Source organism: Dromaius novaehollandiae, chromosome 1, assembly GCF_036370855.1.
Source record: "Dromaius novaehollandiae isolate bDroNov1 chromosome 1, bDroNov1.hap1, whole genome shotgun sequence".
Lineage (NCBI taxonomy): Eukaryota > Metazoa > Chordata > Aves > Casuariiformes > Dromaiidae > Dromaius > Dromaius novaehollandiae.
In genome coordinates, this window is record NC_088098.1 from 23,537,975 (window position 1) to 23,600,357 (window position 62,383).

General features: G+C 53.9%; 5 protein-coding genes and 5 long non-coding RNA genes across 10 annotated transcripts; all 10 read left to right on the forward strand.

Moving 5' to 3' along the window:
• Window positions 1-3,194: 3,194 nt before the first annotated feature.
• On the forward strand, window positions 3,195-6,504 carry LOC135327251 (ankyrin repeat domain-containing protein 7-like). The gene is made up of 5 exons (XM_064505402.1): window positions 3,195-3,633; window positions 4,890-5,004; window positions 5,247-5,420; window positions 5,514-5,620; window positions 6,363-6,504. Exons 1-5 carry the CDS (start codon window positions 3,431-3,433, stop codon window positions 6,502-6,504), a joined length of 741 nt encoding a protein of 246 aa, XP_064361472.1. The 5' UTR covers window positions 3,195-3,430.
• Window positions 6,505-10,099: 3,595 nt separating this feature from the next.
• LOC135327579 (uncharacterized) lies at window positions 10,100-11,834 on the forward strand. Its single transcript, XR_010387901.1, has 4 exons — window positions 10,100-10,157; window positions 10,592-10,645; window positions 10,764-10,847; window positions 11,667-11,834. It is a non-coding gene; the product is annotated as an uncharacterized LOC135327579 (long non-coding RNA).
• A 3,118-nt stretch (window positions 11,835-14,952) lies between these two features.
• On the forward strand, window positions 14,953-18,776 carry LOC135327252 (ankyrin repeat domain-containing protein 26-like). Its single transcript, XM_064505403.1, has 6 exons — window positions 14,953-15,033; window positions 15,662-15,739; window positions 16,314-16,426; window positions 16,906-17,047; window positions 17,649-17,930; window positions 18,471-18,776. The coding sequence occupies exons 3-6, from the start codon at window positions 16,335-16,337 to the stop codon at window positions 18,774-18,776; spliced, it is 822 nt and encodes a 273-aa protein (XP_064361473.1). The 5' UTR covers window positions 14,953-15,033; window positions 15,662-15,739; window positions 16,314-16,334.
• Window positions 18,777-19,726: 950 nt separating this feature from the next.
• On the forward strand, window positions 19,727-21,001 carry LOC135327580 (uncharacterized). The gene is made up of 2 exons (XR_010387902.1): window positions 19,727-20,003; window positions 20,596-21,001. It is a non-coding gene; the product is annotated as an uncharacterized LOC135327580 (long non-coding RNA).
• Window positions 21,002-25,035: 4,034 nt separating this feature from the next.
• On the forward strand, window positions 25,036-30,524 carry LOC135327253 (ankyrin repeat domain-containing protein 7-like). The gene is made up of 9 exons (XM_064505404.1): window positions 25,036-25,474; window positions 26,731-26,845; window positions 27,088-27,261; window positions 27,355-27,461; window positions 28,204-28,341; window positions 28,882-29,030; window positions 29,495-29,528; window positions 29,627-29,699; window positions 30,282-30,524. Exons 1-9 carry the CDS (start codon window positions 25,272-25,274, stop codon window positions 30,522-30,524), a joined length of 1,236 nt encoding a protein of 411 aa, XP_064361474.1. The 5' UTR covers window positions 25,036-25,271.
• A 3,182-nt stretch (window positions 30,525-33,706) lies between these two features.
• LOC135327581 (uncharacterized) lies at window positions 33,707-35,441 on the forward strand. Its single transcript, XR_010387904.1, has 4 exons — window positions 33,707-33,764; window positions 34,199-34,252; window positions 34,371-34,454; window positions 35,274-35,441. It is a non-coding gene; the product is annotated as an uncharacterized LOC135327581 (long non-coding RNA).
• Window positions 35,442-38,564: 3,123 nt separating this feature from the next.
• LOC135327254 (ankyrin repeat domain-containing protein 26-like) lies at window positions 38,565-42,378 on the forward strand. Its single transcript, XM_064505405.1, has 6 exons — window positions 38,565-38,645; window positions 39,274-39,351; window positions 39,916-40,028; window positions 40,508-40,649; window positions 41,251-41,532; window positions 42,073-42,378. Exons 3-6 carry the CDS (start codon window positions 39,937-39,939, stop codon window positions 42,376-42,378), a joined length of 822 nt encoding a protein of 273 aa, XP_064361475.1. The 5' UTR covers window positions 38,565-38,645; window positions 39,274-39,351; window positions 39,916-39,936.
• A 959-nt stretch (window positions 42,379-43,337) lies between these two features.
• On the forward strand, window positions 43,338-44,603 carry LOC135327583 (uncharacterized). The gene is made up of 2 exons (XR_010387906.1): window positions 43,338-43,605; window positions 44,198-44,603. It is a non-coding gene; the product is annotated as an uncharacterized LOC135327583 (long non-coding RNA).
• Window positions 44,604-48,637: 4,034 nt separating this feature from the next.
• Window positions 48,638-56,743, forward strand: LOC135327255 (ankyrin repeat domain-containing protein 7-like). The gene is made up of 11 exons (XM_064505406.1): window positions 48,638-49,076; window positions 50,337-50,451; window positions 50,694-50,867; window positions 50,961-51,067; window positions 51,810-51,947; window positions 52,488-52,636; window positions 53,101-53,134; window positions 53,233-53,305; window positions 53,888-54,061; window positions 55,533-55,617; window positions 56,727-56,743. Exons 1-11 carry the CDS (start codon window positions 48,874-48,876, stop codon window positions 56,741-56,743), a joined length of 1,269 nt encoding a protein of 422 aa, XP_064361476.1. The 5' UTR covers window positions 48,638-48,873.
• Window positions 56,744-57,312: 569 nt separating this feature from the next.
• On the forward strand, window positions 57,313-59,048 carry LOC135327586 (uncharacterized). The gene is made up of 4 exons (XR_010387912.1): window positions 57,313-57,370; window positions 57,806-57,859; window positions 57,978-58,061; window positions 58,881-59,048. It is a non-coding gene; the product is annotated as an uncharacterized LOC135327586 (long non-coding RNA).
• The last annotated feature ends 3,335 nt before the right edge of the window (window positions 59,049-62,383 follow it).

Genomic DNA, 62,383 nt, shown 5'->3' on the forward strand with positions numbered 1-62,383 from the left:
GGACCCAGGGAGCTACAAGCGGGCCAGCGGCACCTCGAGGCCTGGCAAGCTGATGGAGCAGAGCCTCCCGGAAGCCCTTTCCAAAGACGTGGAGGCCCAGAAGGTGACTGGGAGTAGTCGGCATGGATTTACCATGAGGCGGTAATGTGCTCTTGTCGCAAAGAAGGCCAACGTTATCCTGGGCTGCATTAGGCAGAGTGTTGCCAGTGGGTCAAGGGAGGTAATTCTCCCCCTCTACCTCATCCCGGGTGAGGCTGCATCTGGCGTAGTGTGTCCCGTTCTGGGCTCTGCAGTAGGAGAGAGAGATGGAGCTACTGGAGCAAGTCCAGCGAAGGGCTACTAAGATGATTATGGGCCTGGAGTTTTTCTCATATGAGGAAAGGCTGCGAGAGCTGGCATTGTTCTGCCTGGAGAAGAGAAGACTGAGGCGGGATCTTACCAATGTTTATAAATATCTGAAGGGAGGGTGTAAGGAAGATGGGGTCAGACTTTTTTCAGTGGTGCCTAGTGGTAGGATGAGAGGCAAAGGGCAGAAACTGAAACACAGTTGCATCTGAACATAAGGAACGACTTTTTTACGGTGAGGATGACCGAGTACTGGAACAGGTGGCCCAGAGAGATTGTGGAGTCTCCATCCTTGGAGATGTTCAAAAGCCATCTGGATGGGGCCCTGCGCAACGTGCTTCAGGTGATCCTGCATGGTTTTACAAAGGAGGAAACCATGCCTGACCAACCTGAGAGCCTTCTACGACAAAGCGACAAACTCTCTGGCCAAGGGCAGAGCAGGGGAGAGCGTTTATCTTGCCTTCAGCAAGGCTGCCAGCACTGTCTCCCCTAACATCCTCCTAGACAAACTGATGAAGTTCAGGCAAGGTAAGTGGAGGATGAGGTGGCACATGCAGTGAAGGGCCACAAAGATGATCAGGGGCTTGGAGCACCTGCCCTGCCTGGAGAGGCTGCGAGAGCTGGGCCTGCTCAGCCTGAAGAAGAGGCGGCTCCGGGGGCATCTTACTCTGTATAAATAAATCCCTGTGGGAATACCTGATTGGGGTGGGGGGGGTGGTGAAGAAGGCAGAGCCAGGCTCTTCTCAGTGGTGCCCAGGAAAGGCCAGGAAGCAATGGGCACAAACTGAAATAGGGGAAACTCCATTTAAACATAAGGAAAGCTTCTTTTGCGGGGAGGGTGGTCCGGGAGCGGCCAGGGCCGGCTGCTCCAGCAGGGATGGGGAGCCGGGAGCTGAGGGTGGTGACGTGGCTACCAGGGCAGGGGCCTCGCCAGCCAAGGCCCAGCCCCACCGTAGGCAAGTGAGGGAGCAGGGCAGTCTCAGCGGTGGCAGCCAGGCTCAGCCGGCAGCCCCGGTCGCCAGGGAAGTTAGAGCTGGTGCAGCAGGTCCGAGGTCGGGCCAGGAAGTCAGAGCGCAGGTTGGGTTGGGGTTCAGGCCAGCGCTGGTAACCAGCCCCCGGCACAGGCTGCTCAGGGCCTGTTAGTGCCCAGAGAGGGGCTGGAGCCTCCATCCTCGGAGACACTCAAACCCCGGCTGCACACAGCCCTGAGCAACCTGCTCTGCATGAGCCTGCTTGCAGCAGGGGCCTGGCCCAGAGCACCTCCCGCAGCCCCTCCCGACCTCAGCCCTCCCGTGACTCTGCAATTGCAGCGCTGAAGCCCGGCGGGAAGCCTCATCCATCTCAGCAACAGCTCAGCAGGCTCCTCTGCCAACGCACCGGCAACAAGGAGAACCTAAACACTGTTTTCTGTACTCAGCAGCAAAGGAGCCAGGACAAAGGGCGCCAGGGCCTCAGGAAGGGCAGCGCTCTGCAAACCCTCGCAGGAGCAGCAGTCACAGGCCGCTCCAGGCCCAAACAAGCGCGGCCTCAAGGCAGGAGAGCGGAGGCAAGGGCCCTCTCGCCAGGCATCGCTGCACCCAAATTCTCCCGCTCCTCAAGGCGAAGAACTGCTCAGGGAGGCTCTGTCGCAATCGTCTCTGCCTTCACGGCTACGAGAGGGGAGCCGGGAGCTGCAGGAACCAAGAAAACACCAGGAGCCCCAAATCCCCAAGCCTCCATTTACAAACAGGAGGAGCAGCAGTGAAAGCCTGGCAAGAAGGGCCCAAACCGAGGAACAGCAGTAGCAGCTGAGGTGTTTGAAGAAACCACGTTGCCTGCTTTCTGGAGCCTTTGCGGGGACCAGCGTGTTTCTATTTCCCCAGAGCCGCCGGGCGCCCACAGGGGCGTGCGCAGTTCGCTAGCAGACTTTCAGCCGGGCTGGCCAGCGAGCAGGCGGCCCCAGCTCTGGGCACAGGCAGCGGGCAGGCTGAGAGGCCGAGCTGACGCTGCCAGGAGCTGCAAGCGCAGGGGTGCTGGCGAGTCTGCAGAGCTGAGGGAGCGCGTTTCTGTGCGCGCGTGAACCTCCAGCACCCGGAAAGGAGGCTGCACGTCCTCTGCTACTGGGGCCTCGCCTGGATGCAAGCACAGGCGCTGCCTTGGGGCAGTGTCACGTCCCACCTACAAGGGGGGGAGGGTGACCCAGGTTTGCAAATCCCCTCGGTATGGATTGAGGGCGAAACGGCACTCAAGGTCCGTTCATACACATCAACCTTAATGGAACAAATATTCGGCGGACATTGGTCCTCTAACAATTATACCTGCCTCAGCTCTGCGGCTTTATGGGGAACCAAGGTGGCCTTAACTGTGTGAAAAGGAAAGCAAGCCCGAAAGCAAGCAAGAGAGCGAGAGCGAATCGCCAGTTGTGGATCCAGCACTGGACCTGCCAACAGCAGTGTTCAGTGTAGAGAGAAACCACCCACCCAGGGCTCCTACGTGCGCCTGTTTTTTTGTGCCAGCTCCTGGGCTTCTGGAACCTTCTCTCAGCCCAGTCTCAGGAGTGGCTGAGACACACGTCGGCTCAGGGCAGTGGCACCAATGAGCCAAGGGGAGTGAGCCTGGGACCCTCCCTGGGGCTCTGGTCCCAGGAGCAGCTGCTCGAGTTCACAGTGCTGTTACTTGGGCCTCGTCCCCTACAGGGAGGGAACCCCCAGCGCCGGAGCCCTGCGAGGCGCTCCCAGCGCCGCCCCCCGCCCCGGCCGCGCCCCGCAGGCGGCGGCAGCGCCGACTCGCCGCCGGCCCGCCCGGAGCCCCGCCCCCGCGGCGTCACGCGGCGCCCTGTGACGCCCCCGAGCGCCCCCGCCGCGGCTGTTGCGCATCGGCCTCTGGAGGCAGCGCCCTCAGCGTGTGGCCGCTGCTGCCGCAGCACCGGCGCGTCCTCGCTGGGCGCCTCTCTCGGAGCCTCGCTGCGCCCTGCCCTCGGCCCCGGCCCCGGCCCCGGCCCGGGGACTGCGAGCCCGGTGCCCCCAGCCCCGCGGCCCACCGGGGCTCGGCTCCTCTGCCCCCGCCCGAGGCGGGGCCGTGTCCGTGTCTGCGTCCCTGCTGCAGCATGAAGAGGCTCCTGGGGCTCTTCGGCAAGGGGCCGCCTGCGCGCGGCAGCGCTTCCCTGCCCTGCATGGGCGCCGCCTACGAGCTCCGCGAGAATGAGCTGGGCAAGCTGCACCGCGCGGCCGCCAGCGGCGACCTGGCGCAGGTGCGGCGGCCACGGTGGCTGCTGAGACCCGGCCTCAACGGGCGGGACCAGGCGAAGCGGTGAGGGGGGCGGTGGCGCCCGCGGGCCGGGCTCTGGGCGGTGCCGCGAGCGTGGGGGCGGCGCGAGGGGCGGCCGCGAGGGCCGGGCCGCGGCGGCGGTGCCGGCTGTGGCCGCGGCGGCGGGCGGAGGGGGCGGCGGCGGCGGCGGCCCGGCCGCGTGCCCGGAGGCGCCGGCGCAGCTGCGAGGCTGCGGCGGGCCCGTGCTGCCGGCAGAGAGGTCTCCTTTGCTGGGCGAGGCGAGGCGAGGCGAGGCTGAGGAGGGCGGAAACGAGGGGGCAGGTTTTGCGAGCGGCCTCTCCCGCAGCGTCGCCTGTGCTGCCTGCGTGGCAGCAGCCCTCTCGAGGTGCTCGCGGGATCCTTCGTAGCCGCGTCGGCTGCGGTGGTTTGAGCTGAGGCGTTTGGCAGTTTGAAGGGCCTCCTGTCTTCCAGGCGCGGCACAGCACGGCACGGCTTTGCCTGGAAGGAAGGCAGGAAGTGCCGTTTCCTTCAGCTGGTGAGGGCTGGTGGAAAGGCAGTCGTGCTCCCTCGGGGTGGACGCTGTGTGAGAAGGGCAGTCACAGCTGGGGGCAAGACAGAGGGCTGCTCTGCTGCTGTCGGCATGACAGGGTCGAGGGGGAAGGTTTCTGCTCTCTGGTTTGCCAGGTGTTGCCGAGGGCCCTTGGGAGTGAGCGCGTCCTCGTGTTTGCTGCAGTAGTAAGCTCGGGGGAAGGAGAGAAGGCACGAATTCCCGAAAAGCACAGCGCGGGGCTGATGTGATGGTGTCCTGCAACCCATCTCCTTAGCCTCTGGCACGGTGTTGTCACGTGAGCGATGCTGGCGGAAGCTCGAGGTTCCCTTGCCGCAGGCTTAAGGCGCCCGAGCCTTGGTCGTCCTTGCTGGGCGGTGTGCGTAGTGCTGCTGGAGGCAGCGGCCAGTTGCCTGGGCAGAGGGATGGAGGGCAGCAGTTTCAGAGCGGCAGCCTGAGGCTGTGCGGGAAGAATCCTGTGCCTGGGCGCAGGACTGCGTCCGCAGGGAGCCGGGTGCGGAGCGGAGTGAACGTCGTCTTCATAAACGAGTGGGGGGGGGTGAGGTGGATGTTTCCTAGCCGGTCTCTGCCTTTGGGCGTGCAACTGCCGTCATTGCTGAAGGGATGAGAAACTTTTTCTAAGCTTGTTTTTTGGAACCGGAAAGCAGTGGCCCTACACACGTGACATAGGCAGGAGCGGTCTCTTCAGCTTTCTCTCTGTCTGTGTTAATGTAATATATTTACTTTCTAGGACACCTCTGCATCTTGCTTGCGCTAATGGACATGCGGAGGTTGTTTCGTACTTAGTAGAGAGGAAGTGCAAGCTCAATCCTCGTGATAATTTTGAGAGATCGCCACTGATGAAGGTACGTGGAGTATGTGATGCTGTTGTAGGTAGGACTTAGAAGTTAAGCACTGAGCGATCCATCTCTTGGGTGATTCGTGACCTGGGTATGGGTGGAGATCGCGTTGTGCTTGGTGCCGAATAGGCATCCGGTACCTAATCTTTGACCGCGTTCTTGTTTTCTGAGGTTGGCAAGCGGTGGGAGTTGTGACAGAGGGAAACGTAGTTGCTGGAAATGTTTCTTTTTCCCGGTGTTGTTTCCAGGCGGTACAGTGCCAGCAAGAACAATGTGTCGCCATTCTGCTAGCGCATGGTGCCGACCCTAATCTTGCAGATGCTCTCGGCAACACTGCCCTTCACCTCGCTGCCCTTGCTCCTAACACCTCTCTAGCAGGGCAGTTACTGGAGCACAATGCCCATATTGATGCGCAGAATAAGGTAAGCGTAGAATGTGGGTAAGGCGTCTCTTGGAAAGCAAAAGTTGCTTCACTTCTCTGTGTTTTTCTAACTGGGGGGGATTTATGCTTTCAGGTGGGATACACGCCCCTCGCTCTTGCCGTGTCCGAGCATCACAAAGAGATGGTGGAGTTCCTGCTTAGAAAAGGAGCTGACGTGCACACTCGAGATCAGCCTGAAAGGTGAAGGGCTCGTCACAACAGGGTGTGGGTCTCCTGAGTATTCTTCAAGTTTGACTGAGGAGAGGCGTGGGCGTGAGCCTCTAAAAGGCACAAGTAGCCACAGAGAAGCAGTTCCCTCTGCGTGGCTTTTGAAAAGTGCTCTGCGCTTGGCTGCTGTCATGCCTCACTGGACGCCTTCCGCCTTGAGGACTGCCAGAAAGCATTGTGTCTGGTCGCCACGAGGCAGGGAACTTGCCGTTAGTTCGGCAGCATTGCTGTTAGGCAGGAGCGGGTTTTTACAGCCCAGGCGTAGTTGGTATGTAAATGCTGTCTCGCGGGCAGCGTTGTCTCTCTGTCCTGACACTCGCTTTGACAACGGGTGCGCATTGAGACGAGAGAGGTTCCAAGTGGATGTGAGGAGAATCTTCTTTGCCGTGAGGACGGTGACATGTCGGAACGGGTTGCGCGAGGAGGTTGTGCAGCCTCCCTGCTTGGCGGCTTGGAAGACCAGACCGAGTAAAGCGCTGAGCAACCCGGTGTGGCCTCGTAGCTGCACGTGCTTTGGGGTGGTGTTTGGCCGCGAGCGGTCTCGAGGCCCCTTCCGACCCGAGTTCTCCTGTGCTTCCGTGTAGTTGGCTTTGCTTTCCTTCTGCCTGTGGGAAAGGGGGAAGTAGTTGTTTGGGGAGCAAACAGGGATGAAAGTAACGGCAGTGAAACGTGTGTATCGGCTGATACATTTCCTCTCATCTTTTGGATGCTCTAGGACCCCTCTTATGCTTGCTGCTTCTGCTGGGGACATGAGCATCATAGAAGTTCTTCTTGGCTACAGTGCTGATCTTTCCCAGAAAGACATTCTGGGACGGACAGCAGAAGATTATGCTGCTACTTCTGGGCACGCTCAGTAAGTGCTTTAGGTCACCGTCAGAGTTGCTAAGTTGTCTGGATGTGCGTGTTGGCTTAAGGGCACGCTTGGTAACAGCAGCAAGGTTTAGTGATGCACGGAGACCTTTGCTGAAGCTGGGCGAGATGGAATCTTCTGGTACGTGTTGCTCCCGTGTCAAGTGTGAATTGGGAAATTTTCCTCGACTTCCACCCAAAATGCTCCGTTAGGTTTCAAGTTTGCAATGCTGAGCTCACGTCCGAGCAACGCAAAGTCTGAAAAGTGTGTCTTTGCCAAGTGAAGTGTATATAAGCCCCTGCCCAGACCAGCGCTTGACCCCAAATCTAGAGCTCATTTCTTCTCCCTTTCTCCTAGCCTGTATGGAGGGAAGCAGGAAAGAAGGGGGCCTGGGTGTGTGTAACTAGCATGTGTGTGCGACCTTACCAGTTGGCTCTGAATAGGCGTAGGATGGAGAATAAATGGCTATTTTTATTCTAGAAGCGGTGTATGCAAGGATGCTGCTGTTCTTAGTGACGGTATTTCCTTTCTTTCTGTACACAGAGGAAAGACGGGAGAGAGACGCGGTCCTTCTTGCCTTTTCTTTTCAAGCCTGTTGGAGGAAGAGGAGAGTGATGACAGCCTTCCTGCTTGTGAGAAAGAAAGACGCTGTTTAGCTGCCAAGGTAAAGTGCCTCACCAGGCAACTTTTCCCACGAAACGACTGACTTGCAGGGAGGACCTGTCTGGATTTGAGCGAAAGCACGTTTCCAGGCAGGTGGTTTCCTCCCGCAAAGCGGTCTCCTGCCTGCACCCTTTCTGCTGCTGTGAGCTGTTTCCTGCAAGACTTGTAGCCGCAGCAGAGCATGCAGCAGTCTTGCTGTTGTGGGGGGAAAGAGCAGTAGGTGACAAGAAAAACGACCACATGGTTTTCCTCATCTGAGTCAGATTTCTAGACCGTGAAAGTTGATCAGCTCCTAGACTGCCTATTCTTTTGTCCTCCAGACCTTGCTCTTTGTTTCCAGTAACTTTGGTGATAGAATTGTGACGGATATGGAAGAAGGGCATTTATTGATCAAAATCTGCAGAAATGCTTCATGCCCTGGCTCTCCCTTCCTCCTTGTCAGGTTCCTCAAGTGTGCTTGGGGGGGCAGTTGCTCAAGCGGGTCTTTTTTTCTGCTGCCTGATGCGGATGGCATTCCAGGCTTGTGCGTGATCTCACACCGCCTGTTTCCCCTCTCTTTTTTCCTGTTTGTTTGTTTATCCAGATGAGGTGTTTGGCGTTGGGAGTGGGCTGTGATGAAGAATCCGATTCTGGTGCTGAAACCCCCCCTGTACTGCTGGAGATGCAGGCATGTTTGATTTTTAAGCGGGCTCTGTTTCTTTCAGTGACCTTTGAGAGACTGTCGCAGATGTTGTCTGTGAAGAGCTACTGCAGCCTAGTAAGATGTGATAGTGGTTTGAAGTGTGAAAGTGAGGAAAGAGAAGGAGGCTTGACTAAGGTTGTCTGAGAAGCAGGCAGCCGTTGGTTTTCCTTGGTGCAAAGGAGGGGGAAAGGGTGTGTGCGCTCCTGGCTGTTGTAACCTAGGTGAGGCCAGGGTCAGACTGTGTGCAGGCAGTGCTTGTCAGGGGCTTTGCAGAACTGGAGCAGGACGTTTGGGACGTTGGGTATTGCTGTCTACTCAAAGAGGTTCCTGAGGAAAAACCGCAGGCCTCGTAGAAGAGAAGTCAGAACTTTTCCCTGCGTGGGTGCCGAGAAGAGGAGTATTTTGGAAGGTGTGGATTGCCTGTGCAGAGGATGCTAGTTTCTGTTCTTTCTCACTCTTTTGGCTGGCCTCTTCTAGGAGGAGTCACCTGAAGGGGAGGGAGAGGAGGAGCACCAGCAGCCTCAAGTTGCGAATGCTGCAGAAGCCCCTGCTGGTGTGAGAGGTGAGTTAATAAACATTGATCCCCTTTGTTTCTTTGCTAGTTGTGCTGCGTCAGTGAACGGAAGTGGTGGCCTGGTGGGGGAGAGGTTGCCTGATGGAGGAGAGCAGCAGTCATTTCTCCCTTCCTTTGTAGGTGTTGCGTCGGCAGCAGGAGTGAAGCAGGAGGAAGACAGCGACTCTCCGTGGGATTCTGAGGTGCTTTCAGTGAGGGGCGCAGTGGGATCCCCGGTGGCGGGGGGAACCGCTCGGGAGTTTGCTTTGGACGTGGGCCCTAGCGCTGATGAGGCTCAGTTCCCTCTTTGGCCGCTTCTGCCATGTGTTTGCTCCTGTGAACTTGAGCAGCTTCTGCTCTGTGCAAGCTGTTCAGTCAGGACTGTGCCTAAGTAGGGTCTGCTGATGTCCTAGGTCTCATAGGAACTGGCCTTTGAATGTGATTTCTAGTGTAACACTGAAAGAGTACAGATTCTGGCTCTGCAAGTGCTTGGGAGGGTTGCTGCTTCTTTGCCACGGTACCCAATGAAATGAGTGTTTTTGGAACCGTGCAGCCAAGTAGTAAGCACAACCAAAAAAAATCAGTGTAGGCTTGGAGCACTGTTTTGGGTTGAAGTGTGAAAGTGAGGAAAGAGAAGGAGGCTTGACTAAGGTTGTCTGAGAAGCAGGCAGCCGTTGGTTTTCCTTGGTGCAAAGGAGGGGGAAAGGGTGTGTGCGCTCCTGGCTGTTGTAACCTAGGTGAGGCCAGGGTCAGACTGTGTGCAGGCAGTGCTTGTCAGGGGCTTTGCAGAACTGGAGCAGGACGTTTGGGACGTTGGGTATTGCTGTCTACTCAAAGAGGTTCCTGAGGAAAAACCGCAGGCCTCGTAGAAGAGAAGTCAGAACTTTTCCCTGCGTGGGTGCCGAGAAGAGGAGTGTTTTGGAAGGTGTGGATTGCCTGTGCAGAGGATGCTTGTTTCTGTTCTTTCTCACTCTTTTGGCTGGCCTCTTCTAGGAGGAGTCACCTGAAGGGGAGGGAGAGGAGGAGCACCAGCAGCCTCAAGTTGCGAATGCTGCAGAAGCCCCTGCTGGTGTGAGAGGTGAGTTAATAAACATTGATCCCCTTTGTTTCTTTGCTAGTTGTGCTGCGTCAGTGAACGGAAGTGGTGATCTGCTTGTGAGATGGTGCAGCCCCCAGTTTTCCCCTTGCCAGCCAGTGCTGGGGGGAAGGTTGAGGGTAGGGAAAGTCAACTGTGGGAGATGTTCTGTGGTAGTGCTGGAGTGCAAGGAGCGTTGCTCCTTGGTGACTTCCTGCACATGTGAGGATGTTTTGGCTAGTGCTTTGAGGGTTCCTCTTCTACCGTGCAAAGGGATTGTGAGTGCCAAACTCTGGAGCCCTAGTTTGGAGGGGAGATGCCCCCAAACCTCCCTACTCCAGGACTCTGGCATGCCAGAGCCTCGTTTGGATGCTACCCGACCATCTGTTGAGTGTTTATTGTAGCCGTGGGAGGTGTCATGCTGAGCTTGGGCATCTTCTGCTGCAAAGAAGGACCTGGGAAGCGTCGAGAGCACCTTGGTGGGGCTGGGGGGGGAATGACAGTGCTGTTTTTCCTCTGTAGTTGAAGGGTTATCCGACTCATGGCTGCAGGGCTTGCCTGACGGGGGGGGAGCAGCAGAGTGAAAGAAGGACTCGTGGTGTGTCATTTCTCCCTTCCTTTGTAGGTGTTACGTCGGCAGCAGGAGTGAAGCAGGAGGAAGACAGGGACTTTCCTTCGTTTTCTGAGGTGCTTTCAGTGAGAGGCGCAGTGGGGTCCTCGGGTCCCCGTGGGGGGAACTGCTTGGGAGCTTGTTTAGGACATGGGCCCTAGCGCTGATGAGGCTCAGTACCCCTTTGGCTGCTTCTGCCATGTGTCTGCTCCTGTGAACTTGAGCAGCTTCTGCTCTGTGCAAGCTGTTCAGTCAGGACTGTGCCTAAGTAGGGTCTGCTGATGTCCTAGGTCTCATAGGAACTGGCCTTTGAATGTGATTTCTAGTGTAACACTGAAAGAGTACAGATTCTGGCTCTGCAAGTGCTTGGGAGGGTTGCTGCTTCTTTGCCACGGTACCCAATGAAATGAGTGTTTTTGGAACCGTGCAGCCAAGCAGTAAGCACAACAAAAAAAATCAGTGTAGGCTTGGAGCACTGTTTTGGGTTCTGAAAGGCCTGTTATACTTCCAGAGCCTGCCTGCCTTGACGGCATGCGTGAGTGCAGAACCAGCAGTGAAACGGCAGGTAATGCTTAAGTGACGATCCAAGTCGTGCTTGGGTATGACACCTGCAGCTTGATGCTGAAGTGTTTGTGGAAACTCCTTGCCCCACTCTCTGCTTGTTTGTGTTCTCACTCAACCAGGTGTCCGCAGATGCGAGAGAGAAGCGTGCAGGACACGAGGCTGCTGCCACACGAACAGATACAGATTTCCAGTACGACGGACAGGTGACTGTGTTAAAGACCCGTGAAGATGTTAGTGTAAAGGGAGCTGTTATTCCCAAATGAGTGCAGGAGGGAGACTGCAGAGAGTAGCAGATTCCAGATATACTTCAGAAGTATTGCAGAATTCATTTCTTTCCCTTTGTGAAATGGAAGAACTGCGCAAAGGACGAAAGCCCTGGGTTGGAAGTAGGAAGCCCTGGCTTTGATGGTCAGAGTAATATCTGCAGTCAGACCCTAGCTCTTGCTGTGCAGGACAGCACATTTTGCATTGTCTTAAAAGAGAAGAAAAACTGCTCAAGCCCACTAATACTAAGCCCTTTTTTAATGAATTAGGAAACAGCAACCCTCGTGAAGAGATGCCAACAGATTAGATGTCCTCAGGTGACCAGGATAGCTAGCGGTCTTCAGTTGTGCAGGCGCCTGCTGGTGGTGGGCAAAATTGCTTATCTTTGAGCTCACTCTGAAGACTGATGCAGTGAGTGAAAGGAAGAACGTAGTCCGTGTTCCTACCCTTTTCTTCATACGCATGTAACTAGTTCATTAGGGTATGGCCAGAGAGCTACAGCAGGAGGTTGCTGATGCTTCCCGTGGAGGAGTGACCACATGGGCGCTAGGAGCATCACGAGTCATTGAAAGAGTAGGCCTGGTGTTCCGGCGTTGTTTACGGCCGCCCGTAGGAAATTGAGATGGGGATGGGAGAGGCCAGTATGAAAGAGGATGAAGCAGCAGGGTTTTGGAGAGACGACTTGAGAGTCGAAGCAGTCGCCTTGTCCGTACGGAAAACGCAGCTGACTCGCGTGGGTCCTGGTTGTGGTTTTACAGTTGCAGGAGTCGGAAGAACAGCGTGTTCAGTCCGAGCGTTGTGCTCAGGACTTGAAGACGGCCCTGGAAAAGAAACAAAGAGAAGTGGTAGCTGTTTCCCAGCAACTGCAAGACCTTCTGGAAGCCTCCTCAGGAACTGTTAGCCTAAAACCTCTGGAAGAACGAGTGGGACGGTAAGGAACTGTCACGGTGAAGCAAGGCTTTGCTTTCTGGGACAGTGTAAAAGCAACAGGATTACCTTGCTGCATCACAGCAAGTTAATGCACAATTTTGAGAGAAGCTTTTGCTTTAGATGATGTTATTTCCCACTGTTGTGTCAGTATTTGTGCTCTTGTGTCTTCCCATAACGAGACCTGTGTTTCTTTTCAAGGCTTGAACTTGCAAACGCCAGCCTGGAAGGCAGAGTCCAGCAACAGACTGCTAGAATCAAAGTTCTTCAGAAAGAGCTGCGTGGCTCTGCCTCTGTAAGCCAGTCATGACTTTTGTTTTCCTGAGCTCCTGAGGCTAGCTCTGTGTGTGGGGGGGGGAAATTTTCAGAAGAGATTGTCCTGGGGAGCCTAGGGGAAGTCATTTCCTGCAGCCTGCAGGTGATTGGCTGCAGTTGGTCCATTCCCAGGCTCTCTGGTTTTGAGAGTTTTCATGGGGCGCTCTGCTGCGTCCTACTTAACACTGTCTGAGGTAAAGGTTGGACACTGGTGTGCTGGCTTGAATGTTTGCTGCTTTATACCCGTCGTGGTGCTTAAGCCATCAGGCAGCCGCGCTTCAGGGGTTCCTGCCTTAAAGGCATTCTGCAGGTTAGCTTGTGGAATTGCCTTGGTGCCAAGCGCTTTGTCGCCGAGCCCTAACTGGCATCCTCGGACTGTGGCAAGAGTTCCGTTGCCCGGCCTCTGAGCACCTTCCCTGTTTAGTGGCTATGGATTCCTTGGCTGGAAGGTGTAAATCTGTAAAGTAACTTGAGGAACTCCAAAGATGCGCAGCTGCAACTAATGAAGGAATCCCACATTGCTAGGCAGTGTTATTTTCGGTGTGCTTGGTCTGAGTTGGTGGAGACAAGCCTTCAGTGAGGAGGAACTGCTTAGGCTCTGCAGAATGGCTGCTCCTTGGCATCTTGGTGTGTGTTGTTTTCCGTGAAGAGGTGAAGAGGAGTCCCTGTGGTGTCATTTGTGGAACCCTGTACGATGCTGCCTTGGAATGTCCAGGCATCCCGAATTCAGGGGTTAATAGCAGCTGAAGCAAGGCGCTTTCATCTGGGGCCTGCACAAAGCAAGTGGTTGTCGTGCTCTGTCTAGTGAGCGAGGGTCCTTGGTCCTACAGCCCCCCGTAGTTGTGGTTAATTAGGGCTGAAGAGGTGTTGAAAATAACGAGATGTGCAAGTGTAATTGTGGGCTGTACTGCAGCTGGCCAGAGAAGGCAGGCAGTCACAGTGCTTATCCTTGCCTTTGGTGAAGATGGCGGGGTTTTTGGATATCCCGTGGATGAAGAAGCTACTCCTGTCTTTGCTCATTGATGACCATTTGTATGCCTCACAGCTCTGCCTCACAGCTCTGCCTCAAACGGCCCAGGCAATGGTTGCTGACAATTTTAGGGCAGCCTCAAGCTAAGGCTGTTCTGCTCCCTGGAACAGGGAGGGGTAGATAGTACAGGAGTAAGGAGAGGGAGGAATGTTTGAGGCATGTCTTTTTGGCAATACCTCTTAAATGTGGTGTGAACTTCAGTGTGGCTTTTAATGCTTCTGTAGGTTCATAACTGCCTGGAGGACTTGATCACTGGCTTATGGACAAGGTGCATGCCTTTGGAGGAAGACCAAAATCAGCAGGTGCATCAATGGTTGCTGTGAATTCCTTCTTCCAGGCTATGACTATTTTGTGCGCAGGCAGCTCAACCATCCAGGAGTTCCCTGACAGTGAACTTTTCTGAGGACCGCTGCCCACTGATTGCTGAAGATCCCCCAGAAGCTTTAAATTAAGCGGTGCTCTCCACTGATGGGGATACATAAGTAACCCCTGCTAGTAGCGGGTGGCCTTCCCTTTTGTGGGGGAGACAGACTATAGGTGTATTGCAGAAATCATTTCTTTACCTTTGTGAAGTGGAAGACCTGCCCGAAGGCTGAAAGCCCAGGGTTGGAAGTAGGAAGCTCTGGCTTTGATCAGAGTAATACCTGCAGTCCAGCTATGGCTCTTGCCCTTGCATCAGAGCAGATTGTGCGTTATCTTAAAAAGGAAGGAAACGCTCAAGCCCACGCTCTCAGCGTCTCTTCCAAGAAGAGTAATACTGAGCTGTTTTTTACATATTGGGAAAGAGCAGCCCTCATGAAGAGATGCTGACAGATTAGATGTCTTCAGGTGGCCAAAATGGCTAGAGGTCTTTGGTTGTGCAGGCGCCTGCAGGTGGTGGGCAAAGCTGCTTATCTTTGAGTTCACTCTGAAGACTGATGTAGCGAGTGAAAAGAAGAACACATTCCATGCTCCTGCCCTCTTCTTCATGCTCATGTAACAATGTTTCCTTAGGCTATGGCCAGACAGCTTCCGGAGGAGATTGCCGATGCTCTTGAACAGCAGTCGCTTCCAGAAGGCTCGCTTGGAGTTACAAAGCTTTGTTGCGGTGAGCTGAAGGAAGACAAACTGCGGTTGCAGGAGGAACTGGACAGGGTTAAAGCCAAGGTAGGCAAAACCTGTAACTACATTAATAAATGCGTTGACATTGTTCTTCCCTGTAAATGAGGAAAAAGGACAAAGCAGTATTCTGAGTATTCTGAGCAGTATTCAGGATGGGGATGGGAGAGGCCAGTATGAAAGAGGATGAAGCAGCAGGGTTTTGGAGAGACGACTTGAGAGTCGAAGCAGTCGCCTTGTCTGTACGGAAAACGCAGCTGACTCGCGTGGGTCCTGGTTGTGGTTTTACAGTTGCAGGAGTCGGAAGAACAGCGTGTTCAGTCCGAGCGTTGTGCTCAGGACTTGAAGACGGCCCTGGAAAAGAAACAAAGAGAAGTGGTAGCTGTTTCCCAGCAACTGCAAGACCTTCTGGAAGCCTCCTCAGGAACTGTTAGCCTAAAACCTCTGGAAGAACGAGTGGGACGGTAAGGAACTGTCACGGTGAAGCAAGGCTTTGCTTTCTGGGACAGTGTAAAAGCAACAGGATTACCTTGCTGCATCACAGCAAGTTAATGCACAATTTTGAGAGAAGCTTTTGCTTTAGATGATGTTATTTCCCACTGTTGTGTCAGTATTTGTGCTCTTGTGTCTTCCCATAACGAGACCTGTGTTTCTTTTCAAGGCTTGAACTTGCAAACGCCAGCCTGGAAGGCAGAGTCCAGCAACAGACTGCTAGAATCAAAGTTCTTCAGAAAGAGCTGCGTGGCTCTGCCTCTGTAAGCCAGTCATGACTTTTGTTTTCCTGAGCTCCTGAGGCTAGCTCTGTGTGTGGGGGGGGAAATTTTCAGAAGAGATTGTCCTGGGGAGCCTAGGGGAAGTCATTTCCTGCAGCCTGCAGACGATCCGTTGTGGTGCTTACCCCTGAAGCGCAGCTGCCTGATGGCTTTCCTGCCTTAAAGGCATTCTGCAGGTTAGCTTGTGGAATTGCCTTGGTGCCAAGCGCTTTGTCGCCGAGCCCTAACTGGCATCCTCGGACTGTGGCAAGAGTTCCGTTGCCCGGCCTCTGAGCACCTTCCCTGTTTAGTGGCTATGGATTCCTTGGCTGGAAGGTGTAAATCTGTAAAGTAACTTGAGGAACTCCAAAGATGCGCAGCTGCAACTAATGAAGGAATCCCACATTGCTAGGCAGTGTTATTTTCGGTGTGCTTGGTCTGAGTTGGTGGAGACAAGCCCTCAACGAAGGGAGACTGCTGGATCACTGGAACTGGGGGTAGATTGTAAAGGAGTAGGGAGATGGAGAAATGTTTGTGGCACTTCTTTTTGGTAATACCCCTTAAATGAGGTGTGAGCTTCAGTCTGGAAAGTGTCAGCGTGCCTTTTTTGCTTTTTTTAATGCTTCCGTAGGTTCATAATCGCCTGGAGGACCTGATCACTGGCTTACGGACAAGACGCGTGCTTTCGGAAGAAGACCCAAGTCAGCAGGTACATCAATGGTTGCTGTGAATTTCTTCTTCTAGTCTTTCAGGTTTTTGGGGGAGTTGGGTGTGTGTGTGTGTGTGTGTGTGTGTGTGTGTGTGTGGGCAGCTAAACCGTCCAAGAGTTCTGTAATGGTGAACTCCTCCAAGGGCCGTTGCCTGCTGATGGCTGAAGCTCCTCCTGAAGCTTTAAATGAAGCCCTGCTCTCCACTGATGTGGCTACATAAGTACCCCCTGCTAGTAGCAGAGGGACTGAGGAAGCTGTTCTTCAGGGTCTTTTCCACCTTTTCCCCGTGAGCCCCTAGTAGCAGGTGGCCTTCCCTTTTGTGGGGGGGGGACAGGACGGAGGGAGGTGGGGGGGCTGGCAGGCAACTGTTTCTGTCCCTCAGTATTGGCCTGTTCAGTGGGAAAACTGAAGTGCTGACCTTTACGTGGGCATTCTGTCCCCTGGAGTTCTGCGGCCTTGGGCTAGCAGAGAGAGACGTCCTGCAACATCTGTGTGAGGAACGCTGTCTGCACCTAATGCTTATAGATGCCATTACTGAGTTATGTGTGCCATTTCTTCTTTCTGTTTGGAAAGTGTGAGAGCAAAAGCAAGTCAATGAAGAAGCTGGTAGAGTGGAAGCGACCAGCAGAAGCCCGACTGGAGCAGGAAATGAGAAGAAACATGGAACTGCAGAAAGAATGCAACAGGTAAGTATGGGTTTTTAGTACTTGTAAGAAGTATGGACTAGGCTGGGAGTCAAGCTTTATTTAACTTGACCCTAAGACTATGAGGACGTAACAGTTTGTGAGCACCTTCAAGCCTTGCGTTAGATCTTGCAAGTGGCTTCTGTACGTGAGCGTACAGTTTTAGGTAGGTGGAAGTGCAGGCTGCCCTGCAGTTGTTGTGGGGAGAGAGGGAGGGCAGGCAGAAGTCCGTCACCTCTGTTTTCAGGCCAAGGGAGTACCTCCATGGGAGCAGAGGAAATTTCGACCCTGCAAGTGATCTGTGGGAGGGAAATGATTTTTTTTCCCCTGGTTTGGGTTTGGGTTTTTGGGGGGTCCATAAGTCCTGGCCTGTCAGTCAGGTTACAAACAAGGTAAGCCCCATCCATGCTGCTTACCTAAGTGTATACGCAAAGGCTGACTGTCCCTGGGCTTCCTATTTTATGCGCTAATTTGCTGCACAGGTCCAGGAGGCTTCTTGAAAGAGCTATGAAGAAACTGAGGGCGTATGAGAGGCGAGAGAGTGAGTCCCAGTCGGATTTCCAGGGCGCAATGGAGGACACGCGTTCTGGAAGGGGCAGCGAAGTTGGTAGATTAAGAACAAAGGTGAGCTTTGGTTTGTTCGGGTTTTTTGCTGTTTTTGGAAGCCTGTATGATTTAATTCTGTTTCCTGTTGTTAATGATCTGGTGGCTGTGTTCCGAAGTGAGTGGATTTCCCCTGTGATCCCTGAAAATGCCTAACTAATCCTTTGGTAAGTGAAGAAGCGTTGCAATACCAGGGTGCTGGTGTGGGAAAGGTAAATTTCTGAGGAGCAAAGAGGAAGACGGAGTTTTAGTTGACCTTTGGGGCCTACTGAAACCTGGTACTTCCTGAAAGCGCTTGAAAACAAACTCCCGCTTTGATCTGGAAAGAACACGCCTTCTTCCTCCACTGCTTGAAAAGCTCCTTTCTGGAGCACTGTTGGCGAAGCTTTCAGTGTCACGGAAAGAAGAGGATGTGTCTCTTGTGAGTTCTGTCCTGAAGTAACCTGACTGTGTGACAAATATGTAACACTCCTCGCACCCCCTGTCCATCCAAAACGCCCCCTCCCCCCCCGATAGATATTGTTTCTGATGAAAGGAGAAGGTGTCCAGCTCTGTGGATATTTGGTTTCCTGTGAGCGTCTGAGGCTGAGGCTAAGTGAGTCTGTCCTTTCCCTGTCTACAGGTCCGTGAACTTTCCCACTGGCTGGCGACAGAGCGGAGAAGGTCGAGGCAGCTAGAAAAAGCAAATGAAGGCTTGCGCGAAGAGTTGGCTTGGCTGCATGGGAGCTGTGACAAACTGCGCAAGAGGAAGCAGCATCTGGAAGAAGAGGTGGTTGTCCTCAGGCGTCATTTAGAGGCCAAGATGATGGATCGCAGCCACGTAGAAGTCTATAAAAAGGAGGCTGAACAAAGAGCTGGGCGAGAGCTAAGGCAAAAACTGCAGGAAGTCAATCTCTTTCTGCAGGTAAACTTACTTCACCCTGGTATCTGTGGTCCAGTTGTGCCTTGTCATTCCTTCATTCTTTCCTGTTGTGATTTTTCAGTATTTCATGCTTCTGCCGTCAGGGCTGTGGGGTCATGGGCTCTTCACATCTTCAGGAGGTTGTTGAAGGGTGTGAGCTTGTTGAATGGTTGTCCTCAACCACTCTGAGATCCTGTGAATAATCTTCTCCACCCACGTAGGTCACTGGGGAATCGGGTAACAGCGCTAAGAGAAGAATTGCAAGGAGACTAGTGTCTTGCCGAGACAGAGGTTGCTTAGTCCCAGCTTTGACCGAAAACAAAGAAGTTGCGCTAAGAGTGTGTGTGCGTGTGTCTCTTTCCGCACAAAAAGGATTATGTAATGTGGTGCTTCTGGGTTTCGCCCTCCCTCGTTGAGGGAAGGGAGGAGGCACCGTTGCCTCCCTGAGTAAGGTTGTGCTCTTCCGGTTGGGGGTGTGATACAGACTGGGGGGAAAGTTCTCTTCTTCTCTCCTGGGGCTTGAAATTGCATGCTCTGCTTCAGACACAGGCAGCCACCCAGGACCGAGTGGAACGCATAAGAGCTGCTACTGAAGCTTCCACGGTAGGCCGACTGCAGCAGAGAATTAGGGATTTAGAAGATGAATTGGCTCTCACAAAACGCCTGCAGCGAGCCAGAGCTAATGTGGGGCTTGCGGAAGCTGGTGCTGCACATCGTCACGAGTGCTGCAGGAGCCGCTCTTTGACGACGAACCCCGTGGGCAATGCTTCCTCTGTGGCAGACCGAGTGGAAGCTCATATGGCTGAGGTAAGGCATTGTAAACCCATGTTATTCTCGAATTACCTTTAAAGAATATGAATAAGCTAGGTTCAGCTTTTAAGCTGAAAATGAGCATCATCAATGAGCATCCTAGCTCCAGGACACCCAATCCAGTAGTCTGAACGTGACTGCTGACCCTCACAATGCTGCAACCTCGGCAATACCTCTGGTCCGCGTGTGTCCCAGAATTAGCAGTCTGTGAGACAGCACGTTCCTCACAGAATGGTGAGCAGCGTATCACGAGGCTTGGGAACCGCATGGCAAGAGTTGGACAAGGGAGCGCATAATTCTTCACAGAATGCCCTGATCCGTTCCCTCCTTTGCACAGAGTGGAGGCAGGGGCAAGCTCTCCCCTTCCGTCTGTTTTATCCCTGAGAAGTATTCAGGCCCCTCTAATTCTAACGCAGTGCTGTGGTGCCCCCTGCGTACCAAGGGTCCTGTTTAAAGGACGTGTCGGCGTACCGTACCTGTACCCGTGCCGGTAATGTTCTGAAGTGGAGTTCCTAGGCTCTGAGCGTTGTCTCGTGGAGTCTCACAGGGTGATCCGGATGACTGCCCTCGGGCAACCCCCGCGGGTAAATAGTAAGTCAGCAGTGCTGTCTGAAAAAGAACCGTCAAGAGGTGACTGCTGCAAGGAAAGCCAGCTCGTTCTGGCCTGAGTCCTTTGGTAATGAGTAAATTAAGCAGCATTTTGGCTCTTCTCTGTGTCGGTATGTTGGTAGGTGAGCCTGTGTGTCTCTCAGAATTAGTGGTGATTCCCCCGGGGATTCAGCCTGAACTGCTTGCTCTCTACCTAAGCCCAGAAGCTGTATGCTCTCTGTTTGGACAGTCACTTCTAGATGTCCCGGCGTGCATCATGATGGAAAAAACCGCAGGCATCACGAGCCTTACCCGCTGTCAACAGTGTAAACGTGCTGCTTGTGCGCTTGTGGATAGATCTCTGACCTTCCCTGGTTGCTGTGAAGTCATTGTGCTTTTTGCTGTACTTTCTAAAAAGCAGAATATGAGAAAACTGATGAGTTGCGATTGCTTTGTGATGCAGTTAATGCCACACAATGCGTCTTGGTGGACAACGAATTTCTCTGTACTGTATTGGGGATGATGTTTCCCGTTCTTATTCTGCATTACAGCTGGGTTTCCAAAGGCTGTAGAAGCTAGTACTACAAGCATGTAACTATTGAGGTCTTCAGGGTATCCTGTATATACTTCCAGGTGCGGCGGGAATGGTCAAAAATATCGCTGAAGAACTTGAGCAAGGTAATTTGTCAGGATATGTTAGCAGTGTTGTGAAGGAAGATGACCGTTCCTAGTTTCTGGACACAACTACTTGAAAGCTGTCAAGCTCCTGTGCTAAGCACAGCTGTTTTCTACTAGCTTTCCAAGCTAGAGCTTTATGTGAAAACTTCCTGCTTATCCAAATAATAGTGGCACAGAATTTATGCAGTTGCCTTTAAGAAAAACAGAAAAAACAGTGTACACGCTTGTACACACACCCCCCGCGCCCCCCCCCAGTGCCCTGAATAATCCCACCTCTTTGTGTTAATTGTTCCTCCAGAGCCACGGCTTTGCAGTGACTGGGCCTGTTTCAAAGCAGGTAGCCCCGGAGAGCAATTCCTTCTGTCCCAGTGGTCCTTAATCTCCGAGCGAGCGGCTGGCTGTTGCTTTCTAGCTCTTTGCATTTGCCTGGACGGACACAAGTCCGTTGCATTAAAGCCGTTTGCATTGTGAATGGAGTTGCCTGTCTCCTGGGAGTAATAGGGTTTGTTTGGTTTGGGGACTTGTTACCTTTTCCTACTGTGACACTAACATAGGGCATTTTCTCCCCCCTCTGCTGCCCCCCCTTCCTCAGCAATGGCTGAACTGAAAATTGGATCGGCTGGAGCTTCTGCCTGGGCATCTGCTGAAGGATCCTCAGAAAACGGAGACCAGGAGCCACTTTCCAGGGCAATGTAAGAGTATCACGCCGTTTCCGCCAAAAACGATGTGCTCTGACTTGGACAAAAATGCTAGGGAGCAGCCGCTCTGGAAGTAGCTGCGTTTGCCGTTTCATGCCTGCCGAAGTGGTGAGCCATCAGAAGATGCTGGGGCAGAGGAAGTCCCCATTCCAGAAAGCTAAGAGTGGTTATCCTGAGACGAATGAAGCCTGGGGAAATGTGCCTTCTGCCTCTTAACGGAGTGGTGTGTAGATAATAACACGCTGTATTTAAATGAAAGTATTCTGTTCCAACTTGGTACTTAATAAATTTTGCAGTCTAGTACCTGTCTCTGTTTCATTCCGTTCCCCCTCCTGACTTTGCCTGCCCTGCCCATGTGGCTGTACCCTCTTGCTCCGTCTGCTTGTGTCTCTTACAGAATAGTAGCTGTCAGACTGCTGCCAAAGGGGGAACGCTGGCAGGAGTCTGGCCTGTTGCTGCCTGTGGCTGCAAGGCGGGGGTCCTCTTCCTCAGTGGAGGCCACAAGCAGGAGTGTGTTAAGACGGGGGCCTCGACTTCAGGTCTTGCTAATACTGGGGCACTTGACTCCGGCTGCCTTTCAGAACAAGGCTTCCTGTGGTCTAGGCAGAAGGGAGGGAGAGGGCTCCTGGTAGCCGTGAAAGGTTGCAAAGCCCACCAGTCTGGAAGGGTATCTGGTCCACGTGGAGTCAGCAACGGGGAAAGGGGGGAAGACATTTCTCTGCCCTGCAGCATGACTGGCAAGGCTGACCTTCTGTTCAGTGCTGGGCACTTGCTTTTCTCTCTCCAAAGCAAAAGCAAGTGCAGAAAGTCTGTGCCTTCCCTTTGTGTCGTCCTTTTGACAAACTCTGACATGAACTGTTTTCAAATGGTTCCCAGCCTGCTTCTGTCCCGCTGGCTGTCAGCGAGAGGTGCAGAAGCAGGACTGAACCTCAGCGCTGGCATCTGCCATAACAGGAGCTGGTGATGGTTACAGTGCGGCTAGGGAAAAGTCCCGTCAGCTCCTCAACTTCAGCGTGCATCTGCGCTGCCAGTGCGAGGCCACTCTCGATGATGTGTGAGAGGTCATGGCAATCGCGGGAGGTTCCTGAGGCCTGGCCCACAGCAGCTGTCCCTCCTGCCTTGAAGAGGGGCAAGAAGCGGGACCCAGGGAGCTACAAGCGGGCCAGCGGCACCTCGAGGCCTGGCAAGCTGATGGAGCAGAGCCTCCCGGAAGCCCTTTCCAAAGACGTGGAGGCCCAGAAGGTGACTGGGAGTAGTCGGCATGGATTTACCATGAGGCGGTAATGTGCTCTTGTCGCAAAGAAGGCCAACGTTATCCTGGGCTGCATTAGGCAGAGTGTTGCCAGTGGGTCAAGGGAGGTAATTCTCCCCCTCTACCTCATCCCGGGTGAGGCTGCATCTGGCGTAGTGTGTCCCGTTCTGGGCTCTGCAGTAGAAGAGAGAGATGGAGCTACTGGAGCAAGTCCAGCGAAGGGCTACTAAGATGATTATGGGCCTGGAGTTTTTCTCATATGAGGAAAGGCTGCGAGAGCTGGCATTGTTCTGCCTGGAGAAGAGAAGACTTGAGGCGGGATCTTACCAATGTTTATAAATATCTGAAGGGAGGGTGTAAGGAAGATGGGGTCAGACTTTTTTCAGTGGTGCCTAGTGGTAGGATGAGAGGCAAAGGGCAGAAACTGAAACACAGTTGCATCTGAACATAAGGAACGACTTTTTTACGGTGAGGATGACCGAGTACTGGAACAGGTGGCCCAGAGAGATTGTGGAGTCTCCATCCTTGGAGATGTTCAAAAGCCATCTGGATGGGGCCCTGCGCAACGTGCTTCAGGTGATCCTGCATGGTTTTACAAAGGAGGAAACCATGCCTGACCAACCTGAGAGCCTTCTACGACAAAGCGACAAACTCTCTGGCCAAGGGCAGAGCAGGGGAGAGCGTTTATCTTGCCTTCAGCAAGGCTGCCAGCACTGTCTCCCCTAACATCCTCCTAGACAAACTGATGAAGTTCAGGCAAGGTAAGTGGAGGATGAGGTGGCACATGCAGTGAAGGGCCACAAAGATGATCAGGGGCTTGGAGCACCTGCCCTGCCTGGAGAGGCTGCGAGAGCTGGGCCTGCTCAGCCTGAAGAAGAGGCGGCTCCGGGGGCATCTTACTCTGTATAAATAAATCCCTGTGGGAATACCTGATTGGGGTGGGGGGGGTGGTGAAGAAGGCAGAGCCAGGCTCTTCTCAGTGGTGCCCAGGAAAGGCCAGGAAGCAATGGGCACAAACTGAAATAGGGGAAACTCCATTTAAACATAAGGAAAGCTTCTTTTGCGGGGAGGGTGGTCCGGGAGCGGCCAGGGCCGGCTGCTCCAGCAGGGATGGGGAGCCGGGAGCTGAGGGTGGTGACGTGGCTACCAGGGCAGGGGCCTCGCCAGCCAAGGCCCAGCCCCACCGTAGGCAAGTGAGGGAGCAGGGCAGTCTCAGCGGTGGCAGCCAGGCTCAGCCGGCAGCCCCGGTCGCCAGGGAAGTTAGAGCTGGTGCAGCAGGTCCGAGGTCGGGCCAGGAAGTCAGAGCGCAGGTTGGGTTGGGGTTCAGGCCAGCGCTGGTAACCAGCCCCCGGCACAGGCTGCTCAGGGCCTGTTAGTGCCCAGAGAGGGGCTGGAGCCTCCATCCTCGGAGACACTCAAACCCCGGCTGCACACAGCCCTGAGCAACCTGCTCTGCATGAGCCTGCTTGCAGCAGGGGCCTGGCCCAGAGCACCTCCCGCAGCCCCTCCCGACCTCAGCCCTCCCGTGACTCTGCAATTGCAGCGCTGAAGCCCGGCGGGAAGCCTCATCCATCTCAGCAACAGCTCAGCAGGCTCCTCTGCCAACGCACCGGCAACAAGGAGAACCTAAACACTGTTTTCTGTACTCAGCAGCAAAGGAGCCAGGACAAAGGGCGCCAGGGCCTCAGGAAGGGCAGCGCTCTGCAAACCCTCGCAGGAGCAGCAGTCACAGGCCGCTCCAGGCCCAAACAAGCGCGGCCTCAAGGCAGGAGAGCGGAGGCAAGGGCCCTCTCGCCAGGCATCGCTGCACCCAAATTCTCCCGCTCCTCAAGGCGAAGAACTGCTCAGGGAGGCTCTGTCGCAATCGTCTCTGCCTTCACGGCTACGAGAGGGGAGCCGGGAGCTGCAGGAACCAAGAAAACACCAGGAGCCCCAAATCCCCAAGCCTCCATTTACAAACAGGAGGAGCAGCAGTGAAAGCCTGGCAAGAAGGGCCCAAACCGAGGAACAGCAGTAGCAGCTGAGGTGTTTGAAGAAACCACGTTGCCTGCTTTCTGGAGCCTTTGCGGGGACCAGCGTGTTTCTATTTCCCCGGAGCCGCCGGGCGCCCACAGGGGCGTGCGCAGTTCGCTAGCAGACTTTCAGCCGGGCTGGCCAGCGAGCAGGCGGCCCCAGCTCTGGGCACAGGCAGCGGGCAGGCTGAGAGGCCGAGCTGACGCTGCCAGGAGCTGCAAGCGCAGGGGTGCTGGCGAGTCTGCAGAGCTGAGGGAGCGCGTTTCTGTGCGCGCGTGAACCTCCAGCACCCGGAAAGGAGGCTGCACGTCCTCTGCTACTGGGGCCTCGCCTGGATGCAAGCACAGGCGCTGCCTTGGGGCAGTGTCACGTCCCACCTACAAGGGGGGGAGGGTGACCCAGGTTTGCAAATCCCCTCGGTATGGATTGAGGGCGAAACGGCACTCAAGGTCCGTTCATACACATCAACCTTAATGGAACAAATATTCGGCGGACATTGGTCCTCTAACAATTATACCTGCCTCAGCTCTGCGGCTTTATGGGGAACCAAGGTGGCCTTAACTGTGTGAAAAGGAAAGCAAGCCCGAAAGCAAGCAAGAGAGCGAGAGCGAATCGCCAGTTGTGGATCCAGCACTGGACCTGCCAACAGCAGTGTTCAGTGTAGAGAGAAACCACCCACCCAGGGCTCCTACGTGCGCCTGTTTTTTTGTGCCAGCTCCTGGGCTTCTGGAACCTTCTCTCAGCCCAGTCTCAGGAGTGGCTGAGACACACGTCGGCTCAGGGCAGTGGCACCAATGAGCCAAGGGGAGTGAGCCTGGGACCCTCCCTGGGGCTCTGGTCCCAGGAGCAGCTGCTCGAGTTCACAGTGCTGTTACTTGGGCCTCGTCCCCTACAGGGAGGGAACCCCCAGCGCCGGAGCCCTGCGAGGCGCTCCCAGCGCCGCCCCCCGCCCCGGCCGCGCCCCGCAGGCGGCGGCAGCGCCGACTCGCCGCCGGCCCGCCCGGAGCCCCGCCCCCGCGGCGTCACGCGGCGCCCTGTGACGCCCCCGAGCGCCCCCGCCGCGGCTGTTGCGCATCGGCCTCTGGAGGCAGCGCCCTCAGCGTGTGGCCGCTGCTGCCGCAGCACCGGCGCGTCCTCGCTGGGCGCCTCTCTCGGAGCCTCGCTGCGCCCTGCCCTCGGCCCCGGCCCCGGCCCCGGCCCGGGGACTGCGAGCCCGGTGCCCCCAGCCCCGCGGCCCACCGGGGCTCGGCTCCTCTGCCCCCGCCCGAGGCGGGGCCGTGTCCGTGTCTGCGTCCCTGCTGCAGCATGAAGAGGCTCCTGGGGCTCTTCGGCAAGGGGCCGCCTGCGCGCGGCAGCGCTTCCCTGCCCTGCATGGGCGCCGCCTACGAGCTCCGCGAGAATGAGCTGGGCAAGCTGCACCGCGCGGCCGCCAGCGGCGACCTGGCGCAGGTGCGGCGGCCACGGTGGCTGCTGAGACCCGGCCTCAACGGGCGGGACCAGGCGAAGCGGTGAGGGGGGCGGTGGCGCCCGCGGGCCGGGCTCTGGGCGGTGCCGCGAGCGTGGGGGCGGCGCGAGGGGCGGCCGCGAGGGCCGGGCCGCGGCGGCGGTGCCGGCTGTGGCCGCGGCGGCGGGCGGAGGGGGCGGCGGCGGCGGCGGCCCGGCCGCCTGCCCGGAGGCGCCGGCGCAGCTGCGAGGCTGCGGCGGGCCCGTGCTGCCGGCAGAGAGGTCTCCTTTGCTGGGCGAGGCGAGGCGAGGCGAGGCTGAGGAGGGCGGAAACGAGGGGGCAGGTTTTGCGAGCGGCCTCTCCCGCAGCGTCGCCTGTGCTGCCTGCGTGGCAGCAGCCCTCTCGAGGTGCTCGCGGGATCCTTCGTAGCCGCGTCGGCTGCGGTGGTTTGAGCTGAGGCGTTTGGCAGTTTGAAGGGCCTCCTGTCTTCCAGGCGCGGCACAGCACGGCACGGCTTTGCCTGGAAGGAAGGCAGGAAGTGCCGTTTCCTTCAGCTGGTGAGGGCTGGTGGAAAGGCAGTCGTGCTCCCTCGGGGTGGACGCTGTGTGAGAAGGGCAGTCACAGCTGGGGGCAAGACAGAGGGCTGCTCTGCTGCTGTCGGCATGACAGGGTCGAGGGGGAAGGTTTCTGCTCTCTGGTTTGCCAGGTGTTGCCGAGGGCCCTTGGGAGTGAGCGCGTCCTCGTGTTTGCTGCAGTAGTAAGCTCGGGGGAAGGAGAGAAGGCACGAATTCCCGAAAAGCACAGCGCGGGGCTGATGTGATGGTGTCCTGCAACCCATCTCCTTAGCCTCTGGCACGGTGTTGTCACGTGAGCGATGCTGGCGGAAGCTCGAGGTTCCCTTGCCGCAGGCTTAAGGCGCCCGAGCCTTGGTCGTCCTTGCTGGGCGGTGTGCGTAGTGCTGCTGGAGGCAGCGGCCAGTTGCCTGGGCAGAGGGATGGAGGGCAGCAGTTTCAGAGCGGCAGCCTGAGGCTGTGCGGGAAGAATCCTGTGCCTGGGCGCAGGACTGCGTCCGCAGGGAGCCGGGTGCGGAGCGGAGTGAACGTCGTCTTCATAAACGAGTGGGGGGGGGTGAGGTGGATGTTTCCTAGCCGGTCTCTGCCTTTGGGCGTGCAACTGCCGTCATTGCTGAAGGGATGAGAAACTTTTTCTAAGCTTGTTTTTTGGAACCGGAAAGCAGTGGCCCTACACACGTGACATAGGCAGGAGCGGTCTCTTCAGCTTTCTCTCTGTCTGTGTTAATGTAATATATTTACTTTCTAGGACACCTCTGCATCTTGCTTGCGCTAATGGACATGCGGAGGTTGTTTCGTACTTAGTAGAGAGGAAGTGCAAGCTCAATCCTCGTGATAATTTTGAGAGATCGCCACTGATGAAGGTACGTGGAGTATGTGATGCTGTTGTAGGTAGGACTTAGAAGTTAAGCACTGAGCGATCCATCTCTTGGGTGATTCGTGACCTGGGTATGGGTGGAGATCGCGTTGTGCTTGGTGCCGAATAGGCATCCGGTACCTAATCTTTGACCGCGTTCTTGTTTTCTGAGGTTGGCAAGCGGTGGGAGTTGTGACAGAGGGAAACGTAGTTGCTGGAAATGTTTCTTTTTCCCGGTGTTGTTTCCAGGCGGTACAGTGCCAGCAAGAACAATGTGTCGCCATTCTGCTAGCGCATGGTGCCGACCCTAATCTTGCAGATGCTCTCGGCAACACTGCCCTTCACCTCGCTGCCCTTGCTCCTAACACCTCTCTAGCAGGGCAGTTACTGGAGCACAATGCCCATATTGATGCGCAGAATAAGGTAAGCGTAGAATGTGGGTAAGGCGTCTCTTGGAAAGCAAAAGTTGCTTCACTTCTCTGTGTTTTTCTAACTGGGGGGGATTTATGCTTTCAGGTGGGATACACGCCCCTCGCTCTTGCCGTGTCCGAGCATCACAAAGAGATGGTGGAGTTCCTGCTTAGAAAAGGAGCTGACGTGCACACTCGAGATCAGCCTGAAAGGTGAAGGGCTCGTCACAACAGGGTGTGGGTCTCCTGAGTATTCTTCAAGTTTGACTGAGGAGAGGCGTGGGCGTGAGCCTCTAAAAGGCACAAGTAGCCACAGAGAAGCAGTTCCCTCTGCGTGGCTTTTGAAAAGTGCTCTGCGCTTGGCTGCTGTCATGCCTCACTGGACGCCTTCCGCCTTGAGGACTGCCAGAAAGCATTGTGTCTGGTCGCCACGAGGCAGGGAACTTGCCGTTAGTTCGGCAGCATTGCTGTTAGGCAGGAGCGGGTTTTTACAGCCCAGGCGTAGTTGGTATGTAAATGCTGTCTCGTGGGCAGCGTTGTCTCTCTGTCCTGACACTCGCTTTGACAACGGGTGCACATTGAGACGAGAGAGGTTCCAAGTGGATGTGAGGAGAATCTTCTTTGCCGTGAGGACGGTGACATGTCGGAACGGGTTGCGCGAGGAGGTTGTGCAGCCTCCCTGCTTGGCGGCTTGGAAGACCAGACCGAGTAAAGCGCTGAGCAACCCGGTGTGGCCTCGTAGCTGCGCGTGCTTTGGGGTGGTGTTTGGCCGCGAGCGGTCTCGAGGCCCCTTCCGACCCGAGTTCTCCTGTGCTTCCGTGTAGTTGGCTTTGCTTTCCTTCTGCCTGTGGGAAAGGGGGAAGTAGTTGTTTGGGGAGCAAACAGGGATGAAAGTAATGGCAGTGAAACGTGTGTATCGGCTGATACATTTCCTCTCATCTTTTGGATGCTCTAGGACCCCTCTTATGCTTGCTGCTTCTGCTGGGGACATGAGCATCATAGAAGTTCTTCTTGGCTACAGTGCTGATCTTTCCCAGAAAGACATTCTGGGACGGACAGCAGAAGATTATGCTGCTACTTCTGGGCACGCTCAGTAAGTGCTTTAGGTCACCGTCAGAGTTGCTAAGTTGTCTGGATGTGCGTGTTGGCTTAAGGGCACGCTTGGTAACAGCAGCAAGGTTTAGTGATGCACGGAGACCTTTGCTGAAGCTGGGCGAGATGGAATCTTCTGGTACGTGTTGCTCCCGTGTCAAGTGTGAATTGGGAAATTTTCCTCGACTTCCACCCAAAATGCTCCGTTAGGTTTCAAGTTTGCAATGCTGAGCTCACGTCCGAGCAACGCAAAGTCTGAAAAGTGTGTCTTTGCCAAGTGAAGTGTATATAAGCCCCTGCCCAGACCAGCGCTTGACCCCAAATCTAGAGCTCATTTCTTCTCCCTTTCTCCTAGCCTGTATGGAGGGAAGCAGGAAAGAAGGGGGCCTGGGTGTGTGTAACTAGCATGTGTGTGCGACCTTACCAGTTGGCTCTGAATAGGCGTAGGATGGAGAATAAATGGCTATTTGTATTCTAGAAGCGGTGTATGCAAGGATGCTGCTGTTCTTAGTGACGGTATTTCCTTTCTTTCTGTACACAGTGTTAGTCAACACCTGGCAGACTGCACAGAGAAGAAAAATGCGGGAGAAGCTTCTGCAGGCGGCACAAGAGGCATGCCAGTGCTTAGCACGCCTCCTGGAGCAGGAGCTGCTGGCTTTGCATTGGGTGCCTGTGCTCTGGCTGGCGGAGGTAGGATCCCTAACCGTGGAGGAGCTGAGGAGGAAAATCCCCACGGCCTTTTCTTTTGGTGGCTTGTGTTGTTGAAGCTTATCATGTTCAGCACTGACTTTGTGTGCTACTCCATCTGAGGCCTCCACTAAAGTTTTGTAAATGCGCTTCTGTGTTGCTGACTGGACCCATGTCTTGCGAGGCTGTGAGGGTGCTTCTATAATTAGTGTGTTAGCCGTCCATTCGGAGGGTTGTTGCCTGTTGGATTTCCCCATGTTTATAGACAGGGGCTTTCCTTTTTTTCTTAAAAAAAAAAAAAAAAAAAAAAAAAAAATCGGTGGTTTGGGGCATGCTTTTGTTCGTGCTGTCTCGCATGGCTGTTTCACTCCAGGTAGGCCTGTGGAATTGTCCATGTTACATGCCTGTAGGCACTGTTGACATTCAAAGGTGCTAAGAATTAATCATGCCAATTGCTATTTGAACAGTGAGAGACGACATTTCGCATGGCTACTTTGTAAGGTGAGAGTTGAACAGTACCTTTTCCCAAATACTTTAACCTGCCTAAAAAGAGGAAAGACGGGAGAGAGACGCGGTCCTTCTTGCCTTTTCTTTTCAAGCCTGATGGAGGAAGAGGAGAGTGATGACAGCCTTCCTGCTTGTGAGAAAGAAAGACGCTGTTTAGCTGCCAAGGTAAAGTGCCTCACCAGGCAACATTTCCCACGAAACGACTGACTTGCAGGGAGGACCTGTCTGGATTTGAGCGAAAGCACGTTTCCAGGCAGGTGGTTTCCTCCCGCAAAGCGGTCTCCTGCCTGCACCCTTTCTGCTGCTGTGAGCTGTTTCCTGCAAGACTTGTAGCCGCAGCAGAGCATGCAGCAGTCTTGCTGTTGTGGGGGGAAAGAGCAGTAGGTGACAAGAAAAACGACCACATGGTTTTCCTCATCTGAGTCAGATTTCTAGACCGTGAAAGTTGATCAGCTCCTAGACTGCCTATTCTTTTGTCCTCCAGACCTTGCTCTTTGTTTCCAGTAACTTTGGTGATAGAATTGTGACGGATATGGAAGAAGGGCATTTATTGATCAAAATCTGCAGAAATGCTTCATGCCCTGGCTCTCCCTTCCTCCTTGTCAGGTTCCTCAAGTGTGCTTGGGGGGGCAGTTGCTCAAGCGGGTCTTTTTTTCTGCTGCCTGATGCGGATGGCATTCCAGGCTTGTGCGTGATCTCACACCGCCTGTTTCCCCTCTCTTTTTTCCTGTTTGTTTGTTTATCCAGATGAGGTGTTTGGCGTTGGGAGTGGGCTGTGATGAAGAATCCGATTCTGGTGCTGAAACCCCCCCTGTACTGCTGGAGATGCAGGCATGTTTGATTTTTAAGCGGGCTCTGTTTCTTTCAGTGACCTTTGAGAGACTGTCGCAGATGTTGTCTGTGAAGAGCTACTGCAGCCTAGTAAGATGTGATAGTGGTTTGAAGTGTGAAAGTGAGGAAAGAGAAGGAGGCTTGACTAAGGTTGTCTGAGAAGCAGGCAGCCGTTGGTTTTCCTTGGTGCAAAGGAGGGGGAAAGGGTGTGTGCGCTCCTGGCTGTTGTAACCTAGGTGAGGCCAGGGTCAGACTGTGTGCAGGCAGTGCTTGTCAGGGGCTTTGCAGAACTGGAGCAGGACGTTTGGGACGTTGGGTATTGCTGTCTACTCAAAGAGGTTCCTGAGGAAAAACCGCAGGCCTCGTAGAAGAGAAGTCAGAACTTTTCCCTGCGTGGGTGCCGAGAAGAGGAGTATTTTGGAAGGTGTGGATTGCCTGTGCAGAGGATGCTTGTTTCTGTTCTTTCTCACTCTTTTGGCTGGCCTCTTCTAGGAGGAGTCACCTGAAGGGGAGGGAGAGGAGGAGCACCAGCAGCCTCAAGTTGCGAATGCTGCAGAAGCCCCTGCTGGTGTGAGAGGTGAGTTAATAAACATTGATCCCCTTTGTTTCTTTGCTAGTTGTGCTGAGTCAGTGAACGGAAGTGGTGGCCTGGTGGGGGAGAGGTTGCCTGATGGAGGAGAGCAGCAGTCATTTCTCCCTTCCTTTGTAGGTGTTACGTCGGCAGCAGGAGTGAAGCAGGAGGAAGACAGCGACTCTCCGTGGGATTCTGAGGTGCTTTCAGTGAGGGGCGCAGTGGGATCCCCGGTGGCGGGGGGAACCGCTCGGGAGTTTGCTTTGGACGTGGGCCCTAGCGCTGATGAGGCTCAGTTCCCTCTTTGGCCGCTTCTGCCATGTGTTTGCTCCTGTGAACTTGAGCAGCTTCTGCTCTGTGCAAGCTGTTCAGTCAGGACTGTGCCTAAGTAGGGTCTGCTGATGTCCTAGGTCTCATAGGAACTGGCCTTTGAATGTGATTTCTAGTGTAACACTGAAAGAGTACAGATTCTGGCTCTGCAAGTGCTTGGGAGGGTTGCTGCTTCTTTGCCACGGTACCCAATGAAATGAGTGTTTTTGGAACCGTGCAGCCAAGTAGTAAGCACAACCAAAAAAAATCAGTGTAGGCTTGGAGCACTGTTTTGGGTTGAAGTGTGAAAGTGAGGAAAGAGAAGGAGGCTTGACTAAGGTTGTCTGAGAAGCAGGCAGCCGTTGGTTTTCCTTGGTGCAAAGGAGGGGGAAAGGGTGTGTGCGCTCCTGGCTGTTGTAACCTAGGTGAGGCCAGGGTCAGACTGTGTGCAGGCAGTGCTTGTCAGGGGCTTTGCAGAACTGGAGCAGGACGTTTGGGACGTTGGGTATTGCTGTCTACTCAAAGAGGTTCCTGAGGAAAAACCGCAGGCCTCGTAGAAGAGAAGTCAGAACTTTTCCCTGCGTGGGTGCCAAGAAGAGGAGTATTTTGGAAGGTGTGGATTGCCTGTGCAGAGGATGCTTGTTTCTGTTCTTTCTCACTCTTTTGGCTGGCCTCTTCTAGGAGGAGTCACCTGAAGGGGAGGGAGAGGAGGCTGCTGGTGGTCCTCCAGCTGCAAATGCTGCAGAAGCCCCTGCTGGTGTGAGAGGTGAGTTAATAAACATTGATCCCCTTTGTTTCTTTGCTAGTTGTGCTGCGTCAGTGAACGGAAGTGGTGGCCTGGTGGGGGAGAGGTTGCCTGATGGAGGAGAGCAGCAGTCATTTCTCCCTTCCTTTGTAGGTGTTACGTCGGCAGCAGGAGTGAAGCAGGAGGAAGACAGCGACTCTCCGTGGGATTCTGAGGTGCTTTCAGTGAGGGGCGCAGTGGGATCCCCGGTGGCGGGGGGAACCGCTCGGGAGTTTGCTTTGGACGTGGGCCCTAGCGCTGATGAGGCTCAGTTCCCTCTTTGGCCGCTTCTGCCATGTGTTTGCTCCTGTGAACTTGAGCAGCTTCTGCTCTGTGCAAGCTGTTCAGTCAGGACTGTGCCTAAGTAGGGTCTGCTGATGTCCTAGGTCTCATAGGAACTGGCCTTTGAATGTGATTTCTAGTGTAACACTGAAAGAGTACAGATTCTGGCTCTGCAAGTGCTTGGGAGGGTTGCTGCTTCTTTGCCACGGTACCCAATGAAATGAGTGTTTTTGGAACCGTGCAGCCAAGTAGTAAGCACAACCAAAAAAAATCAGTGTAGGCTTGGAGCACTGTTTTGGGTTGAAGTGTGAAAGTGAGGAAAGAGAAGGAGGCTTGACTAAGGTTGTCTGAGAAGCAGGCAGCCGTTGGTTTTCCTTGGTGCAAAGGAGGGGGAAAGGGTGTGTGCGCTCCTGGCTGTTGTAACCTAGGTGAGGCCAGGGTCAGACTGTGTGCAGGCAGTGCTTGTCAGGGGCTTTGCAGAACTGGAGCAGGACGTTTGGGACGTTGGGTATTGCTGTCTACTCAAAGAGGTTCCTGAGGAAAAACCGCAGGCCTCGTAGAAGAGAAGTCAGAACTTTTCCCTGCGTGGGTGCCGAGAAGAGGAGTATTTTGGAAGGTGTGGATTGCCTGTGCAGAGGATGCTAGTTTCTGTTCTTTCTCACTCTTTTGGCTGGCCTCTTCTAGGAGGAGTCACCTGAAGGGGAGGGAGAGGAGGAGCACCAGCAGCCTCAAGTTGCGAATGCTGCAGAAGCCCCTGCTGGTGTGAGAGGTGAGTTAATAAACATTGATCCCCTTTGTTTCTTTGCTAGTTGTGCTGCGTCAGTGAACGGAAGTGGTGATCTGCTTGTGAGATGGTGCAGCCCCCAGTTTTCCCCTTGCCAGCCAGTGCTGGGGGGAAGGTTGAGGGTAGGGAAAGTCAACTTTGGGAGATGTTCTGTGGTAGTGCTGGAGTGCAAGGAGCGTTGCTCCTTGGTGACTTCCTGCACATGTGAGGATGTTTTGGCTAGTGCTTTGAGGGTTCCTCTTCTACCGTGCAAAGGGATTGTGAGTGCCAAACTCTGGAGCCCTAGTTTGGAGGGGAGATGCCCCCAAACCTCCCTACTCCAGGACTCTGGCATGCCAGAGCCTCGTTTGGATGCTACCCGACCATCTGTTGAGTGTTTATTGTAGCCGTGGGAGGTGTCATGCTGAGCTTGGGCATCTTCTGCTGCAAAGAAGGACCTGGGAAGCGTCGAGAGCACCTTGGTGGGGCTGGGGGGGGAATGACAGTGCTGTTTTTCCTCTGTAGTTGAAGGGTTATCCGACTCATGGCTGCAGGGCTTGCCTGACGGGGGGGGAGCAGCAGAGTGAAAGAAGGACTCGTGGTGTGTCATTTCTCCCTTCCTTTGTAGGTGTTACGTCGGCAGCAGGAGTGAAGCAGGAGGAAGACAGGGACTTTCCTTCGTTTTCTGAGGTGCTTTCAGTGAGAGGCGCAGTGGGGTCCTCGGGTCCCCGTGGGGGGAACTGCTTGGGAGCTTGTTTAGGACATGGGCCCTAGCGCTGATGAGGCTCAGTACCCCTTTGGCTGCTTCTGCCATGTGTCTGCTCCTGTGAACTTGAGCAGCTTCTGCTCTGTGCAAGCTGTTCAGTCAGGACTGTGCCTAAGTAGGGTCTGCTGATGTCCTAGGTCTCATAGGAACTGGCCTTTGAATGTGATTTCTAGTGTAACACTGAAAGAGTACAGATTCTGGCTCTGCAAGTGCTTGGGAGGGTTGCTGCTTCTTTGCCACGGTACCCAATGAAATGAGTGTTTTTGGAACCGTGCAGCCAAGCAGTAAGCACAACAAAAAAAATCAGTGTAGGCTTGGAGCACTGTTTTGGGTTCTGAAAGGCCTGTTATACTTCCAGAGCCTGCCTGCCTTGACGGCATGCGTGAGTGCAGAACCAGCAGTGAAACGGCAGGTAATGCTTAAGTGACGATCCAAGTCGTGCTTGGGTATGACACCTGCAGCTTGATGCTGAAGTGTTTGTGGAAACTCCTTGCCCCACTCTCTGCTTGTTTGTGTTCTCACTCAACCAGGTGTCCGCAGATGCGAGAGAGAAGCGTGCAGGACACGAGGCTGCTGCCACACGAACAGATACAGATTTCCAGTACGACGGACAGGTGACTGTGTTAAAGACCCGTGAAGATGTTAGTGTAAAGGGAGCTGTTATTCCCAAATGAGTGCAGGAGGGAGACTGCAGAGAGTAGCAGATTCCAGATATACTTCAGAAGTATTGCAGAATTCATTTCTTTCCCTTTGTGAAATGGAAGAACTGCGCAAAGGACGAAAGCCCTGGGTTGGAAGTAGGAAGCCCTGGCTTTGATGGTCAGAGTAATATCTGCAGTCAGACCCTAGCTCTTGCTGTGCAGGACAGCACATTTTGCATTGTCTTAAAAGAGAAGAAAAACTGCTCAAGCCCACTAATACTAAGCCCTTTTTTAATGAATTAGGAAACAGCAACCCTCGTGAAGAGATGCCAACAGATTAGATGTCCTCAGGTGACCAGGATAGCTAGCGGTCTTCAGTTGTGCAGGCGCCTGCTGGTGGTGGGCAAAATTGCTTATCTTTGAGCTCACTCTGAAGACTGATGCAGTGAGTGAAAGGAAGAACGTAGTCCGTGTTCCTACCCTTTTCTTCATACGCATGTAACTAGTTCATTAGGGTATGGCCAGAGAGCTACAGCAGGAGGTTGCTGATGCTTCCCGTGGAGGAGTGACCACATGGGCGCTAGGAGCATCACGAGTCATTGAAAGAGTAGGCCTGGTGTTCCGGCGTTGTTTACGGCCGCCCGTAGGAAATTGAGATGGGGATGGGAGAGGCCAGTATGAAAGAGGATGAAGCAGCAGGGTTTTGGAGAGACGACTTGAGAGTCGAAGCAGTCGCCTTGTCTGTACGGAAAACGCAGCTGACTCGCGTGGGTCCTGGCTGTGGTTTTACAGTTGCAGGAGTCGGAAGAACAGCGTGTTCAGTCCGAGCGTTGTGCTCAGGACTTGAAGACGGCCCTGGAAAAGAAACAAAGAGAAGTGGTAGCTGTTTCCCAGCAACTGCAAGACCTTCTGGAAGCCTCCTCAGGAACTGTTAGCCTAAAACCTCTGGAAGAACGAGTGGGACGGTAAGGAACTGTCACGGTGAAGCAAGGCTTTGCTTTCTGGGACAGTGTAAAAGCAACAGGATTACCTTGCTGCATCACAGCAAGTTAATGCACAATTTTGAGAGAAGCTTTTGCTTTAGATGATGTTATTTCCCACTGTTGTGTCAGTATTTGTGCTCTTGTGTCTTCCCATAACGAGACCTGTGTTTCTTTTCAAGGCTTGAACTTGCAAACGCCAGCCTGGAAGGCAGAGTCCAGCAACAGACTGCTAGAATCAAAGTTCTTCAGAAAGAGCTGCGTGGCTCTGCCTCTGTAAGCCAGTCATGACTTTTGTTTTCCTGAGCTCCTGAGGCTAGCTCTGTGTGTGGGGGGGGAAATTTTCAGAAGAGATTGTCCTGGGGAGCCTAGGGGAAGTCATTTCCTGCAGCCTGCAGGTGATTGGCTGCAGTTGGTCCATTCCCAGGCTCTCTGGTTTTGAGAGTTTTCATGGGGCGCTCTGCTGCGTCCTACTTAACACTGTCTGAGGTAAAGGTTGGACACTGGTGTGCTGGCTTGAATGTTTGCTGCTTTATACCCGTCGTGGTGCTTAAGCCATCAGGCAGCCGCGCTTCAGGGGTTCCTGCCTTAAAGGCATTCTGCAGGTTAGCTTGTGGAATTGCCTTGGTGCCAAGCGCTTTGTCGCCGAGCCCTAACTGGCATCCTCGGACTGTGGCAAGAGTTCCGTTGCCCGGCCTCTGAGCACCTTCCCTGTTTAGTGGCTATGGATTCCTTGGCTGGAAGGTGTAAATCTGTAAAGCAACTTGAGGAACTCCAAAGATGCGCAGCTGCAACTAATGAAGGAATCCCACATTGCTAGGCAGTGTTATTTTCGGTGTGCTTGGTCTGAGTTGGTGGAGACAAGCCTTCAGTGAGGAGGAACTGCTTAGGCTCTGCAGAATGGCTGCTCCTTGGCATCTTGGTGTGTGTTGTTTTCCGTGAAGAGGTGAAGAGGAGTCCCTGTGGTGTCATTTGTGGAACCCTGTACGATGCTGCCTGGGAATGTCCAGGCATCCCGAATTCAGGGGTTAATAGCAGCTGAAGCAAGGCGCTTTCATCTGGGGCCTGCACAAAGCAAGTGGTTGTCGTGCTCTGTCTAGTGAGCGAGGGTCCTTGGTCCTACAGCCCCCCGTAGTTGTGGTTAATTAGGGCTGAAGAGGTGTTGAAAATAACGAGATGTGCAAGTGTAATTGTGGGCTGTACTGCAGCTGGCCAGAGAAGAAGGCAGGCAGTCACAGTGCTTATCCTTGCCTTTGGTGAAGATGGCGGGGTTTTTGGATATCCCGTGGATGAAGAAGCTACTCCTGTCTTTGCTCATTGATGACCATTTGTATGCCTCACAGCTCTGCCTCACAGCTCTGCCTCAAACGGCCCAGGCAATGGTTGCTGACAATTTTAGGGCAGCCTCAAGCTAAGGCTGTTCTGCTCCCTGGAACAGGGAGGGGTAGATAGTACAGGAGTAAGGAGAGGGAGGAATGTTTGAGGCATGTCTTTTTGGCAATACCTCTTAAATGTGGTGTGAACTTCAGTGTGGCTTTTAATGCTTCTGTAGGTTCATAACTGCCTGGAGGACTTGATCACTGGCTTATGGACAAGGTGCATGCCTTTGGAGGAAGACCAAAATCAGCAGGTGCATCAATGGTTGCTGTGAATTCCTTCTTCCAGGCTATGACTATTTTGTGCGCAGGCAGCTCAACCATCCAGGAGTTCCCTGACAGTGAACTTTTCTGAGGACCGCTGCCCACTGATTGCTGAAGATCCCCCAGAAGCTTTAAATTAAGCGGTGCTCTCCACTGATGGGGATACATAAGTAACCCCTGCTAGTAGCGGGTGGCCTTCCCTTTTGTGGGGGAGACAGACTATAGGTGTATTGCAGAAATCATTTCTTTACCTTTGTGAAGTGGAAGACCTGCCCGAAGGCTGAAAGCCCAGGGTTGGAAGTAGGAAGCTCTGGCTTTGATGATCAGAGTAATACCTGCAGTCCAGCTATGGCTCTTGCCCTTGCATCAGAGCAGATTGTGCGTTATCTTAAAAAGGAAGGAAACGCTCAAGCCCACGCTCTCAGCGTCTCTTCCAAGAAGAGTAATACTGAGCTGTTTTTTACATATTGGGAAAGAGCAGCCCTCATGAAGAGATGCTGACAGATTAGATGTCTTCAGGTGGCCAAAATGGCTAGAGGTCTTTGGTTGTGCAGGCGCCTGCAGGTGGTGGGCAAAGCTGCTTATCTTTGAGTTCACTCTGAAGACTGATGTAGCGAGTGAAAAGAAGAACACATTCCATGCTCCTGCCCTCTTCTTCATGCTCATGTAACAATGTTTCCTTAGGCTATGGCCGGACAGCTTCCGGAGGAGATTGCCGATGCTCTTGAACAGCAGTCGCTTCCAGAAGGCTCGCTTGGAGTTACAAAGCTTTGTTGCGGTGAGCTGAAGGAAGACAAACTGCGGTTGCAGGAGGAACTGGACAGGGTTAAAGCCAAGGTAGGCAAAACCTGTAACTACATTAATAAATGCGTTGACATTGTTCTTCCCTGTAAATGAGGAAAAAGGACAAAGCAGTATTCTGAGTATTCTGAGCAGTATTCAGGATGGGGATGGGAGAGGCCAGTATGAAAGAGGATGAAGCAGCAGGGTTTTGGAGAGACGACTTGAGAGTCGAAGCAGTCGCCTTGTCTGTACGGAAAACGCAGCTGACTCGCGTGGGTCCTGGTTGTGGTTTTACAGTTGCAGGAGTCGGAAGAACAGCGTGTTCAGTCCGAGCGTTGTGCTCAGGACTTGAAGACGGCCCTGGAAAAGAAACAAAGAGAAGTGGTAGCTGTTTCCCAGCAACTGCAAGACCTTCTGGAAGCCTCCTCAGGAACTGTTAGCCTAAAACCTCTGGAAGAACGAGTGGGACGGTAAGGAACTGTCACGGTGAAGCAAGGCTTTGCTTTCTGGGACAGTGTAAAAGCAACAGGATTACCTTGCTGCATCACAGCAAGTTAATGCACAATTTTGAGAGAAGCTTTTGCTTTAGATGATGTTATTTCCCACTGTTGTGTCAGTATTTGTGCTCTTGTGTCTTCCCATAACGAGACCTGTGTTTCTTTTCAAGGCTTGAACTTGCAAACGCCAGCCTGGAAGGCAGAGTCCAGCAACAGACTGCTAGAATCAAAGTTCTTCAGAAAGAGCTGCGTGGCTCTGCCTCTGTAAGCCAGTCATGACTTTTGTTTTCCTGAGCTCCTGAGGCTAGCTCTGTGTGTGGGGGGGGAAATTTTCAGAAGAGATTGTCCTGGGGAGCCTAGGGGAAGTCATTTCCTGCAGCCTGCAGACGATCCGTTGTGGTGCTTACCCCTGAAGCGCAGCTGCCTGATGGCTTTCCTGCCTTAAAGGCATTCTGCAGGTTAGCTTGTGGAATTGCCTTGGTGCCAAGCGCTTTGTCGCCGAGCCCTAACTGGCATCCTCGGACTGTGGCAAGAGTTCCGTTGCCCGGCCTCTGAGCACCTTCCCTGTTTAGTGGCTATGGATTCCTTGGCTGGAAGGTGTAAATCTGTAAAGTAACTTGAGGAACTCCAAAGATGCGCAGCTGCAACCAATGAAGGAATCCCACATTGCTAGGCAGTGTTATTTTCGGTGTGCTTGGTCTGAGTTGGTGGAGACAAGCCCTCAACGAAGGGAGACTGCTGGATCACTGGAACTGGGGGTAGATTGTAAAGGAGTAGGGAGATGGAGAAATGTTTGTGGCACTTCTTTTTGGTAATACCCCTTAAATGAGGTGTGAGCTTCAGTCTGGAAAGTGTCAGTGTGCCTTTTTTGCTTTTTTTAATGCTTCCGTAGGTTCATAATCGCCTGGAGGACCTGATCACTGGCTTACGGACAAGACGCGTGCTTTCGGAAGAAGACCCAAGTCAGCAGGTACATCAATGGTTGCTGTGAATTTCTTCTTCTAGTCTTTCAGGTTTTTGGGGGAGTTGGGGGTGTGTGTGTGTGTGTGTGTGTGTGGGCAGCTAAACTGTCCAAGAGTTCTGTAATGGTGAACTCCTCCAAGGGCCGTTGCCTGCTGATGGCTGAAGCTCCTCCTGAAGCTTTAAATGAAGCCCTGCTCTCCACTGATGTGGCTACATAAGTACCCCCTGCTAGTAGCAGAGGGACTGAGGAAGCTGTTCTTCAGGGTCTTTTCCACCTTTTCCCCGTGAGCCCCTAGTAGCAGGTGGCCTTCCCTTTTGTGGGGGGGGGACAGGACGGAGGGAGGTGGGGGGGCTGGCAGGCAACTGTTTCTGTCCCTCAGTATTGGCCTGTTCAGTGGGAAAACTGAAGTGCTGACCTTTACGTGGGCATTCTGTCCCCTGGAGTTCTGCGGCCTTGGGCTAGCAGAGAGAGACGTCCTGCAACATCTGTGTGAGGAACGCTGTCTGCACCTAATGCTTATAGATGCCATTACTGAGTTATGTGTGCCATTTCTTCTTTCTGTTTGGAAAGTGTGAGAGCAAAAGCAAGTCAATGAAGAAGCTGGTAGAGTGGAAGCGACCAGCAGAAGCCCGACTGGAGCAGGAAATGAGAAGAAACATGGAACTGCAGAAAGAATGCAACAGGTAAGTATGGGTTTTTAGTACTTGTAAGAAGTATGGACTAGGCTGGGAGTCAAGCTTTATTTAACTTGACCCTAAGACTATGAGGACGTAACAGTTTGTGAGCACCTTCAAGCCTTGCGTTAGATCTTGCAAGTGGCTTCTGTACGTGAGCGTACAGTTTTAGGTAGGTGGAAGTGCAGGCTGCCCTGCAGTTGTTGTGGGGAGAGAGGGAGGGCAGGCAGAAGTCCGTCACCTCTGTTTTCAGGCCAAGGGAGTACCTCCATGGGAGCAGATGAAATTTCGACCCTGCAAGTGATCTGTGGGAGGGAAATGATTTTTTTTCCCCTGGTTTGGGTTTGGGTTTTTGGGGGGTCCATAAGTCCTGGCCTGTCAGTCAGGTTACAAACAAGGTAAGCCCCATCCATGCTGCTTACCTAAGTGTATACGCAAAGGCTGACTGTCCCTGGGCTTCCTATTTTATGTGCTAATTTGCTGCACAGGTCCAGGAGGCTTCTTGAAAGAGCTATGAAGAAACTGAGGGCGTATGAGAGGCGAGAGAGTGAGTCCCAGTCGGATTTCCAGGGCGCAATGGAGGACACGCGTTCTGGAAGGGGCAGCAAAGTTGGTAGATTAAGAACAAAGGTGAGCTTTGGTTTGTTCGGGTTTTTTGCTGTTTTTGGAAGCCTGTATGATTTAATTCTGTTTCCTGTTGTTAATGATCTGGTGGCTGTGTTCCGAAGTGAGTGGATTTCCCCTGTGATCCCTGAAAATGCCTAACTAATCCTTTGGTAAGTGAAGAAGCGTTGCAATACCAGGGTGCTGGTGTGGGAAAGGTAAATTTCTGAGGAGCAAAGAGGAAGACGGAGTTTTAGTTGACCTTTGGGGCCTACTGAAACCTGGTACTTCCTGAAAGCGCTTGAAAACAAACTCCCGCTTTGATCTGGAAAGAACACGCCTTCTTCCTCCACTGCTTGAAAAGCTCCTTTCTGGAGCACTGTTGGCGAAGCTTTCAGTGTCACGGAAAGAAGAGGATGTGTCTCTTGTGAGTTCTGTCCTGAAGTAACCTGACTGTGTGACAAATATGTAACACTCCTCGCACCCCCTGTCCATCCAAAACGCCCCCTCCCCCCCCGATAGATATTGTTTCTGATGAAAGGAGAAGGTGTCCAGCTCTGTGGATATTTGGTTTCCTGTGAGCGTCTGAGGCTGAGGCTAAGTGAGTCTGTCCTTTCCCTGTCTACAGGTCCGTGAACTTTCCCACTGGCTGGCGACAGAGCGGAGAAGGTCGAGGCAGCTAGAAAAAGCAAATGAAGGCTTGCGCGAAGAGTTGGCTTGGCTGCATGGGAGCTGTGACAAACTGCGCAAGAGGAAGCAGCATCTGGAAGAAGAGGTGGTTGTCCTCAGGCGTCATTTAGAGGCCAAGATGATGGATCGCAGCCACGTAGAAGTCTATAAAAAGGAGGCTGAACAAAGAGCTGGGCGAGAGCTAAGGCAAAAACTGCAGGAAGTCAATCTCTTTCTGCAGGTAAACTTACTTCACCCTGGTATCTGTGGTCCAGTTGTGCCTTGTCATTCCTTCATTCTTTCCTGTTGTGATTTTTCAGTATTTCATGCTTCTGCCGTCAGGGCTGTGGGGTCATGGGCTCTTCACATCTTCAGGAGGTTGTTGAAGGGTGTGAGCTTGTTGAATGGTTGTCCTCAACCACTCTGAGATCCTGTGAATAATCTTCTCCACCCACGTAGGTCACTGGGGAATCGGGTAACAGCGCTAAGAGAAGAATTGCAAGGAGACTAGTGTCTTGCCGAGACAGAGGTTGCTTAGTCCCAGCTTTGACCGAAAACAAAGAAGTTGCGCTAAGAGTGTGTGTGCGTGTGTCTCTTTCCGCACAAAAAGGATTATGTAATGTGGTGCTTCTGGGTTTCGCCCTCCCTCGTTGAGGGAAGGGAGGAGGCACCGTTGCCTCCCTGAGTAAGGTTGTGCTCTTCCGGTTGGGGGTGTGATACAGACTGGGGGGAAAGTTCTCTTCTTCTCTCCTGGGGCTTGAAATTGCATGCTCTGCTTCAGACACAGGCAGCCACCCAGGACCGAGTGGAACGCATAAGAGCTGCTACTGAAGCTTCCACGGTAGGCCGACTGCAGCAGAGAATTAGGGATTTAGAAGATGAATTGGCTCTCACAAAACGCCTGCAGCGAGCCAGAGCTAATGTGGGGCTTGCGGAAGCTGGTGCTGCACATCGTCACGAGTGCTGCAGGAGCCGCTCTTTGACGACGAACCCCGTGGGCAATGCTTCCTCTGTGGCAGACCGAGTGGAAGCTCATATGGCTGAGGTAAGGCATTGTAAACCCATGTTATTCTCGAATTACCTTTAAAGAATATGAATAAGCTAGGTTCAGCTTTTAAGCTGAAAATGAGCATCATCAATGAGCATCCTAGCTCCAGGACACCCAATCCAGTAGTCTGAACGTGACTGCTGACCCTCACAATGCTGCAACCTCGGCAATACCTCTGGTCCGCGTGTGTCCCAGAATTAGCAGTCTGTGAGACAGCACGTTCCTCACAGAATGGTGAGCAGCGTATCACGAGGCTTGGGAACCGCATGGCAAGAGTTGGACAAGGGAGCGCATAATTCTTCACAGAATGCCCTGATCCGTTCCCTCCTTTGCACAGAGTGGAGGCAGGGGCAAGCTCTCCCCTTCCGTCTGTTTTATCCCTGAGAAGTATTCAGGCCCCTCTAATTCTAACGCAGTGCTGTGGTGCCCCCTGCGTACCAAGGGTCCTGTTTAAAGGACGTGTCGGCGTACCGTACCTGTACCCGTGCCGGTAATGTTCTGAAGTGGAGTTCCTAGGCTCTGAGCGTTGTCTCGTGGAGTCTCACAGGGTGATCCGGATGACTGCCCTCGGGCAACCCCCGCGGGTAAATAGTAAGTCAGCAGTGCTGTCTGAAAAAGAACCGTCAAGAGGTGACTGCTGCAAGGAAAGCCAGCTCGTTCTGGCCTGAGTCCTTTGGTAATGAGTAAATTAAGCAGCATTTTGGCTCTTCTCTGTGTCGGTATGTTGGTAGGTGAGCCTGTGTGTGTCTCAGAATTAGTGGTGATTCCCCCGGGGATTCAGCCTGAACTGCTTGCTCTCTACCTAAGCCCAGAAGCTGTATGCTCTCTGTTTGGACAGTCACTTCTAGATGTCCCGGCGTGCATCATGATGGAAAAAACCGCAGGCATCACGAGCCTTACCCGCTGTCAACAGTGTAAACGTGCTGCTTGTGCGCTTGTGGATAGATCTCTGACCTTCCCTGGTTGCTGTGAAGTCATTGTGCTTTTTGCTGTACTTTTTAAAAAGCAGAATATGAGAAAACTGATGAGTTGCGATTGCTTTGTGATGCAGTTAATGCCACACAATGCGTCTTGGTGGACAACGAATTTCTCTGTACTGTATTGGGGATGATGTTTCCCGTTCTTATTCTGCATTACAGCTGGGTTTCCAAAGGCTGTAGAAGCTAGTACTACAAGCATGTAACTATTGAGGTCTTCAGGGTATCCTGTATATACTTCCAGGTGCGGCGGGAATGGTCAAAAATATCGCTGAAGAACTTGAGCAAGGTAATTTGTCAGGATATGTTAGCAGTGTTGTGAAGGAAGATGACCGTTCCTAGTTTCTGGACACAACTACTTGAAAGCTGTCAAGCTCCTGTGCTAAGCACAGCTGTTTTCTACTAGCTTTCCAAGCTAGAGCTTTATGTGAAAACTTCCTGCTTATCCAAATAATAGTGGCACAGAATTTATGCAGTTGCCTTTAAGAAAAACAGAAAAAACAGTGTACACGCTTGTACACACACCCCCCGCGCCCCCCCCCAGTGCCCTGAATAATCCCACCTCTTTGTGTTAATTGTTCCTCCAGAGCCACGGCTTTGCAGTGACTGGGCCTGTTTCAAAGCAGGTAGCCCCGGAGAGCAATTCCTTCTGTCCCAGTGGTCCTTAATCTCCGAGCGAGCGGCTGGCTGTTGCTTTCTAGCTCTTTGCATTTGCCTGGACGGACACAAGTCCGTTGCATTAAAGCCGTTTGCATTGTGAATGGAGTTGCCTGTCTCCTGGGAGTAATAGGGTTTGTTTGGTTTGGGGACTTGTTACCTTTTCCTACTGTGACACTAACATAGGGCATTTTCTCCCCCCTCTGCTGCCCCCCCTTCCTCAGCAATGGCTGAACTGAAAATTGGATCGGCTGGAGCTTCTGCCTGGGCATCTGCTGAAGGATCCTCAGAAAACGGAGACCAGGAGCCACTTTCCAGGGCAATGTAAGAGTATCACGCCGTTTCCGCCAAAAACGATGTGCTCTGACTTGGACAAAAATGCTAGGGAGCAGCCGCTCTGGAAGTAGCTGCGTTTGCCGTTTCATGCCTGCCGAAGTGGTGAGCCATCAGAAGATGCTGGGGCAGAGGAAGTCCCCATTCCAGAAAGCTAAGAGTGGTTATCCTGAGACGAATGAAGCCTGGGGAAATGTGCCTTCTGCCTCTTAACGGAGTGGTGTGTAGATAATAACACGCTGTATTTAAATGAAAGTATTCTGTTCCAACTTGGTACTTAATAAATTTTGCAGTCTAGTACCTGTCTCTGTTTCATTCCGTTCCCCCTCCTGACTTTGCCTGCCCTGCCCATGTGGCTGTACCCTCTTGCTCCGTCTGCTTGTGTCTCTTACAGAATAGTAGCTGTCAGACTGCTGCCAAAGGGGGAACGCTGGCAGGAGTCTGGCCTGTTGCTGCCTGTGGCTGCAAGGCGGGGGTCCTCTTCCTCAGTGGAGGCCGCAAGCAGGAGTGTGTTAAGACGGGGGCCTCGACTTCAGGTCTTGCTAATACTGGGGCACTTGACTCCGGCTGCCTTTCAGAACAAGGCTTCCTGTGGTCTAGGCAGAAGGGAGGGAGAGGGCTCCTGGTAGCCGTGAAAGGTTGCAAAGCCCACCAGTCTGGAAGGGTATCTGGTCCACGTGGAGTCAGCAACGGGGAAAGGGGGGAAGACATTTCTCTGCCCTGCAGCATGACTGGCAAGGCTGACCTTCTGTTCAGTGCTGGGCACTTGCTTTTCTCTCTCCAAAGCAAAAGCAAGTGCAGAAAGTCTGTGCCTTCCCTTTGTGTCGTCCTTTTGACAAACTCTGACATGAACTGTTTTCAAATGGTTCCCAGCCTGCTTCTGTCCCGCTGGCTGTCAGCGAGAGGTGCAGAAGCAGGACTGAACCTCAGCGCTGGCATCTGCCATAACAGGAGCTGGTGATGGTTACAGTGCGGCTAGGGAAAAGTCCCGTCAGCTCCTCAACTTCAGCGTGCATCTGCGCTGCCAGTGCGAGGCCACTCTCGATGATGTGTGAGAGGTCATGGCAATCGCGGGAGGTTCCTGAGGCCTGGCCCACAGCAGCTGTCCCTCCTGCCTTGAAGAGGGGCAAGAAGCGGGACCCAGGGAGCTACAAGCGGGCCAGCGGCACCTCGAGGCCTGGCAAGCTGATGGAGCAGAGCCTCCCGGAAGCCCTTTCCAAAGACGTGGAGGCCCAGAAGGTGACTGGGAGTAGTCGGCATGGATTTACCATGAGGCGGTAATGTGCTCTTGTCGCAAAGAAGGCCAACGTTATCCTGGGCTGCATTAGGCAGAGTGTTGCCAGTGGGTCAAGGGAGGTAATTCTCCCCCTCTACCTCATCCCGGGTGAGGCTGCATCTGGCGTAGTGTGTCCCGTTCTGGGCTCTGCAGTAGAAGAGAGAGATGGAGCTACTGGAGCAAGTCCAGCGAAGGGCTACTAAGATGATTATGGGCCTGGAGTTTTTCTCATATGAGGAAAGGCTGCGAGAGCTGGCATTGTTCTGCCTGGAGAAGAGAAGACTTGAGGCGGGATCTTACCAATGTTTATAAATATCTGAAGGGAGGGTGTAAGGAAGATGGGGTCAGACTTTTTTCAGTGGTGCCTAGTGGTAGGATGAGAGGCAAAGGGCAGAAACTGAAACACAGTTGCATCTGAACATAAGGAACGACTTTTTTACGGTGAGGATGACCGAGTACTGGAACAGGTGGCCCAGAGAGATTGTGGAGTCTCCATCCTTGGAGATGTTCAAAAGCCATCTGGATGGGGCCCTGCGCAACGTGCTTCAGGTGATCCTGCATGGTTTTACAAAGGAGGAAACCATGCCTGACCAACCTGAGAGCCTTCTACGACAAAGCGACAAACTCTCTGGCCAAGGGCAGAGCAGGGGAGAGCGTTTATCTTGCCTTCAGCAAGGCTGCCAGCACTGTCTCCCCTAACATCCTCCTAGACAAACTGATGAAGTTCAGGCAAGGTAAGTGGAGGATGAGGTGGCACATGCAGTGAAGGGCCACAAAGATGATCAGGGGCTTGGAGCACCTGCCCTGCCTGGAGAGGCTGCGAGAGCTGGGCCTGCTCAGCCTGAAGAAGAGGCGGCTCCGGGGGCATCTTACTCTGTATAAATAAATCCCTGTGGGAATACCTGATTGGGGTGGGGGGGGTGGTGAAGAAGGCAGAGCCAGGCTCTTCTCAGTGGTGCCCAGGAAAGGCCAGGAAGCAATGGGCACAAACTGAAATAGGGGAAACTCCATTTAAACATAAGGAAAGCTTCTTTTGCGGGGAGGGTGGTCCGGGAGCGGCCAGGGCCGGCTGCTCCAGCAGGGATGGGGAGCCGGGAGCTGAGGGTGGTGACGTGGCTACCAGGGCAGGGGCCTCGCCAGCCAAGGCCCAGCCCCACCGTAGGCAAGTGAGGGAGCAGGGCAGTCTCAGCGGTGGCAGCCAGGCTCAGCCGGCAGCCCCGGTCGCCAGGGAAGTTAGAGCTGGTGCAGCAGGTCCGAGGTCGGGCCAGGAAGTCAGAGCGCAGGTTGGGTTGGGGTTCAGGCCAGCGCTGGTAACCAGCCCCCGGCACAGGCTGCTCAGGGCCTGTTAGTGCCCAGAGAGGGGCTGGAGCCTCCATCCTCGGAGACACTCAAACCCCGGCTGCACACAGCCCTGAGCAACCTGCTCTGCATGAGCCTGCTTGCAGCAGGGGCCTGGCCCAGAGCACCTCCCGCAGCCCCTCCCGACCTCAGCCCTCCCGTGACTCTGCAATTGCAGCGCTGAAGCCCGGCGGGAAGCCTCATCCATCTCAGCAACAGCTCAGCAGGCTCCTCTGCCAACGCACCGGCAACAAGGAGAACCTAAACACTGTTTTCTGTACTCAGCAGCAAAGGAGCCAGGACAAAGGGCGCCAGGGCCTCAGGAAGGGCAGCGCTCTGCAAACCCTCGCAGGAGCAGCAGTCACAGGCCGCTCCAGGCCCAAACAAGCGCGGCCTCAAGGCAGGAGAGCGGAGGCAAGGGCCCTCTCGCCAGGCATCGCTGCACCCAAATTCTCCCGCTCCTCAAGGCGAAGAACTGCTCAGGGAGGCTCTGTCGCAATCGTCTCTGCCTTCACGGCTACGAGAGGGGAGCCGGGAGCTGCAGGAACCAAGAAAACACCAGGAGCCCCAAATCCCCAAGCCTCCATTTACAAACAGGAGGAGCAGCAGTGAAAGCCTGGCAAGAAGGGCCCAAACCGAGGAACAGCAGTAGCAGCTGAGGTGTTTGAAGAAACCACGTTGCCTGCTTTCTGGAGCCTTTGCGGGGACCAGCGTGTTTCTATTTCCCCGGAGCCGCCGGGCGCCCACAGGGGCGTGCGCAGTTCGCTAGCAGACTTTCAGCCGGGCTGGCCAGCGAGCAGGCGGCCCCAGCTCTGGGCACAGGCAGCGGGCAGGCTGAGAGGCCGAGCTGACGCTGCCAGGAGCTGCAAGCGCAGGGGTGCTGGCGAGTCTGCAGAGCTGAGGGAGCGCGTTTCTGTGCGCGCGTGAACCTCCAGCACCCGGAAAGGAGGCTGCACGTCCTCTGCTACTGGGGCCTCGCCTGGATGCAAGCACAGGCGCTGCCTTGGGGCAGTGTCACGTCCCACCTACAAGGGGGGGAGGGTGACCCAGGTTTGCAAATCCCCTCGGTATGGATTGAGGGCGAAACGGCACTCAAGGTCCGTTCATACACATCAACCTTAATGGAACAAATATTCGGCGGACATTGGTCCTCTAACAATTATACCTGCCTCAGCTCTGCGGCTTTATGGGGAACCAAGGTGGCCTTAACTGTGTGAAAAGGAAAGCAAGCCCGAAAGCAAGCAAGAGAGCGAGAGCGAATCGCCAGTTGTGGATCCAGCACTGGACCTGCCAACAGCAGTGTTCAGTGTAGAGAGAAACCACCCACCCAGGGCTCCTACGTGCGCCTGTTTTTTTGTGCCAGCTCCTGGGCTTCTGGAACCTTCTCTCAGCCCAGTCTCAGGAGTGGCTGAGACACACGTCGGCTCAGGGCAGTGGCACCAATGAGCCAAGGGGAGTGAGCCTGGGACCCTCCCTGGGGCTCTGGTCCCAGGAGCAGCTGCTCGAGTTCACAGTGCTGTTACTTGGGCCTCGTCCCCTACAGGGAGGGAACCCCCAGCGCCGGAGCCCTGCGAGGCGCTCCCAGCGCCGCCCCCCGCCCCGGCCGCGCCCCGCAGGCGGCGGCAGCGCCGACTCGCCGCCGGCCCGCCCGGAGCCCCGCCCCCGCGGCGTCACGCGGCGCCCTGTGACGCCCCCGAGCGCCCCCGCCGCGGCTGTTGCGCATCGGCCTCTGGAGGCAGCGCCCTCAGCGTGTGGCCGCTGCTGCCGCAGCACCGGCGCGTCCTCGCTGGGCGCCTCTCTCGGAGCCTCGCTGCGCCCTGCCCTCGGCCCCGGCCCCGGCCCCGGCCCGGGGACTGCGAGCCCGGTGCCCCCAGCCCCGCGGCCCACCGGGGCTCGGCTCCTCTGCCCCCGCCCGAGGCGGGGCCGTGTCCGTGTCTGCGTCCCTGCTGCAGCATGAAGAGGCTCCTGGGGCTCTTCGGCAAGGGGCCGCCTGCGCGCGGCAGCGCTTCCCTGCCCTGCATGGGCGCCGCCTACGAGCTCCGCGAGAATGAGCTGGGCAAGCTGCACCGCGCGGCCGCCAGCGGCGACCTGGCGCAGGTGCGGCGGCCACGGTGGCTGCTGAGACCCGGCCTCAACGGGCGGGACCAGGCGAAGCGGTGAGGGGGGCGGTGGCGCCCGCGGGCCGGGCTCTGGGCGGTGCCGCGAGCGTGGGGGCGGCGCGAGGGGCGGGCGCGAGGGCCGGGCCGCGGCGGCGGTGCCGGCTGTGGCCGCGGCGGCGGGCGGAGGGGGCGGTGGCGGCGGCGGCCCGGCCGCGTGCCCGGAGGCGCCGGCGCAGCTGCGAGGCTGCGGCGGGCCCGTGCTGCCGGCAGAGAGGTCTCCTTTGCTGGGCGAGGCGAGGCGAGGCGAGGCGAGGCTGAGGAGGGCGGAAACGAGGGGGCAGGTTTTGCGAGCGGCCTCTCCCGCAGCGTCGCCTGTGCTGCCTGCGTGGCAGCAGCCCTCTCGAGGTGCTCGCGGGATCCTTCGTAGCCGCGTCGGCTGCGGTGGTTTGAGCTGAGGCGTTTGGCAGTTTGAAGGGCCTCCTGTCTTCCAGGCGCGGCACAGCACGGCACGGCTTTGCCTGGAAGGAAGGCAGGAAGTGCCGTTTCCTTCAGCTGGTGAGGGCTGGTGGAAAGGCAGTCGTGCTCCCTCGGGGTGGACGCTGTGTGAGAAGGGCAGTCACAGCTGGGGGCAAGACAGAGGGCTGCTCTGCTGCTGTCGGCATGACAGGGTCGAGGGGGAAGGTTTCTGCTCTCTGGTTTGCCAGGTGTTGCCGAGGGCCCTTGGGAGTGAGCGCGTCCTCGTGTTTGCTGCAGTAGTAAGCTCGGGGGAAGGAGAGAAGGCACGAATTCCCGAAAAGCACAGCGCGGGGCTGATGTGATGGTGTCCTGCAACCCATCTCCTTAGCCTCTGGCACGGTGTTGTCACGTGAGCGATGCTGGCGGAAGCTCGAGGTTCCCTTGCCGCAGGCTTAAGGCGCCCGAGCCTTGGTCGTCCTTGCTGGGCGGTGTGCGTAGTGCTGCTGGAGGCAGCGGCCAGTTGCCTGGGCAGAGGGATGGAGGGCAGCAGTTTCAGAGCGGCAGCCTGAGGCTGTGCGGGAAGAATCCTGTGCCTGGGCGCAGGACTGCGTCCGCAGGGAGCCGGGTGCGGAGCGGAGTGAACGTCGTCTTCATAAACGAGTGGGGGGGGTGAGGTGGATGTTTCCTAGCCGGTCTCTGCCTTTGGGCGTGCAACTGCCGTCATTGCTGAAGGGATGAGAAACTTTTTCTAAGCTTGTTTTTTGGAACCGGAAAGCAGTGGCCCTACACACGTGACATAGGCAGGAGCGGTCTCTTCAGCTTTCTCTCTGTCTGTGTTAATGTAATATATTTACTTTCTAGGACACCTCTGCATCTTGCTTGCGCTAATGGACATGCGGAGGTTGTTTCGTACTTAGTAGAGAGGAAGTGCAAGCTCAATCCTCGTGATAATTTTGAGAGATCGCCACTGATGAAGGTACGTGGAGTATGTGATGCTGTTGTAGGTAGGACTTAGAAGTTAAGCACTGAGCGATCCATCTCTTGGGTGATTCGTGACCTGGGTATGGGTGGAGATCGCATTGTGCTTGGTGCCGAATAGGCATCCGGTACCTAATCTTTGACCGCGTTCTTGTTTTCTGAGGTTGGCAAGCGGTGGGAGTTGTGACAGAGGGAAACGTAGTTGCTGGAAATGTTTCTTTTTCCCGGTGTTGTTTCCAGGCGGTACAGTGCCAGCAAGAACAATGTGTCGCCATTCTGCTAGCGCATGGTGCCGACCCTAATCTTGCAGATGCTCTCGGCAACACTGCCCTTCACCTCGCTGCCCTTGCTCCTAACACCTCTCTAGCAGGGCAGTTACTGGAGCACAATGCCCATATTGATGCGCAGAATAAGGTAAGCGTAGAATGTGGGTAAGGCGTCTCTTGGAAAGCAAAAGTTGCTTCACTTCTCTGTGTTTTTCTAACTGGGGGGGATTTATGCTTTCAGGTGGGATACACGCCCCTCGCTCTTGCCGTGTCCGAGCATCACAAAGAGATGGTGGAGTTCCTGCTTAGAAAAGGAGCTGACGTGCACACTCGAGATCAGCCTGAAAGGTGAAGGGCTTGTCACAACAGGGTGTGGGTCTCCTGAGTATTCTTCAAGTTTGACTGAGGAGAGGCGTGGGCGTGAGCCTCTAAAAGGCACAAGTAGCCACAGAGAAGCAGTTCCCTCTGCGTGGCTTTTGAAAAGTGCTCTGCGCTTGGCTGCTGTCATGCCTCACTGGACGCCTTCCGCCTTGAGGACTGCCAGAAAGCATTGTGTCTGGTCGCCACGAGGCAGGGAACTTGCCGTTAGTTCGGCAGCATTGCTGTTAGGCAGGAGCGGGTTTTTACAGCCCAGGCGTAGTTGGTATGTAAATGCTGTCTCGCGGGCAGCGTTGTCTCTCTGTCCTGACACTCGCTTTGACAACGGGTGCGCATTGAGACGAGAGAGGTTCCAAGTGGATGTGAGGAGAATCTTCTTTGCCGTGAGGACGGTGACATGTCGGAACGGGTTGCGCGAGGAGGTTGTGCAGCCTCCCTGCTTGGCGGCTTGGAAGACCAGACCGAGTAAAGCGCTGAGCAACCCGGTGTGGCCTCGTAGCTGCGCGTGCTTTGGGGTGGTGTTTGGCCGCGAGCGGTCTCGAGGCCCCTTCCGACCCGAGTTCTCCTGTGCTTCCGTGTAGTTGGCTTTGCTTTCCTTCTGCCTGTGGGAAAGGGGGAAGTAGTTGTTTGGGGAGCAAACAGGGATGAAAGTAATGGCAGTGAAACGTGTGTATCGGCTGATACATTTCCTCTCATCTTTTGGATGCTCTAGGACCCCTCTTATGCTTGCTGCTTCTGCTGGGGACATGAGCATCATAGAAGTTCTTCTTGGCTACAGTGCTGATCTTTCCCAGAAAGACATTCTGGGACGGACAGCAGAAGATTATGCTGCTACTTCTGGGCACGCTCAGTAAGTGCTTTAGGTCACCGTCAGAGTTGCTAAGTTGTCTGGATGTGCGTGTTGGCTTAAGGGCACGCTTGGTAACAGCAGCAAGGTTTAGTGATGCACGGAGACCTTTGCTGAAGCTGGGCGAGATGGAATCTTCTGGTACGTGTTGCTCCCGTGTCAAGTGTGAATTGGGAAATTTTCCTCGACTTCCACCCAAAATGCTCCGTTAGGTTTCAAGTTTGCAATGCTGAGCTCACGTCCGAGCAACGCAAAGTCTGAAAAGTGTGTCTTTGCCAAGTGAAGTGTATATAAGCCCCTGCCCAGACCAGCGCTTGACCCCAAATCTAGAGCTCATTTCTTCTCCCTTTCTCCTAGCCTGTATGGAGGGAAGCAGGAAAGAAGGGGGCCTGGGTGTGTGTAACTAGCATGTGTGTGCGACCTTACCAGTTGGCTCTGAATAGGCGTAGGATGGAGAATAAATGGCTATTTGTATTCTAGAAGCGGTGTATGCAAGGATGCTGCTGTTCTTAGTGACGGTATTTCCTTTCTTTCTGTACACAGTGTTAGTCAACACCTGGCAGACTGCACAGAGAAGAAAAATGCGGGAGAAGCTTCTGCAGGCGGCACAAGAGGCATGCCAGTGCTTAGCACGCCTCCTGGAGCAGGAGCTGCTGGCTTTGCATTGGGTGCCTGTGCTCTGGCTGGCGGAGGTAGGATCCCTAACCGTGGAGGAGCTGAGGAGGAAAATCCCCACGGCCTTTTCTTTTGGTGGCTTGTGCTGTTGAAGCTTATCATGTTCAGCACTGACTTTGTGTGCTACTCCATCTGAGGCCTCCACTAAAGTTTTGTAAATGCGCTTCTGTGTTGCTGACTGGACCCATGTCTTGCGAGGCTGTGAGGGTGCTTCTATAATTAGTGTGTTAGCCGTCCATTCGGAGGGTTGTTGCCTGTTGGATTTCCCCATGTTTATAGACAGGGGCTTTCCTTTTTTTCTTAAAAAAAAAAAAAAAAAAAAAAAAAAAATCGGTGGTTTGGGGCATGCTTTTGTTCGTGCTGTCTCGCATGGCTGTTTCACTCCAGGTAGGCCTGTGGAATTGTCCATGTTACATGCCTGTAGGCACTGTTGACATTCAAAGGTGCTAAGAATTAATCATGCCAATTGCTATTTGAACAGTGAGAGACGACATTTCGCATGGCTACTTTGTAAGGTGAGAGTTGAACAGTACCTTTTCCCAAATACTTTAACCTGCCTAAAAAGAGGAAAGACGGGAGAGAGACGCGGTCCTTCTTGCCTTTTCTTTTCAAGCCTGATGGAGGAAGAGGAGAGTGATGACAGCCTTCCTGCTTGTGAGAAAGAAAGACGCTGTTTAGCTGCCAAGGTAAAGTGCCTCACCAGGCAACATTTCCCACGAAACGACTGACTTGCAGGGAGGACCTGTCTGGATTTGAGCGAAAGCACGTTTCCAGGCAGGTGGTTTCCTCCCGCAAAGCGGTCTCCTGCCTGCACCCTTTCTGCTGCTGTGAGCTGTTTCCTGCAAGACTTGTAGCCGCAGCAGAGCATGCAGCAGTCTTGCTGTTGTGGGGGGAAAGAGCAGTAGGTGACAAGAAAAACGACCACATGGTTTTCCTCATCTGAGTCAGATTTCTAGACCGTGAAAGTTGATCAGCTCCTAGACTGCCTATTCTTTTGTCCTCCAGACCTTGCTCTTTGTTTCCAGTAACTTTGGTGATAGAATTGTGACGGATATGGAAGAAGGGCATTTATTGATCAAAATCTGCAGAAATGCTTCATGCCCTGGCTCTCCCTTCCTCCTTGTCAGGTTCCTCAAGTGTGCTTGGGGGGGCAGTTGCTCAAGCGGGTCTTTTTTTCTGCTGCCTGATGCGGATGGCATTCCAGGCTTGTGCGTGATCTCACACCGCCTGTTTCCCCTCTCTTTTTTCCTGTTTGTTTGTTTATCCAGATGAGGTGTTTGGCGTTGGGAGTGGGCTGTGATGAAGAATCCGATTCTGGTGCTGAAACCCCCCCTGTACTGCTGGAGATGCAGGCATGTTTGATTTTTAAGCGGGCTCTGTTTCTTTCAGTGACCTTTGAGAGACTGTCGCAGATGTTGTCTGTGAAGAGCTACTGCAGCCTAGTAAGATGTGATAGTGGTTTGAAGTGTGAAAGTGAGGAAAGAGAAGGAGGCTTGACTAAGGTTGTCTGAGAAGCAGGCAGCCGTTGGTTTTCCTTGGTGCAAAGGAGGGGGAAAGGGTGTGTGCGCTCCTGGCTGTTGTAACCTAGGTGAGGCCAGGGTCAGACTGTGTGCAGGCAGTGCTTGTCAGGGGCTTTGCAGAACTGGAGCAGGACGTTTGGGACGTTGGGTATTGCTGTCTACTCAAAGAGGTTCCTGAGGAAAAACCGCAGGCCTCGTAGAAGAGAAGTCAGAACTTTTCCCTGCGTGGGTGCCGAGAAGAGGAGTATTTTGGAAGGTGTGGATTGCCTGTGCAGAGGATGCTTGTTTCTGTTCTTTCTCACTCTTTTGGCTGGCCTCTTCTAGGAGGAGTCACCTGAAGGGGAGGGAGAGGAGGAGCACCAGCAGCCTCAAGTTGCGAATGCTGCAGAAGCCCCTGCTGGTGTGAGAGGTGAGTTAATAAACATTGATCCCCTTTGTTTCTTTGCTAGTTGTGCTGCGTCAGTGAACGGAAGTGGTGGCCTGGTGGGGGAGAGGTTGCCTGATGGAGGAGAGCAGCAGTCATTTCTCCCTTCCTTTGTAGGTGTTACGTCGGCAGCAGGAGTGAAGCAGGAGGAAGACAGCGACTCTCCGTGGGATTCTGAGGTGCTTTCAGTGAGGGGCGCAGTGGGATCCCCGGTGGCGGGGGGAACCGCTCGGGAGTTTGCTTTGGACGTGGGCCCTAGCGCTGATGAGGCTCAGTTCCCTCTTTGGCCGCTTCTGCCATGTGTTTGCTCCTGTGAACTTGAGCAGCTTCTGCTCTGTGCAAGCTGTTCAGTCAGGACTGTGCCTAAGTAGGGTCTGCTGATGTCCTAGGTCTCATAGGAACTGGCCTTTGAATGTGATTTCTAGTGTAACACTGAAAGAGTACAGATTCTGGCTCTGCAAGTGCTTGGGAGGGTTGCTGCTTCTTTGCCACGGTACCCAATGAAATGAGTGTTTTTGGAACCGTGCAGCCAAGTAGTAAGCACAACCAAAAAAAATCAGTGTAGGCTTGGAGCACTGTTTTGGGTTGAAGTGTGAAAGTGAGGAAAGAGAAGGAGGCTTGACTAAGGTTGTCTGAGAAGCAGGCAGCCGTTGGTTTTCCTTGGTGCAAAGGAGGGGGAAAGGGTGTGTGCGCTCCTGGCTGTTGTAACCTAGGTGAGGCCAGGGTCAGACTGTGTGCAGGCAGTGCTTGTCAGGGGCTTTGCAGAACTGGAGCAGGACGTTTGGGACGTTGGGTATTGCTGTCTACTCAAAGAGGTTCCTGAGGAAAAACCGCAGGCCTCGTAGAAGAGAAGTCAGAACTTTTCCCTGCGTGGGTGCCGAGAAGAGGAGTATTTTGGAAGGTGTGGATTGCCTGTGCAGAGGATGCTTGTTTCTGTTCTTTCGCACTCTTTTGGCTGGCCTCTTCTAGGAGGAGTCACCTGAAGGGGAGGGAGAGGAGGCTGCTGGTGGTCCTCCAGCTGCGAATGCTGCAGAAGCCCCTGCTGGTGTGAGAGGTGAGTTAATAAACATTGATCCCCTTTGTTTCTTTGCTAGTTGTGCTGCGTCAGTGAACGGAAGTGGTGGCCTGGTGGGGGAGAGGTTGCCTGATGGAGGAGAGCAGCAGTCATTTCTCCCTTCCTTTGTAGGTGTTACGTCGGCAGCAGGAGTGAAGCAGGAGGAAGACAGCGACTCTCCGTGGGATTCTGAGGTGCTTTCAGTGAGGGGCGCAGTGGGATCCCCGGTGGCGGGGGGAACCGCTCGGGAGTTTGCTTTGGACGTGGGCCCTAGCGCTGATGAGGCTCAGTTCCCTCTTTGGCCGCTTCTGCCATGTGTTTGCTCCTGTGAACTTGAGCAGCTTCTGCTCTGTGCAAGCTGTTCAGTCAGGACTGTGCCTAAGTAGGGTCTGCTGATGTCCTAGGTCTCATAGGAACTGGCCTTTGAATGTGATTTCTAGTGTAACACTGAAAGAGTACAGATTCTGGCTCTGCAAGTGCTTGGGAGGGTTGCTGCTTCTTTGCCACGGTACCCAATGAAATGAGTGTTTTTGGAACCGTGCAGCCAAGTAGTAAGCACAACCAAAAAAAATCAGTGTAGGCTTGGAGCACTGTTTTGGGTTGAAGTGTGAAAGTGAGGAAAGAGAAGGAGGCTTGACTAAGGTTGTCTGAGAAGCAGGCAGCCGTTGGTTTTCCTTGGTGCAAAGGAGGGGGAAAGGGTGTGTGCGCTCCTGGCTGTTGTAACCTAGGTGAGGCCAGGGTCAGACTGTGTGCAGGCAGTGCTTGTCAGGGGCTTTGCAGAACTGGAGCAGGACGTTTGGGACGTTGGGTATTGCTGTCTACTCAAAGAGGTTCCTGAGGAAAAACCGCAGGCCTCGTAGAAGAGAAGTCAGAACTTTTCCCTGCGTGGGTGCCGAGAAGAGGAGTATTTTGGAAGGTGTGGATTGCCTGTGCAGAGGATGCTTGTTTCTGTTCTTTCTCACTCTTTTGGCTGGCCTCTTCTAGGAGGAGTCACCTGAAGGGGAGGGAGAGGAGGAGCACCAGCAGCCTCAAGTTGCGAATGCTGCAGAAGCCCCTGCTGGTGTGAGAGGTGAGTTAATAAACATTGATCCCCTTTGTTTCTTTGCTAGTTGTGCTGCGTCAGTGAACGGAAGTGGTGATCTGCTTGTGAGATGGTGCAGCCCCCAGTTTTCCCCTTGCCAGCCAGTGCTGGGGGGAAGGTTGAGGGTAGGGAAAGTCAACTTTGGGAGATGTTCTGTGGTAGTGCTGGAGTGCAAGGAGCGTTGCTCCTTGGTGACTTCCTGCACATGTGAGGATGTTTTGGCTAGTGCTTTGAGGGTTCCTCTTCTACCGTGCAAAGGGATTGTGAGTGCCAAACTCTGGAGCCCTAGTTTGGAGGGGAGATGCCCCCAAACCTCCCTACTCCAGGACTCTGGCATGCCAGAGCCTCGTTTGGATGCTACCCGACCATCTGTTGAGTGTTTATTGTAGCCGTGGGAGGTGTCATGCTGAGCTTGGGCATCTTCTGCTGCAAAGAAGGACCTGGGAAGCGTCGAGAGCACCTTGGTGGGGCTGGGGGGGGAATGACAGTGCTGTTTTTCCTCTGTAGTTGAAGGGTTATCCGACTCATGGCTGCAGGGCTTGCCTGACGGGGGGGGAGCAGCAGAGTGAAAGAAGGACTCGTGGTGTGTCATTTCTCCCTTCCTTTGTAGGTGTTACGTCGGCAGCAGGAGTGAAGCAGGAGGAAGACAGGGACTTTCCTTCGTTTTCTGAGGTGCTTTCAGTGAGAGGCGCAGTGGGGTCCTCGGGTCCCCGTGGGGGGAACTGCTTGGGAGCTTGTTTAGGACATGGGCCCTAGCGCTGATGAGGCTCAGTACCCCTTTGGCTGCTTCTGCCATGTGTCTGCTCCTGTGAACTTGAGCAGCTTCTGCTCTGTGCAAGCTGTTCAGTCAGGACTGTGCCTAAGTAGGGTCTGCTGATGTCCTAGGTCTCATAGGAACTGGCCTTTGAATGTGATTTCCAGTGTAACACTGAAAGAGTACAGATTCTGGCTCTGCAAGTGCTTGGGAGGGTTGCTGCTTCTTTGCCACGGTACCCAATGAAATGAGTGTTTTTGGAACCGTGCAGCCAAGCAGTAAGCACAACAAAAAAAAATCAGTGTAGGCTTGGAGCACTGTTTTGGGTTCTGAAAGGCCTGTTATACTTCCAGAGCCTGCCTGCCTTGACGGCATGCGTGAGTGCAGAACCAGCAGTGAAACGGCAGGTAATGCTTAAGTGACGATCCAAGTCGTGCTTGGGTATGACACCTGCAGCTTGATGCTGAAGTGTTTGTGGAAACTCCTTGCCCCACTCTCTGCTTGTTTGTGTTCTCACTCAACCAGGTGTCCGCAGATGCGAGAGAGAAGCGTGCAGGACACGAGGCTGCTGCCACACGAACAGATACAGATTTCCAGTACGACGGACAGGTGACTGTGTTAAAGACCCGTGAAGATGTTAGTGTAAAGGGAGCTGTTATTCCCAAATGAGTGCAGGAGGGAGACTGCAGAGAGTAGCAGATTCCAGATATACTTCAGAAGTATTGCAGAATTCATTTCTTTCCCTTTGTGAAATGGAAGAACTGTGCAAAGGACGAAAGCCCTGGGTTGGAAGTAGGAAGCCCTGGCTTTGATGGTCAGAGTAATATCTGCAGTCAGACCCTAGCTCTTGCTGTGCAGGACAGCACATTTTGCATTGTCTTAAAAGAGAAGAAAAACTGCTCAAGCCCACTAATACTAAGCCCTTTTTTAATGAATTAGGAAACAGCAACCCTCGTGAAGAGATGCCAACAGATTAGATGTCCTCAGGTGACCAGGATAGCTAGCGGTCTTCAGTTGTGCAGGCGCCTGCTGGTGGTGGGCAAAATTGCTTATCTTTGAGCTCACTCTGAAGACTGATGCAGTGAGTGAAAGGAAGAACGTAGTCCGTGTTCCTACCCTTTTCTTCATACGCATGTAACTAGTTCATTAGGGTATGGCCAGAGAGCTACAGCAGGAGGTTGCTGATGCTTCCCGTGGAGGAGTGACCACATGGGCGCTAGGAGCATCACGAGTCATTGAAAGAGTAGGCCTGGTGTTCCGGCGTTGTTTACGGCCGCCCGTAGGAAATTGAGATGGGGATGGGAGAGGCCAGTATGAAAGAGGATGAAGCAGCAGGGTTTTGGAGAGACGACTTGAGAGTCGAAGCAGTCGCCTTGTCTGTACGGAAAACGCAGCTGACTCGCGTGGGTCCTGGTTGTGGTTTTACAGTTGCAGGAGTCGGAAGAACAGCGTGTTCAGTCCGAGCGTTGTGCTCAGGACTTGAAGACGGCCCTGGAAAAGAAACAAAGAGAAGTGGTAGCTGTTTCCCAGCAACTGCAAGACCTTCTGGAAGCCTCCTCAGGAACTGTTAGCCTAAAACCTCTGGAAGAACGAGTGGGACGGTAAGGAACTGTCACGGTGAAGCAAGGCTTTGCTTTCTGGGACAGTGTAAAAGCAACAGGATTACCTTGCTGCATCACAGCAAGTTAATGCACAATTTTGAGAGAAGCTTTTGCTTTAGATGATGTTATTTCCCACTGTTGTGTCAGTATTTGTGCTCTTGTGTCTTCCCATAACGAGACCTGTGTTTCTTTTCAAGGCTTGAACTTGCAAACGCCAGCCTGGAAGGCAGAGTCCAGCAACAGACTGCTAGAATCAAAGTTCTTCAGAAAGAGCTGCGTGGCTCTGCCTCTGTAAGCCAGTCATGACTTTTGTTTTCCTGAGCTCCTGAGGCTAGCTCTGTGTGTGGGGGGGGAAATTTTCAGAAGAGATTGTCCTGGGGAGCCTAGGGGAAGTCATTTCCTGCATCCTGCAGGTGATTGGCTGCAGTTGGTCCATTCCCAGGCTCTCTGGTTTTGAGAGTTTTCATGGGGCGCTCTGCTGCGTCCTACTTAACACTGTCTGAGGTAAAGGTTGGACACTGGTGTGCTGGCTTGAATGTTTGCTGCTTTATACCCGTCGTGGTGCTTAAGCCATCAGGCAGCCGCGCTTCAGGGGTTCCTGCCTTAAAGGCATTCTGCAGGTTAGCTTGTGGAATTGCCTTGGTGCCAAGCGCTTTGTCGCCGAGCCCTAACTGGCATCCTCGGACTGTGGCAAGAGTTCCGTTGCCCGGCCTCTGAGCACCTTCCCTGTTTAGTGGCTATGGATTCCTTGGCTGGAAGGTGTAAATCTGTAAAGTAACTTGAGGAACTCCAAAGATGCGCAGCTGCAACTAATGAAGGAATCCCACATTGCTAGGCAGTGTTATTTTCGGTGTGCTTGGTCTGAGTTGGTGGAGACAAGCCTTCAGTGAGGAGGAACTGCTTAGGCTCTGCAGAATGGCTGCTCCTTGGCATCTTGGTGTGTGTTGTTTTCCGTGAAGAGGTGAAGAGGAGTCCCTGTGGTGTCATTTGTGGAACCCTGTACGATGCTGCCTGGGAATGTCCAGGCATCCCGAATTCAGGGGTTAATAGCAGCTGAAGCAAGGCGCTTTCATCTGGGGCCTGCACAAAGCAAGTGGTTGTCGTGCTCTGTCTAGTGAGCGAGGGTCCTTGGTCCTACAGCCCCCCGTAGTTGTGGTTAATTAGGGCTGAAGAGGTGTTGAAAATAACGAGATGTGCAAGTGTAATTGTGGGCTGTACTGCAGCTGGCCAGAGAAGAAGGCAGGCAGTCACAGTGCTTATCCTTGCCTTTGGTGAAGATGGCGGGGTTTTTGGATATCCCGTGGATGAAGAAGCTACTCCTGTCTTTGCTCATTGATGACCATTTGTATGCCTCACAGCTCTGCCTCACAGCTCTGCCTCAAACGGCCCAGGCAATGGTTGCTGACAATTTTAGGGCAGCCTCAAGCTAAGGCTGTTCTGCTCCCTGGAACAGGGAGGGGTAGATAGTACAGGAGTAAGGAGAGGGAGGAATGTTTGAGGCATGTCTTTTTGGCAATACCTCTTAAATGTGGTGTGAACTTCAGTGTGGCTTTTAATGCTTCTGTAGGTTCATAACTGCCTGGAGGACTTGATCACTGGCTTATGGACAAGGTGCATGCCTTTGGAGGAAGACCAAAATCAGCAGGTGCATCAATGGTTGCTGTGAATTCCTTCTTCCAGGCTATGACTATTTTGTGCGCAGGCAGCTCAACCATCCAGGAGTTCCCTGACAGTGAACTTTTCTGAGGACCGCTGCCCACTGATTGCTGAAGATCCCCCAGAAGCTTTAAATTAAGCGGTGCTCTCCACTGATGGGGATACATAAGTAACCCCTGCTAGTAGCGGGTGGCCTTCCCTTTTGTGGGGGAGACAGACTATAGGTGTATTGCAGAAATCATTTCTTTACCTTTGTGAAGTGGAAGACCTGCCCGAAGGCTGAAAGCCCAGGGTTGGAAGTAGGAAGCTCTGGCTTTGATGATCAGAGTAATACCTGCAGTCCAGCTATGGCTCTTGCCCTTGCATCAGAGCAGATTGTGCGTTATCTTAAAAAGGAAGGAAACGCTCAAGCCCACGCTCTCAGCGTCTCTTCCAAGAAGAGTAATACTGAGCTGTTTTTTACATATTGGGAAAGAGCAGCCCTCATGAAGAGATGCTGACAGATTAGATGTCTTCAGGTGGCCAAAATGGCTAGAGGTCTTTGGTTGTGCAGGCGCCTGCAGGTGGTGGGCAAAGCTGCTTATCTTTGAGTTCACTCTGAAGACTGATGTAGCGAGTGAAAAGAAGAACACATTCCATGCTCCTGCCCTCTTCTTCATGCTCATGTAACAATGTTTCCTTAGGCTATGGCCGGACAGCTTCCGGAGGAGATTGCCGATGCTCTTGAACAGCAGTCGCTTCCAGAAGGCTCGCTTGGAGTTACAAAGCTTTGTTGCGGTGAGCTGAAGGAAGACAAACTGCGGTTGCAGGAGGAACTGGACAGGGTTAAAGCCAAGGTAGGCAAAACCTGTAACTACATTAATAAATGCGTTGACATTGTTCTTCCCTGTAAATGAGGAAAAAGGACAAAGCAGTATTCTGAGTATTCTGAGCAGTATTCAGGATGGGGATGGGAGAGGCCAGTATGAAAGAGGATGAAGCAGCAGGGTTTTGGAGAGACGACTTGAGAGTCGAAGCAGTCGCCTTGTCTGTACGGAAAACGCAGCTGACTCGCGTGGGTCCTGGTTGTGGTTTTACAGTTGCAGGAGTCGGAAGAACAGCGTGTTCAGTCCGAGCGTTGTGCTCAGGACTTGAAGACGGCCCTGGAAAAGAAACAAAGAGAAGTGGTAGCTGTTTCCCAGCAACTGCAAGACCTTCTGGAAGCCTCCTCAGGAACTGTTAGCCTAAAACCTCTGGAAGAACGAGTGGGACGGTAAGGAACTGTCACGGTGAAGCAAGGCTTTGCTTTCTGGGACAGTGTAAAAGCAACAGGATTACCTTGTTGCATCACAGCAAGTTAATGCACAATTTTGAGAGAAGCTTTTGCTTTAGATGATGTTATTTCCCACTGTTGTGTCAGTATTTGTGCTCTTGTGTCTTCCCATAACGAGACCTGTGTTTCTTTTCAAGGCTTGAACTTGCAAACGCCAGCCTGGAAGGCAGAGTCCAGCAACAGACTGCTAGAATCAAAGTTCTTCAGAAAGAGCTGCGTGGCTCTGCCTCTGTAAGCCAGTCATGACTTTTGTTTTCCTGAGCTCCTGAGGCTAGCTCTGTGTGTGTGGGGGGAAATTTTCAGAAGAGATTGTCCTGGGGAGCCTAGGGGAAGTCATTTCCTGCAGCCTGCAGACGATCCGT

Bases quoted from the DNA above. Each gene is read 5' to 3' on its own strand.
- LOC135327251 (XM_064505402.1), top strand. From the start codon at position 3,431: ATGAAGAGGCTCCTGGGGCTCTTCGGCAAGGGGCCGCCTGCGCGCGGC. The intron at 5,421-5,513 runs GTAAGCGTAGAA...TTATGCTTTCAG, and splicing joins ATATTGATGCGCAGAATAAG to GTGGGATACACGCCCCTCGC. The intron at 5,621-6,362 runs GTGAAGGGCTCG...TGGATGCTCTAG, and splicing joins ACTCGAGATCAGCCTGAAAG to GACCCCTCTTATGCTTGCTG.
- LOC135327252 (XM_064505403.1), top strand. From the start codon at position 16,335: ATGAAGAAGCTGGTAGAGTGGAAGCGACCAGCAGAAGCCCGACTGGAG. The intron at 16,427-16,905 runs GTAAGTATGGGT...TTTGCTGCACAG, and splicing joins CTGCAGAAAGAATGCAACAG to GTCCAGGAGGCTTCTTGAAA. The intron at 17,931-18,470 runs GTAAACTTACTT...GCTCTGCTTCAG, and splicing joins AAGTCAATCTCTTTCTGCAG to ACACAGGCAGCCACCCAGGA.
- LOC135327253 (XM_064505404.1), top strand. From the start codon at position 25,272: ATGAAGAGGCTCCTGGGGCTCTTCGGCAAGGGGCCGCCTGCGCGCGGC. The intron at 29,529-29,626 runs GTGAGAGTTGAA...TTTCTTTTCAAG, and splicing joins TCGCATGGCTACTTTGTAAG to CCTGATGGAGGAAGAGGAGA. The intron at 29,700-30,281 runs GTAAAGTGCCTC...TTGTTTATCCAG, and splicing joins GACGCTGTTTAGCTGCCAAG to ATGAGGTGTTTGGCGTTGGG.
- LOC135327254 (XM_064505405.1), top strand. From the start codon at position 39,937: ATGAAGAAGCTGGTAGAGTGGAAGCGACCAGCAGAAGCCCGACTGGAG. The intron at 40,650-41,250 runs GTGAGCTTTGGT...CCCTGTCTACAG, and splicing joins TTGGTAGATTAAGAACAAAG to GTCCGTGAACTTTCCCACTG. The intron at 41,533-42,072 runs GTAAACTTACTT...GCTCTGCTTCAG, and splicing joins AAGTCAATCTCTTTCTGCAG to ACACAGGCAGCCACCCAGGA.
- LOC135327255 (XM_064505406.1), top strand. From the start codon at position 48,874: ATGAAGAGGCTCCTGGGGCTCTTCGGCAAGGGGCCGCCTGCGCGCGGC. The intron at 49,077-50,336 runs GTGAGGGGGGCG...TTTACTTTCTAG, and splicing joins GGGCGGGACCAGGCGAAGCG to GACACCTCTGCATCTTGCTT. The intron at 53,306-53,887 runs GTAAAGTGCCTC...TTGTTTATCCAG, and splicing joins GACGCTGTTTAGCTGCCAAG to ATGAGGTGTTTGGCGTTGGG.